At 37.5% G+C, this 61,128-nt stretch overlaps 9 protein-coding genes, 1 long non-coding RNA gene and 1 pseudogene across 14 annotated transcripts; 3 read left to right on the top strand and 8 right to left on the bottom strand.

Annotated features, from left to right (window-relative positions):
- Window positions 1-3,040: 3,040 nt before the first annotated feature.
- Window positions 3,041-4,475, bottom strand: LOC137718828 (UDP-galactose/UDP-glucose transporter 7-like; annotated as a pseudogene).
- A 127-nt stretch (window positions 4,476-4,602) lies between these two features.
- Window positions 4,603-6,692, bottom strand: LOC137718829 (uncharacterized). The gene is made up of 4 exons (XR_011065935.1): window positions 6,216-6,692; window positions 5,909-6,014; window positions 5,492-5,597; window positions 4,603-4,697 (listed from the first exon to the last, which is right to left on the bottom strand). It is a non-coding gene; the product is annotated as an uncharacterized lncRNA (long non-coding RNA).
- A 4,314-nt stretch (window positions 6,693-11,006) lies between these two features.
- On the bottom strand, window positions 11,007-14,312 carry LOC137717891 (uncharacterized). Its single transcript, XM_068457394.1, has 3 exons — window positions 13,217-14,312; window positions 12,045-12,319; window positions 11,007-11,928 (listed from the first exon to the last, which is right to left on the bottom strand). The coding sequence occupies exons 1-3, from the start codon at window positions 14,200-14,202 to the stop codon at window positions 11,162-11,164; spliced, it is 2,028 nt and encodes a 675-aa protein (XP_068313495.1). The 5' UTR covers window positions 14,203-14,312; the 3' UTR covers window positions 11,007-11,161.
- Window positions 14,313-16,023: 1,711 nt separating this feature from the next.
- LOC137718390 (uncharacterized) lies at window positions 16,024-26,686 on the top strand. The gene is made up of 22 exons (XM_068457930.1): window positions 16,024-16,226; window positions 16,617-17,396; window positions 17,486-17,904; window positions 18,042-18,696; window positions 19,423-19,509; window positions 20,070-20,116; window positions 20,458-20,567; window positions 20,700-20,800; window positions 21,565-21,657; window positions 22,185-22,268; window positions 22,470-22,553; window positions 22,808-22,876; window positions 23,187-23,246; window positions 23,556-23,627; window positions 23,809-23,916; window positions 24,401-24,477; window positions 24,607-24,690; window positions 25,110-25,224; window positions 25,336-25,425; window positions 25,700-25,765; window positions 25,862-25,957; window positions 26,070-26,686. Exons 1-22 carry the CDS (start codon window positions 16,110-16,112, stop codon window positions 26,187-26,189), a joined length of 3,534 nt encoding a protein of 1,177 aa, XP_068314031.1. The 5' UTR covers window positions 16,024-16,109; the 3' UTR covers window positions 26,190-26,686.
- Window positions 26,687-29,073: 2,387 nt separating this feature from the next.
- LOC137717783 (RNA-binding protein 208-like) lies at window positions 29,074-33,966 on the top strand. 2 transcript variants are annotated; one of them, XM_068457271.1, is made up of 13 exons: window positions 29,074-29,178; window positions 29,553-29,702; window positions 30,117-30,178; window positions 30,377-30,479; window positions 30,845-30,921; window positions 31,049-31,110; window positions 31,229-31,316; window positions 31,604-31,679; window positions 32,003-32,033; window positions 32,130-32,249; window positions 32,783-32,868; window positions 33,008-33,181; window positions 33,458-33,966. In XM_068457271.1, the coding sequence occupies exons 2-13, from the start codon at window positions 29,568-29,570 to the stop codon at window positions 33,713-33,715; spliced, it is 1,272 nt and encodes a 423-aa protein (XP_068313372.1). In that variant the 5' UTR covers window positions 29,074-29,178; window positions 29,553-29,567; the 3' UTR covers window positions 33,716-33,966. The 2 variants fall into 2 exon arrangements, with proteins under 2 accessions (XP_068313372.1, XP_068313373.1); XM_068457272.1 differs by lacking the exons at window positions 31,049-31,110; window positions 31,229-31,316.
- Window positions 33,967-36,013: 2,047 nt separating this feature from the next.
- LOC137717015 (BURP domain protein RD22-like) lies at window positions 36,014-37,243 on the bottom strand. Its single transcript, XM_068456335.1, has 3 exons — window positions 37,205-37,243; window positions 36,946-37,078; window positions 36,014-36,789 (listed from the first exon to the last, which is right to left on the bottom strand). The coding sequence occupies exons 1-3, from the start codon at window positions 37,241-37,243 to the stop codon at window positions 36,014-36,016; spliced, it is 948 nt and encodes a 315-aa protein (XP_068312436.1).
- A 3,932-nt stretch (window positions 37,244-41,175) lies between these two features.
- LOC137718785 (casein kinase 1-like protein 1) lies at window positions 41,176-42,066 on the top strand. Its single transcript, XM_068458319.1, has one exon. The coding sequence runs from the start codon at window positions 41,176-41,178 to the stop codon at window positions 42,064-42,066; it is 891 nt and encodes a 296-aa protein (XP_068314420.1).
- Window positions 42,067-42,177: 111 nt separating this feature from the next.
- Window positions 42,178-45,880, bottom strand: LOC137718597 (U-box domain-containing protein 35-like). The gene is made up of 10 exons (XM_068458147.1): window positions 45,660-45,880; window positions 45,386-45,486; window positions 45,128-45,249; window positions 44,741-44,946; window positions 44,597-44,654; window positions 44,174-44,480; window positions 43,981-44,082; window positions 43,478-43,906; window positions 42,527-43,285; window positions 42,178-42,418 (listed from the first exon to the last, which is right to left on the bottom strand). Exons 1-10 carry the CDS (start codon window positions 45,865-45,867, stop codon window positions 42,380-42,382), a joined length of 2,331 nt encoding a protein of 776 aa, XP_068314248.1. The 5' UTR covers window positions 45,868-45,880; the 3' UTR covers window positions 42,178-42,379.
- Window positions 45,881-48,253: 2,373 nt separating this feature from the next.
- On the bottom strand, window positions 48,254-50,953 carry LOC137718221 (probable nucleoredoxin 3). Of its 3 annotated transcripts, none has more exons than XM_068457727.1 (4): window positions 50,818-50,953; window positions 49,723-49,833; window positions 49,018-49,497; window positions 48,254-48,935 (listed from the first exon to the last, which is right to left on the bottom strand). In XM_068457727.1, exons 2-4 carry the CDS (start codon window positions 49,798-49,800, stop codon window positions 48,354-48,356), a joined length of 1,140 nt encoding a protein of 379 aa, XP_068313828.1. In that variant the 5' UTR covers window positions 49,801-49,833; window positions 50,818-50,953; the 3' UTR covers window positions 48,254-48,353. The 3 variants fall into 3 exon arrangements, with proteins under 3 accessions (XP_068313828.1, XP_068313829.1, XP_068313830.1); XM_068457728.1 differs by having other exon boundaries at window positions 49,723-49,830; window positions 50,818-50,934; XM_068457729.1 differs by having other exon boundaries at window positions 50,823-50,930.
- Window positions 50,954-51,499: 546 nt separating this feature from the next.
- On the bottom strand, window positions 51,500-54,603 carry LOC137718223 (uncharacterized). 2 transcript variants are annotated; one of them, XM_068457731.1, is made up of 10 exons: window positions 54,396-54,603; window positions 54,255-54,314; window positions 54,070-54,171; window positions 53,871-53,947; window positions 53,620-53,744; window positions 53,250-53,314; window positions 52,643-52,722; window positions 52,361-52,436; window positions 52,132-52,226; window positions 51,500-51,865 (listed from the first exon to the last, which is right to left on the bottom strand). In XM_068457731.1, exons 1-6 carry the CDS (start codon window positions 54,442-54,444, stop codon window positions 53,290-53,292), a joined length of 438 nt encoding a protein of 145 aa, XP_068313832.1. In that variant the 5' UTR covers window positions 54,445-54,603; the 3' UTR covers window positions 51,500-51,865; window positions 52,132-52,226; window positions 52,361-52,436; window positions 52,643-52,722; window positions 53,250-53,289. The 2 variants fall into 2 exon arrangements, with proteins under 2 accessions (XP_068313832.1, XP_068313831.1); XM_068457730.1 differs by lacking the exons at window positions 51,500-51,865; window positions 52,132-52,226; window positions 52,361-52,436; window positions 52,643-52,722; window positions 53,250-53,314 and having other exon boundaries at window positions 53,324-53,744.
- An 892-nt stretch (window positions 54,604-55,495) lies between these two features.
- LOC137718220 (probable LRR receptor-like serine/threonine-protein kinase At4g31250) lies at window positions 55,496-58,512 on the bottom strand. The gene is made up of 3 exons (XM_068457726.1): window positions 57,828-58,512; window positions 56,521-57,102; window positions 55,496-56,186 (listed from the first exon to the last, which is right to left on the bottom strand). Exons 1-3 carry the CDS (start codon window positions 58,510-58,512, stop codon window positions 55,516-55,518), a joined length of 1,938 nt encoding a protein of 645 aa, XP_068313827.1. The 3' UTR covers window positions 55,496-55,515.
- Between the last annotated feature and the right edge of the window lie 2,616 nt (window positions 58,513-61,128).

The following is a 61,128-nucleotide window of genomic DNA, read 5'->3' as shown; positions in this document are numbered from 1 at the left end:
CACTATAAAAGCAAAGAAATAAATTGGTTGCATACTCGTCATTCTTGAAATTCAAACTTAAGACATATCACTTACAAGTGAAGAAAAATATTATTAGACCGTAGTACTAAGTGACAATTATATATATATATTTAGGCAGGGCCGACCTTGAGAGTAGCCGAGGTAGGCGGTCGCCTAAGGCCCCCAAACAAATTTTTATTTACATCCTGTATATAAAATATAAATAAAGAAAATGTAAGAAACATTGCAATTATTTCGTCGGTGCAGTGGAAACGGTTCCACTCTGTTTTCATTGGGGTGGTGTGTTCAAAACACCTTGTAGGCATTAGTTTTTGCTTTTTTTCAAATCTATGAAATTAAAGATAAATTGCTCTTTAAAATTTTCAACTTTAGAAAAAAAAAAAAACAAAACATCATGTTAGCGGGTGGTTTATATTTAAATTCTTATTTATTTTCAAAAATATTTTAAATAAAAATTGTATAAATAGAAAAAACTTGAGTTTCTTAAATAAAAAAAACAAACAAGGGCCAATTCTTACACACCTACGCATGTGACAAGAGGCTAGTGAAATTAATGGCCTCAATTGTCCAAATGCATTTTTTTTCTTTTGCTTTTGAAAATAGCCTAAAAAAATAACAAAAACCAGAATAATCATAACTTTGTACTCCTTTTTTTTTCAACTTCTCAATCTTTCTATTTCTATTGAATGTTTAAGCAATTAACACTTGGTCCTGAAGATTGTAATTTGAGGTAACTATAACTTTGAATTTAAAATTTCTTTTTCAAAAATTTATTGTTAAACTAGGTTATTCTAAAATTTGATTCGCTAGTGTGTGTTTATTTTAGAAAGAACACAAGAGAGCTACTTGGCGTTGTTGAATTATTATATTCATCAATCAAGTTTTATTGTTTTTTACACTTAGTGCATTTACGTCTAAAGGCATGTGACATGTAATATTAAGTAATGTTAGTATATCTTTTTCCTTTTGATATTAATTTTTAATGATATTTGATGAAGAAATAGATTTTTTATGTAATTAGCGAATTCTCTTTACTACATACCAATATACAAAGAGTTGGAGGTCCGAGAACTTTAGGATCCCACTTTGAAGACTCGCCTAGGGCCCCCAAATTCTCAGGGCCGGCCCTGTATTTAGGGAAATGATTTTGGCACATTCATTTTATCTTGGTGGACAACCTTTCTAACTACTTGATTGAACAAATTAAAAGAAAATCAAGTGACAAATATAAAAAGAAGTGCAAAAATCATTGGGAGCAGATTTTCACCTACTATTTTTGTCTTTCACACACCTCTTTTTATTTTTGGTCATAGATTAATTAAATAAAATAAAAATAACGAATGATTTTAACTGAGCATGTGTGAACATAAATGTGTCTTTATTATTTCCTTTGTCACATGTAAACAAAAATAAAGAATTTAAATTATTTTAAACAAAAATAACCAATTCACACATAAAAGTAATGTTCCGGCATATGGTTGTAGTATGCAAATTGTTCTCAGACATGAGACATCAGATTATATGTACCTTATATTTATAGATATGAACTTTGATTTCACTTCAAGGCCCTCACTGCATTGCAGAGTCGAATAGCGTGATACACCAGTTCATATGTATGTGTGAAGATACATGAATGCACAATAAGGAATGTATCACCTGCTGGTAACTATTCAATAGAAAGAGATATCTCTAAAAAGCTACTTGAAGATCCATGTTAGAAATCTTCGGCCAAAGTACTTGTTGATCAAGCACTATTTGTAAGAATTGTTTCAACGTGAGATGCATCATAGCAATCATAGATGACTACATGTAATTTGACATAAATCTGTATCACATAAATCTTGATCAGGATATAGATGATTAAAGAATCAAATTGCATTGTAACTTCAATCAAGGTTCAAAAAAGTATTATAATTAGTTCACGTATACTTCTACTAATTCAGGTAGTCATGACATGTTAGATGTCACTCATAGTTTATGTAACTACATATATCCCTCTTTACATGTCCCCTGACTAGCACCTATTGCCTAATGCCTTTAAAACTTTGCATAAAAGAGCTGTTTTGGGTTGGAATCAAAGAAGACAAGTAGGCAAGGAAAAGCACAATTTGCATTAAATTTGAAAGCGCACCCAAAAGGCCACCAAAAAAGCTCGATTAAATTGCTTTGTCGCCTGCACAGCAAAGCTTGAGTTGGAAATATTAATGAAATTGAATAATTTATGTAAGGGGACGAGAAGGAGACGGTCTGTCAGTCTCCTTCACATATATTATGACATGTGATTTATCTGCTCATATTTTGAGTATATAAAAAAATCTCTTCTCATCGTGAAGCCAACCAAATTCTAAAGTTCTGCAGCCCTCGGTCAAGCCACCCCAAATTCACTTGGGTGCGGTGGGAAGATGATAAGCCTTAAATCCCAATCCTTTTAAATGGAAATGGTAAAAGAAACCCCAGTGGTTTTGGTCAAGTATCAAGACCATAAGGGGTTTAGTGATTTAGAAGAAGAATTTAACGGGATTTTACACTCAGTTGGTTAATTACATTCTCCTACGTTGCTATGCATGCGATACGAGGTCTCGAATTTGAAAACCGCCTCCCTCAATATCGATTGTATTAGAACGAAAAAAAACAAATAGTAATTTCAATCAACACCTCACACAGCCACAAGCAATTATTGAAGCATGGGAGAAAAACAAAGGAAATTATTGATCTGAGTCGGAAAATTGCATTGGAAAGAACAGGAAAACAAGTGCATGTGCATGGAGGAGCCGGAAGATTTTTCGTCTCGACGGATAATAATCGTTCCCAGAACATGAACCGGGGTATTCACTTTCTGTAATAACTGAATTTCAAGATTCAGTAGAGTCGAGGAATGCATCCAAATTCATACGATACGAGCATACGAGGACCTAAATCAGTAACCCAAAATGAAAAAGCAATCAGCTTTCATTTACATTCAACATCCCAAAACGAATGGAATCAGTTTTTCTTGGTTAAACACTGAACAGAAGACAAAAGTAAACAAACCGGAAGCTTATGTAAACCGACGGATGATGAATTGTTTTATCAAGAAACATCTCTACCATGTGAGTGGAGTAACGAATTCGGACATGCTGTGAACCGAACATGTTTAAACATTTCTACCGTGTATCATTGTCATTCAAGGAACTAATTGCCATGTTTTGATGAAGATAAGAAGCAAAATGTACAAACAGAAAGGAGCTGTGAGTAACCATATGCAATCTTTTGGTATCAACTTTATTTACGATGAGCCTCCACATCTGCAATCCGCTTTGCGGGCTTGTTCTTCCTCTATTGATATTTGGCAAACGAATACCAAACTACGCCACCTGTGTTGATAACTAGTCCAGTTACATTCTAAACATGTACTTGCACGCCACCCAGTAGTACAAAACCAAGGGTCTGAGAAGCAACGAAACACGTATAAACAAACTTTCTCACAAATATTTGTCTCAAAATAAGATGAAATAAAACTTAATTCCCAAAATCGTCATTTAGCCTACAGAAAATGAGGTAGTTCAGTCATACCGTGGACCCAACGCCTTTTAGGACTCCAACGATGGTTGTTGTTAGAGCGGAGTTGACTACCGTACATAAGAACATGGTGAAGTCGAGAACAATGCCCATAATAAATGAAAGAATGAGGATCACCAGAAAATACAAGGAATTACTCTGCAAAAACAGAAAATTTCATATCAGTTATATAATGCACGATCTTTCTAAGAAGAACTCAGTGCCACAGCAATAATCCCAAGGCCCCTGAAGAAATCTTCACATGGTTACTACTTATATGAACAGCCAGCAATGCAACTGTATATCCACTAATCCAGAATCCCAAGGTAAATTCAAACCACACAAAATCAGAAAAATTAGTGGAGCCAGATGTATCGCCAGCTCCCACCAAATTGCTGAAATTGATATCACTACGAGTTGATATTGCTGGATGCAGGCCAAAAGAAAACTAGGACTTCTCGATGGGCTAAACTAATATGTACAAAGAACCATGTTTATAGTCAATGATGTTGTCAGCTGGAATTTACAAGTTGAAATCCCTTGTTTTTATGCTATCTAACATGTATTAAGTCTTTCTTATCGTAACATTGGATAAAAATGCCTTGTACTAGATGTCAAAGACAGTAATCCATTTCCGGATACAAATCCAACAATTTAAGCAGTCAATCATCTACTGTTTCCATAGTTACTAGAATGAATACAAAATAGAGTCCCACGTAAAAAGAGAATGATTCAAATACTTATATAAAGAAAAGGTCTGACCTTTGCAATTAGTAATGATAAAGAATTTGGAAATTCTCCGGTAGCTACAATGAGAAGCTTCAAAAACGGAAGAGACAGAAAGCTGTTATAGTACATGATCTCAACTGATGATAGCCCATCTTCAGCCCAGATTTCTCCACCAACACAAGGTACATGGTCTAAATAAGAAGTGCTTGTATGAGCTTAATTACCATAACATACAATTCGAAGCAAGTAAAGCACAAGGTACATGGCCCTTACTTCTGTTTTTTTTCCAGGTTGGTTATGATGTTTTTGTTCACCGTAAGGGCCATGCTATATCCAAAAAGGTCAAATGAAAAATCTCCGAGTGCAGCTATCAGAACCCCTACTGCAGTCAATATTACTGAAAGACACACCTGAAACATGAAAGAGAACTGAGTATTGTCAAATCTAAAACATGAAAGAGAAGAAAATTAAATTAAATGCAACTCAGTATTGTCAAATTTAGTTGTAACGAATATGCTTCTTTCCAGGACTTTAGCATTAGATTTCTCATCTTCAATGAATAAGTTTTGACGGATGACTCTTTAAAATCAAGCATCCTTTATCTACATTTATAAGGCCAACTTATTTATGAAGGAAAGTATCATTATGTCACAAGACATTTCGTTCCAAATATTATGCCAAATACAGATGATTTATCTTTGTTATCACCAAGCAGCAAGTGAAAGCTATCACAGAGACCCTTCCCAACATAAATAATTATATTTTGAAAAGCTGAGTGCATTAGCAAACGGTTCTGGTAAGCAATGAGAAAATGACTTGCCAGTAATAATGTGAATCCGACACAAGATGTTACTTATTCTCATCCAACGTAACTTAGCTTATGAATTGCAGACCACTTAGTCAGAACCAAAAGAAAGCACATCAAAGACTAATGTAATCTAGCTTCCATTTTAAACTACTTTATAGTGTTGGTCAATCATGTAGGTTTTCTTATGGAACTTTTACATCATACGTTTCAAAGACTAAATAGTATCCTTCTCATATTCCAGTTGGGGAAAGAACAAATTTAGGTTTAACTTACACTAACACTAAACAAAAAAGGAAGCATAACGAATCCTATCAAATGTATAAACAAACATTAAGTTTAATAAGACAGACGTCATCAAACAATGTACAAGCTGATCAAATAAAGACAAGACATTACCTGTATTGGGGGTCTCCCCTTCCCTGAGAAGAATCCAGCGACAAGCACAGCAAGCGGTGTGAGCCTTTTGATTGCAATATACATGGGAATGTTAACTCCCTTCAAACTGGCCAAAGCAAACGCTACATTAGCATTATAGAAAAGCGACACAGGGAGAAGTTTTTTCGCGGTGGACATTTCTAGTCCTCTTGATCTCGTGTATCCCAATCTTCGACCAACATGTATAAGCAAAGCAGTTGCCAAATTGCTAAAACAATAAAGAAACGAAAGAAGGCTCATTATGCACAACCAAGCAGAAAACACTTGCAAATTACCAAGACAATAAACAAATAAAAGACGGGTCATTGCGAACAATCAAGCAAGGGTATCCTAATCTCATGAATTAAAAGACCGATATTCGAATTGTTAAAGTAATACCTGCATTGTGAGAAGGGTCATTGAATGTGAGTACTCCATAATAACTGCTTTATTGATAAAAACCATTGCCATGGAAGCAGCCCCATACGACAAGGCCGCGGACAAACTGCATTCAACGTTCAAACACAAGAAGACTAAGAAAATCAATCAACAATTTTTTGATTCAAAACATCGAAAAGTCGAAACATTTATACATTTTAACATAGCTACCATGTTCTTTGCTTACAGTTGTAATCATCAAGCTAAAATCTTTGTCGGAACAACATAAACCCAAAAGAAAACAACTTGGGACAGACAGAAGGACAACCTCAAAAACGAGCTAGCTTCTGTCTCAATACGTTTCTCCATGGCCATATCTAAGCTTCCAAACACAAATCCTTTGTTTTGGATCAGTGTCAAATGAGTTCAGTGGGAGCTATTGTTTGATCAAAGCTACATGACAATTTTTTCTTGTTTGACCAAAAATGTTCAAATCGATGAAAACCCAAATTTCGAAACCAGGGAATTGGATTCGATTGGACCCAGGACTGATGAACGACGAAAACGATCCAATTCGAGAGTAAATTGCATCGAATGAAACCTGGTTCTGAGATGGGTTTTTGAAGCGAAGACAGAGACAGGAAGTCCAGAAAGTGGAGTGAGGAGAGTGTGGAGGGGGAGAGAGGGAGTAAAAAAATGGAGGAGAGAGAGTAACGCTGTAACGGAAAGCCGGAAAGGGAGGAAAGGGAATGTGAAAAATGGGAAAGCGAGAAATGGGAAATGTGAAAGATTGGAGCATGGTAGGGAAGCACTGCGTCTTCAAATTTTACGTTTTTATATTTTCGGTTGCGACTTCCGAAGAGAAAGATTAAACCTTTTTCTTCGTCGGAAAATTTAAAACCTTATATCGGAATAGTAAATTTTTTTGGTCGGAAAATTAATACGTTTTTGTAACAAGTTATAATTTTTCTTATTCCCTTATTAGGAAAACACATCTTCACATGGGAAAAATTAAAGATTACAAAACTAAGCAATATCACAATTAAAAGCTTAACTAAAATGTTTTTCTAAAGTTGTTTGGGACAATGTTTTAATTTTTAGAATTGATGCAACGTCTTTGAGCTTGCGAGTAAGTAATACTTCGTAAACATGAACACCTTTTTGTTGAAGCCAAAATGTGGAAGGTCCTGAGTTCGATGCTCCAAGGTAGTGAGTATGCTTGACTGTTGCCACATGGCAGAGTGAAATTCCCCATAACCTTTCTGGGCGCGGAAGGGGTGGATAACTGTAGCTTGCCATTAGTTGTCCTCCTTTTAAAAAGAGAAAATAGTTCTCTCTTCTCAAGCATGTTTATAACTTCTTAACTTGAAACCTTTGGTGTTTTCACAATGTCCTTCTTAGGAATCCTATTTAGGAAATAAACGTTCATTAAGTATAAATGAGTCAAGGAATAATATTGTTCAATTAACTACACCCCAACTTTATAACTTTATAAAGGTTTTACTGTATTAATAACATTTAGTAGAGAGGGAGGGGCGAGGGGTTTATGGGTGCGATAGTATTTTCCTCTCCAAAGAAGAGTTGGTGTCATACACGTCCTTACCGACGAAAAACTAGTCTCGTCTAATTTTACTCTACTTTTTATCCCTATATGAGGTTGAGAATTTATAATGTAACCAATTATGTGTCATTTTACATTGTAAAATGATAGATTGTCATGGTGAATATAGTATGATTTGGGAAATTCCTAAAAATGGGACAATTTCTTAATCTTGGAACAAAAATATGACATTTCAAATATGCACACAACATGCACACGACATTTTGAAATGACCAAATTGTCCTCCCATATAAATGGGTTATCCATAAATTCTAGCCTTCATTTCTCATTTTATAGAGAGAGAAATAGAGAGGAGAAAGAGATAAAATCTCTCTTGACCAATTTCAATTCGAAGAACCCTAACCCACCCATGTTCTTCATCCAAGAGCTCTCTCTCTCTCTAACCCACCCATCTTCTTCATCCAAACTCTCTCTCTTTCTCTCTCTCTCTCTCCTCTCTCTATATTTCGAATATGCACAAGAGCTCTCTCTAACCCACCCATCTTCTTCGATTTTTACCTTTTCATTTGTAGGTTTTGTGAACTGGGTTTACTTAATTTTGCTTTTTGATTGATGGATTTTTGGAGTTGAAGTGATTGGTTTGGTGTTTCTTGGAGGAGACCCAACTCCTTCAATTTTTAACTTTTTATTTTTTATTTTTTATAATCATTTCTGATTTATATTGGGTTTTCATTTCTTCTATCTTCTCCCTCCTTCTGCTCCCTCTCTCGATCCAAATTTACAAGCACTAAAATAGAGTTTGGCTTTTGCTGCAATTAAATAAAAAAATGTATTAAAGGTCAGTTGCCTTTTGGAGAAGAGATAAATTTGAGGGAAAAGAAAGAAATCAGAGTGGAAAGAAGGAAGATAGAAGGATATGGACGAAATTGTTTCGCGTAATCGTTCGCTCTCTTCATATTAAGCTCGCTTATACACTGTATGTACACAACATGAACATGTTATGCTCACAGATCTAAGCTCAACCCAAAAACTCATAGCTCACATATCTCTCTTCGAAATCAGAAAAATGACGCGATCAGATAAATAACACTAAACTTTATATGAAGAATTGAAGATTCATTAATTTGAATTTGGTATCAAATTTGATTGGGTTCAAATATTTCAAGGATTTGAAAATTGAATTTTGAATGGGCACGAAGGAACCCAACTGAATCAAAGAAAATTGTTTCACGAACTCGTTCGCTTTTTTTTGTATTTGTAGGGCTTGCCTCTGAATAAAAAGAAAAAAGTAGTAAACTACGTTAACGCGAAGAGTATCAAAGATGTAAATATGCACCGTATACACTATACGCACACCACATGCACATAATATGCACAGAGCGGGAGAAACTTTAACAGCAACATATTGGTATAGTGAATACAATTAAAACATAATTGTTATGTATATAAGGTTACAGTGATAGTTTGAAAAGTCTTGTTACGTATATCAACCACCACTTAACTGAGCACGTGGAAAACATGATACTCGTTATTGTTATTTCATAGACACGCATGACCCTTAACTTCCTCTAAGCTTTTTTCTAATTTTGTTTTTCGCCGAGGCTAACTAGGTTATGGTCATACTTGCTAAATTCCGGGGCACAACATACGTGCATCATAACTAGTGAACATTCCCCGCTTCTTATATTAAGATGTAGCCATGCACACCACATGCACACCGCGGAAAAATTTTCACAAATTTCTGCAATTGAATTCTGGAACCAAAAATTGTTCCATCCCAGTTTTCTAATACGTCAAAACTTGAAATTTATTCCACAACCCAAACACCCGAACATGAAACACAAACCCAAATTTAACTTCTAAGTATTAATTATCTTACAAACAACTCATTTATTCCATAAATCATTGATGAAGGAACTTGAAACTAAACACCCTACCTTACTATGCCTGCCGAAGCTTTAGTTGCTGGAAAAAATGGAACTTTTCGGCCAAAACAGAAAATATGGTACAAAACCCAGCTCACTCTTCTCACCTCTCTCTTGCATCCCTTTGTTCGAAATTAGATCTATGAGGTCAACCTAAAACCCAACTCACTTTTCTCACCACTCTTTGGACTTCTCCCTCTTTGAAATTAGAGCTCAACCCAGAAACTCAGAGCTTAGAGAGCTCTCTCGACATCTCTCTCTTCCAAATGAGAATAGTGATGCAATGGGGTGATGATTTTTAGTATCTATATGTAGGTATTTTAGTAATTTTGATTTTGTGCATGGTGCGCATGGCTTGTGTATGGCATGTTTGTTCTATTTCTGTCCCAATATTAAGACATTGTTCCATTTTGGGGTATTTTCCTATAATTTTTCAACTCCCACCATGTCACAAGTTCAAACTCCTCCGCCGCCACCCCCTGCCTAAAAGGATACCCGAATACAAATATTCTCCTTGAAGCTTAAGGGGAGCGTATTGTATATGAAATTTGATGGACTTTACTTGTTTCGGAAATCAAGATATATTCAATACAACTTTTAAGGAGTCAACAAATAAAGTTTTTTTTTTTTCTCTCTCTCTCTAAAAAATCTACTAAAATCTTGTCGTATTCAATTACAACTTTTTGCGAGCCTATAAAAGTCTAGGTATATTCAAAATTTCATTGATTTAAGGGATTTAAAAAATCATGGACTTGGGTGCTTTTATAGTAGGGTTATTGTCATATCAAATTCTATTCCTATCCCTAAGATTTTGACGGAATTCATTATTTTTTATTTTTTGATAATATACTTCACTATCCACTATAATGTCATCACCACCATCTTACCCTGATCATACCTCAAGCCCCACCACTAACATTGTCATCATCGTGGTCACCACTGTCATTGGCATGAACATCATGCCATCATCACCACCATACCACATCGTCCTACGACCATCTTTTTACTGTCGTCATCACCAACCATGACCACCAGCCACACCACCTTCAACATGACCGCAACCTCTACTACCATCATCACCACCCCATCACTACAGCCCCACCCCAACTTAGTGAATGTGCTGACAAGGCATACATGTGAGTCCTATACTCCTATTGAGTCCAATGATATATTGCCACGTGGACTGTAAAAGAAAATATATAATAAGAATAAAAAGGAAAAAAAGCAAAAGTAATAAACCCCCACCCCCCCAACCAGCCCCGCAACCCACTCCCTTTCTCCTTTCCCCGCAAATATTCTTCAACACATCCGTAGTTGTAACAATGGATCATGGATGTACGCAGGACACGGCAAACGAAAAATCACAACGAAGAGCAACTTAATTGCCGTGGAATCACACAAATTCACAAACAAGTGAAAAATTCCTATCCAAAACCTTCCCGTTATGTCAATAGACCTAAAAAAAAACAAATAAATAAATCAAAAAACATAGAAGTAATACTCATTCTGGTCTCTCCCCTCCCACCACCCGAACCGTGTCCAATCACTGCAGAAGTGAAAAAATGTTCCGTACTTTCTTCGTTGTCACGTAGGATCAAAGTTAAAAATGTTTGATAGACGAATGAAAGGAAACTTTGCATGAACTAAAGATTCTGAATTTATCTGTTAGTCAGGTAAAATGTTTGCAGTACTATTTCTTCCATGCATTAACATTAATACAATATCGAAAAGAAATCAAAAACCCGAAACAAAAGGAAGAAGTTGGCATTTCCTAATCAGGTCTGTTTTTCACCTCGCTGAAGCTCGTGCACTCATGGATGAGTGGTAGTTGGTGCTTCTTTGTTTCCTGTAAGAAGAATAAACATCGTCGTACTGGCTGGCCTCATTTGGATTAGCTGTGGCCCCTAGTCCCAACCTTCCCGACCCACTCTTTCTATCTACACTTCCATCAGCATAAGCCCCCGTCTCAGGGTCTATCTGCAGGTTTGGGGGTGGAGGGATGCAAGCTCCACCCTTGCGCGCCACAGGCTCTCCTTCGTAATCATCCTCGTCCCTGCCATCTGAATTATGAAGGGGCCCTTCAGAAGGGTTAACTTCTCCAATCTCCTTGAAGAATTTCGACACTCTATCGAGAATTTCTGACTGAGGTACAGTGGATGGAGGTATAACAGTTGGAATGTCCAAAGGGCTCATCTGCGAGTATGGCACACCACTGCCAATCTGCATCTTTCTGACCATCTCAGGAATAAGACCAGGTGGGAACAACGGATATGGCGTCAACTTCTCCCCACCACTAGCAGGTTGACCTGGCAGTAAATGGGGTGGGGGTTGTTGGTTTGCTGGTAGAACGGAAGATGTTATGGGCATGGACCCGGGAAAAGCAACAGGAGGGACTGAATTCGGAAGAAATTGCTGGGAAGGCATAGACAGAGGCATGCCTTGGCCAGGAACTGCATGTTTATCAAGGTGATCTTGATCAAGTGAACTGGATACAGAACTTTGCCTATCCGTCTGCCATTGAAATGCATTGTGGTTTGTTGTCTGTGGTGGCAATCCTGCATCAAAATAAAGAAAAAGATAATTAAAGTGTAGGACAAACCAGTTTATAGAGCCCAGTCGCCCGAAATTTAGTAGCCTAGACATACATACAACACAGAAGCCTACTGCCTACCTGCTGCTGATTCTGCTGAAGCAGTGGATAAGTCTTTTGGAATCCCCGTAAAAGTATTACTTGATGGTCCACCAAGCATCTCATTCCTAAATGTATCAATAGTATCCTGATCATAAATGTTCTTAGAAGCCCATAACTGTAAAATTTGCTGCAACTTCAATTGATTGTCTTCTGTGATTTGAGGGTTATGATAAATCCTTGCAAGCATGGAACCTAAGATAGGTTTGAAAGCAAGTGATTCATTATCAAGGCCTTCAACAGTCCGCCGATGCGAGCTGTAAATTCAAAGGCAAAGAAGGGATCAAAGAATTATTCAGACTATCATCAACCAACCGTGTCAAAGAAATCAAAAGGCAAACAAGAAAAGAAACCTCTAAATTCTTTAATGACACTATCACCGTACACTCAGAAAACTAAAGACTTGAGGCTAGATATTTGAAGGATTGTAGTGCACATAAACAAAAACAGAGACTTGTATGAAAGACGGAGCTTTTTCAATACCAGCTCTTTCATACTGTAAAGAAACAAGAGTTATGGCAAACTTATAGATGATCTGTTGATCTGCCAGACCCTGTGGCAACAGAAAAGGGCACACACACATATATATCCCTGTAAAACGTTCACCCATCATCCCTACGAAAAAAGAATACATTGCTTTTTTGTTTCCCGCAGCTAGCACACGTCAAAACAGTGCAACCCCCACTCCCCCCCCCCCCCCCCCCTTCTCTTCAAAAAACAAAAAAAAGAAGATAAGAAAAGCCTGTGTCTCCGTATGTTCAAAGGCCACACCCATCATCCTTCTTATTTTTGTACACAATGGAAAACAAACATCACCCAAGCACTAACCCATCGATTAACTGTGTTATTCAGAAGTAAGAACTATAACAACTAATGTTGTTAAAACTTCCAACGATTTCATGGAAATATGATTCTTCTGTGAGATGTAGTGTAGGCTGTTATCCAGATTTTAAATAGACTATCACACAAGTAAATGTTTCCACTAAAATCGCCGGCACAGCTCAAAAAACAAAAAATGTATCTTTTTTGACTTGCATTCCATTGGACTCGACCCAAAACATATCCGAGCAAAAGCAACAAATCACAGTTAAGCAGGCAAAAGCAAACAAGAATTCTGCAATTGCAACAAATGAACAATGCACCACTAGAATTACCTGTCAAACAAAATATCATTTGCAAGGTATATCACATGAAGCTGCCTCTCAGAATCATCCAAGCCAAACACCCTCTCCCGAAGAGCCTCAGCCAATGCCGGCGCAAATCTTGACCGCTGCATAAACCAAAATTTCGCTCCCTTAATCGACTCTTTGGTCCCATTCAGCGTCATAAGCACATTGTTAAGCTCCACTGCAACCTCAGAGGGAAGCGGTCCCGAGAGCCCTTTGAAGGGCTTGGATGGAGACTGGTCGTACTCTGTCCGCCCGTACACTCCGAACGACTGCCCGTGTCGCTGCTGCTCGTAGAAATAAGGCGGCGGAGGCCCGCCCATCATTGCCGCAGATGGAGGCGCGTTCATCATGGGGTTTGGGGGCGGGCGCAGCATGTGCATCGACCCGGGTGGGAATCCAGCTGGGTTGAAAGATCCGCCTGGAGCCCGGGTCGATATCCAGAGCTTGTAGCGGTAATAGCCATGGCCTTCGCCGCCGAACAAGAAAGCGTACTCGGGATTATCCTGCTGCTTCTCCCGGATCATGGCTTCGAACTCCGGGCCGTTCTTGGCGGAGTACTCGACGAGCTTATCAATCCGTTTGTGGAGCTCCGGGTCGGACGGAGGAGCAGACGGCGGAGGCTGGGGAGAGTCGTAGGTGGGCCCGGCGTGGAAGGGGGAGGGAACCAATGGAGGGGGAAGGTGGGGAGCGAAGGACGGAGGAGGGAGGTGGTGGGGGTGAGGCGGGGCGTGGGGAAGGACTTGCGGCGGCCCGTGGGGATGATAAGGGAATTGTTGCTGCAGAGAAGGGTGGGGACCCACGAACTGTGGTGGGCCTCCGTGGAACTGTTGGGTTTGGGGCGGGTACCCGAATTGCTGCTGTTGGGGCGGTTGTTGTGGCTGCTGCTGCTGCTGAAGGCTGGTGGCTGCTTGGCGCTGTTGTTGGGCGTAGGCCATGGCGGAGGCGGCGTAGTCGTGAGGCTGCCGATCCATTGCAGCGCTGAGTGTGAAAACAGTAGGAAGTCGTGTTGTCTCTGAGTGATAGACTGCCTCCGCTAGGAATCCCTAATTTCACTTTTATTTCGTCTTCCGCCAATTTGATTTTGGGGGAAAGCTCAAATCCACCTGGGTTTACTTTAGGGCTACAAACGATCGTGTACAATTTGACAAAAGCGTGGGCCATGCTAATGCTAATTTTTTAAGAAGTTTTAGACCTGGTTTGGTACTGAGGTGATTATGAAAAAAGCTGCTATAAAAAAAAGCTGGGAGCTGTTTTTGTGTTTGGTAAACACTCAGCTTTAGCTTTTTTTCACAGTTTTGGATGAAAAAAAGCCAAAAACAAGAAGCTGCAAAACCTAGCTTTGAAAAACTGGCTTTTTTCACATCTGTTTTACATAAAAGTTTACCAAACACTCTAATACTGTTTTTTTTTTTTCAAAAGCACTTTTACAAAAAAGTTTACCAAACACTCTGCTGCTTTATTTCACAGCTGCTTATTCTCACAGCACAGCAGAAGCAGCTTTTTTTCAAAGCACAGCAATACCAAACCAGCCCTTAATGTGATACCTCAGGACTGTTTATTTTTAATGAAAAATTACATTTTTATCTTTATTTTGTATTATTTAGTATATTTTTTGTCATTTTTCATTAAAATTAAATTTTTTTAAACTTTTCGTTAATTTTTTTAATTTTTTATGAATTCCAATTTCATCAAATGTCCGAGACAATCAATTTTTAATGGACATAAAAAAGATTAGCATAGTTAATAAATTTGCATATAATACGTATATTAAATAAGTATGTACATATTTTTTAAAAATATTTTCATTTTCTATATATGCTTTGATGATCGTTAAATTACACGTTGTTAAAGCCTCAACGTATCATACACATATTATATACGTACATACTTACCTTTCACGTTATTTTCACACATTTCTCAATAATATTCCATATAAAATTCATGTTTTTTTATATATTATTGAAAAATATAAAAATATAAAAATAAAATTAAAATAGCTGAATTTTCCAAAATATTGTTTTAACATATTTGTCGAATAATACACGGACATGGAGCAGTGTAGACGCAGGGCGGAGAGGAAGCCTTCCTCCTTTGTTTCTCATTTTTCCTGCGTTGCTTTACTTTTGCTTTATTTTTTTGTTTCAACTTCCCTGAGCTTGTCTCAAATCGGAACCCTTATGCACCTCTCTTGCTCTGATGCTTCTTTCCGCTGCATGTCCTCAACTACCGACCACTGCTACTCGACCCAGGTACTTCTCCTCGATGACACACGGGTTTTGAGTGGCTGTTAAAGGGCAACTTGCACTATGGGAGCGATCACTCTGCGTGTGGCTCGCTCACCCCTATTTTCCGTTGATCCAGTTGTTCCATTTGGTTCGTTCTCTTGGTATTAGTGGCCTTGCGATGGAGATGCGTTTGACTTGGCGGTGGCTGCTAGTTTCCTCTCTGTTTTTAGGGTTTATGTTGTTTTTTCAACTGGATTATTTTGGGCATTTATTTTGTATTTATTTATTTTTATTTTATTGGGCGTGTATTTAAGTTTTGAGCTGTTTTTTGAATTTTCTTTTCCTTGTATTAGTCTTTTTGTTTAACGAAAGTAACTTAGACTGAAAATGAAAAAGACGAATAACATGATTAATTGACACAAGAAACCCAAAAAGAAGAAATTCTGCCCCGGAATGGGCCAAAATATGGGAACAAAATTAAAGTCCAGTACCCGGATCATCACCCGAATCCGAAAACCTACCCTAAAACCCTTTGGTCAAAACCCTCGTTTCGTAGCCTCTCCTTCTCCATCTCTCACTCTCTCTCATACAGTATAACAGAACATCCGAAACTCCACTCTTATCTTTGCTTGCGTTAAGCAAATGAAACTGTCATGGCGATGATACATTTTCAACGGACCTTTTCACTGTCCACCGCCCCCGCTTCCTCCTTGATTTTCTCAAACACCTTAGCTTCCTCCGCCCTCCGTCTCCGCCGCTCCATGGCCAAGGTTCCCACTTTTCCCTTTCATTTTTCATGCTCTCTATTGTTTTCCATCTTTTTGCTTCAAGTTCATGCATTTCCCAGCACCAATTTGTACCATTTCTAGCTGGCTATATTTCTGGGTTGTTTATTTGGTGTAAAATGATGGTCTGTTTTGGTTGATTGGACACTCAAGTATGGAACTTTTTCACTTAATGGAACATTTTACCGATGAATACGAACATATGTATACATTCTTGCTGGGTTTGATTAAATTATGTTGGTTGTGCTAACTAATGCAACACTGGGATATTCGGAATTTGATTTTGTTTTTGTGTGTGTATGTGTGTTCAATATTTGTCCAAGTATGCTTGTTCCCTAAAAATCTTATCGTGACGTGCAACTTTTGGTCTTCCAGATGCAGTGGAGGGCGTTTGAGGCTTATCCATGTGCTTGCTTACCATCTTCGCTGAATTTGACAGCAAATGTATACAGAAATTGTTCTCAGCTTAGGTTAAAGAAATCCGGAGTTTCTTCCATGATCACGGCCAACCATTCAAAGTTTGGGCCAAATTTTCATTCTTTCAGAAGAACCAGTGATGGGTCTGAACGTGCTTTTACCATTCATTCTCATTTAGAACATGGTTCGCTTAATTCTTTAGGGCCTGCTGGTATTATCAGTTGTGTCTCTTTTAAGAATAGTTGCAGATTAGGTTTAACTAATCATAGCGCGGGAGCTTTTCCCAAGAGGTTTTTCTCTCAAGTTCCATCTGTTATATACAAAGGAGAGAGTGTGGGTGTCCAAGATGGCAGGAATAGTGGAAATACATTTTTTTTCAGAAAGCTTAACAAACGCAAGAAACGGGAAAAGGCATTAGCAGCTCAAAGCAAAACCAAAGCTACTGATTCTAGCATCTCCAAAGATGTTGATGTAGAAGCTTTAACTGAACAGCAAGATGGAAGTGAGAAGGGGGCTGGAAAATTGGGATCTTTGGTTTCCAATTCTCCTATAAGTAATGATACCAAGGTCTCTAAAGTCAAAGGGAAAAAGAGGTCAAAAAGCAAGAAAACTAAAGAACAAATTTCTGCCGCAAATCCTCCAGCAGAAGCTGCTACAACACACAGTTCTAAGGTTACTTCTCAACCGAAGAAATCTGGTAGTACCAAAAGAGGCGAAAAGTCGGCGGAGGTTTCAGAGGTTAGCAAATAGTAACTATAATTTTTTTAGTAGAATTAGGATTAAAATCTTTACATTACAATATTTTAACTAACACTGCAGTCTTTCAGTTGAACCTCATTGCGAAAACTCCTGTAGAAGTTGCTGATGGTTCTTCAACAAAACCCCAGCCAAAGAAGAAAGGCGGGAACTCTATGGGAAAGGGAAAATTGGTAAATTCAGATACTAAGTCGCCACAGAAACTTTTACCACAAAAAATAGGCAAAGTGAAACCTCATGGAAAAATGACACTGAAGCCGCTTTACCCCGCAACTGGGAAAACTGTCGTGGTGGTGGAGTCTGCTACAAAAGCGAAGGTTATTCAGGGTTATCTTGGTGACATGTTTGAAGTTCTTCCTAGCTATGGTCATGTAAGGGACTTGGCTGCTAGGTCAGGATCTGTACGGCCTGATGATGAGTTCAGTATGGTGTGGGAAGTTCCATCTGCTGCCTGGACTCATCTGCAAACTATAAAGGTTGCACTAACAGGGTATGATTTCTTATCATTTTCATTCTGATTCAATTAGCTACAAGCTACTAACAATACTAGCTAGGATATTCTGGTGTATGGTAATCATTTTGGAGCTATGTTTCTGAATTTCTTATTTCTCACACCTTGTTCATCAGAGCAGAAACTCTTATTCTTGCATCAGATCCTGATCGTGAAGGAGAGGCTATTGCTTGGCATATTATTGAGATGCTGCAACAACAGGATGCTTTACGTGAAGATATTACTGTAGCCAGGGTTGTTTTTCATGAAATCACTGAGGCCTCTATCAAAAGCGCGCTGCAAACTCCACGAGAAATTGATGAGAACTTGGTCCATGCTTACCTTGCACGGCGTGCTCTTGATTATTTGATTGGATTTAACATTTCACCACTGTTATGGAGGAAACTACCAGGTTGCCAGTCTGCGGGGCGAGTCCAATCTGCTGCATTGGCTCTTCTGTGCGATAGGGAAATGGAAATTGATGAATTTAAACCGCAGGAATATTGGACTACTGCAGTTGAATTGAAGAAAAAAGATAAGGGTTCATCAGTGAATGCCCCATCCTTCCCAGCACACTTGACCCATTATGATTCCAAAAAGCTAAATCAATTTTCTATCAGTTCTCATACCGAGGCTAAAGTAATTGAGCAGCAGATTAATTCAGAAAATTTTCAAGTTGTCAATTCTAAGAAAAGCAAAATGCGGAAGAATCCTCCCACGCCGTATATAACATCCACACTTCAGCAGGATGCTGCAAACAAATTGCATTTCAATGCAGCATATACAATGAAGGTGCGGGCTTGAGAGCATTTATCTTCTGATTTCCATCTAAACTCTAAAGCTAAAATGACAATTATCCATATATTTTATTCATTATCCTTGCTTTAAAGTATAATGTTTTTAATAGCTTTGAAGTTGTTTCTTCTGCTCATAAGTATAAGTTTCTCCACTTTACATCAATTTCAATGCCCAGATTTGTAACAGCTGTTATCCAGTTCATATGGAATGTTGTATCACTATAAGGATACACAGCCATAGTGGTATCACCTTGGACATTACATGTCAAACATTCCATATCAGTTCTGCTCATATGGAATGTTGTATCACTTCAAACATTGTTGTTTATGTTCTGTACTGTTATCGTATAGTTATATTATCTTCATATAAAAGCAGAAAGATGTCTGCACAAAACAAAACCGGCCTAATGGTGAACTAACTGCTCTGATTCTATTTTTCTAATCGGAAGTGTAAGAGCAGATGTTGTCCTGAAATGAAGTAACATTTTTCATTACCAGAAAGAGTTGTAAAAGTTTTATTTCAACGTTCGTCTTCTGTTCTAGCCACAAGTCTTTTCTTTGATGCAGTTAATCTTATGATTCATGCTTTGAATTGATAATATATATATATATATATATATATATATTTGCTTTAAGAATATACATATATATTTGCTTTAAGGATATGCATCATATAGATACACAGACTTTCTGGCTAATGGAAGATACATTATATATGCAGCTTGCACAAAAACTTTATGAGGGGGTTCAGTTATCTGATGGTAAAGCAGCGGGTCTGATCACTTACACCCGAACAGATGGACTACATGTAGGTATCTTTTTGGCTGCATGAATATTTTCCCTACAGTATGTGTTCTTGATGGAGTTTCATGTTGTCTGTCAATGTTTTTGGTGGCTGGTTCCTTTTTAACATTTCTATTGCCTTCTCTTTAGGTGATCAATTTTTAATTGATTTGGGATAACCTGAACCAATGTAATCTTAAAAGGAAAATTTTGAAATAGGATTTTTACTTGATTATAACTTTCTTCTTTCTAGTTAATTATTTTCATAACTCGGTGAACTGCTCTTGCGGAATGGTTTGTTGTGTTTAAAATTCCTCAGTTGCAAACTGGTTTCTTTTATGCTGCACAATGTAAAACGATGGACTTTTTGGCGTAGTGTCAGTGTCCAAGGCTGCTAAGTTTCAATTGTTGAGTTTGCTTTGAATTGTAATTGTACTTCGTTTCTTTGTGATGATAATTACTACAATGTATGCTGATTGTTTGCATGTGTGCGCTTGATTTACACAGTCTCAATGTATAGTTCATCTCTAGTTGAGGTCGACATCTATCATTCTTTCTAATACCGAAGTCTTTTAATTTCTGCAGATTTCTGATGAAGCCTGTAAAGATGTGCGCTCCTTGGTCATTGAAAGGTGCTGTTGACAAATGTTATTTCGACTTCTATTTTATTTGGAATTTAAATTTAGATGTAATGCAGAATAATGATATGCATGTTCATGTCTTTGTGCTGTCATTTTATTTGGAATTTAATTTATGCTTATTCTATCCTACAATTCAAAACTTACAGGTTTTTTTGCTTTGTAAGGTTTGAAATTTGGTTTGCAACTATTTTTGAAATCACCATTGGTCTAGAGCATTGAAAGCTAGAGATTAAAATGACCTATAGTTTCAAAACTTAGTTCATATATATACTGGTTCCCGTGATATGAGATCTATATGTTTGTTCATTACACACAATATTCCTTTGATGCAGGTATGGACAGAATTTTGCATCAGAAACTGCACGCAAATTTTTTAAGAAAGTGAAGAATGCTCAAGAGGCCCATGAAGCAATTAGACCCACTGATGTTCAAAGAGTGCCATGTAACTAACAATTTTGCATGCTACATTAAAGTTTCTTCATGTTTTTTTATGCAAGTTTTTTCAGATGTACAGTTCATCTGTTCATAGGCTCTTTCTAGTGAATTGACTAAAATTTTTCTTCTTGGAATCTAGCTTTGCTTCATGGGATACTCGATGAAGATTCCCTGAAGTTGTACACTCTAATTTGGTGTCGGACAGTGGCATGTCAGATGGAGCCTGCTACAATTGAGCAGGTTAGAAACTTATAATATAACATTATGAAAATTCTTCTCATTTAAGTGATGGGAACAAATAGCCTTATAACTATTACTATCCAGTGGTCAATTATCGCAATTAATACAGGCTGCAAAAATCTGTTTTATAATTATTTCCAAGTTGTTTCTTCCTTTTGGACAAGTAGCTACATTTCTAGAATATCTTCAATATATGTTGCTGTACTTTGTTATAGGCAGTACTTCCACTGTCCTCAAACTATGTATTTTTCTTTTATAATTTATTGTTATTCTTTTATTTGTTTTTATCTTATAAAGTTCAGTATGTGCGTGGTGTGCATCTGAACTGTCATCAGAGTGGGAACACAATAATTTACACCTTATGAGTAACACTGCATCTTGCAACCTTGATTGCTCTATTTCTGAGAAAAATGGATCACAGTTGTTCTGCTTTCTTAAACTTGAATATAGGATGAAATTCAGAGAGGAAAACACAGTTTGCTTCCTATTCTTTGATTATTCACTATGGATTTCAGGGAGACCTAATTGATGCTATTTCAATCAATTCCTGGGTGTTAGCATGTACTTTGCTGAGAAGAGTACACGTGATTGAAAGATAACTTATTCAAAGTTCAATGATAAAAGCAACACATTCTTTGTCAAATAGAACATGCATTAACTTGTTGACGTTTCCTCATATCCTTGTTCTTATGTTCCATTCATATATACATGTAATGCAAATTCACCATCTCTTTCCTAATTCATTTCCCCATAAATCTAACCAGATACAACTCGATATTGGAAATGCTGGCGAGTCCATTGTTTTCCGCTCTTCGTGCTCAAGGGTTGAGTTCCCTGGATATCAAGCCGTCTTTGAGGTATAGTTCTGTTTTCCATCTTAGTGTTGTTGCAAATGTATGCAATTGGCTCGTGTGCCACATTCATAACACATTTGCATTTCTAAAATTGTCTCACTGGTGGGAGTCCTTGAGTATCAGTAACTGAATCTGCTATTTTGTTTTGGTAAACACTGGAATCTTCTTAATGTTCCTCAGTTATGGTATGACTTTTGCTTTGTTTTTCTTTATATGGATATACACTTTAATTCCCAAGATATGTTAAAATACTGCTACTTGTACGATCTTATATGCTGATTTAACTTTTAGTGTCATGAACTCATCATATCTATTAGTCATAGGATCCAAACTGGGAACTGCACAAATCCGTATAATTGCAAGTTATTATTTGTTTTTAAAAGGCAGTTCTGATGTCAGGATTTGGAAAGTAAATTCCCTTTTATTCATGTAGCTTCACTTTGATGCGATTGATTTGATGCCACATCTTAAATTGGCAGTGTGTTGCATGCATATGTGGAGTTTTGAGCATGTTTATTTCTAATGTTTAGGATGCGGAAGCTCAAGCAGTCAAATATAAAGAACAGGAGGGGAAGAGTCATGATGAACCTTTTGTACTTCTTAATTCTTTGAAGGTAAATTTGGACCTAAATTTACGTTGTGTCACTTTCCCATTGCCCCTACCCACATATGCTCGGATGCATATGCCCCGTCTAAATTTCAGGATAAGAGCCTTTGGTATTGAACGACAACGTATAACTCTGATTGTGTTCAGTTTCATACGAAATTTATCATTGCTTTTTTCATTTCTTAAGGCTTTTATTTTGTTTATGTAGCGCGGGGATCCATTATGCATTGGTAAAGTGGAACTCAAGGAGCACCATACTCAACCTCCTCCCCGCTACTCTGAGGCAGCACTGGTAAAATTTTATAATTTTACATTATACAAGAAATGCTGTTAGAATTCTTTAGTTATTTTCTTTGGGAAGGGGGACTATGAAACTATTGGCAATAGGAATTACTTCAAAATTGCTGCCCCCAGAGGTATTTTACCATTTGAATGTACTCCATAGATGGGAAGTTTAATCGTAACAAGCTCTTTAAGCTAGTTTATAACTGGTGTACTTATTTTTAAGCTTTAGTTGTCTCATCTTTGTGGTGGTGTGTTCCATAGGTTAAGAAATTGGAGGAGCTTGGGATTGGAAGACCTTCAACATATGCTAGCACTTTGAAGGTTTTACAGGTAATTGAAGGTGTTCAAATTGTTGGGTTTTCTTTGATCATAATTTTTAATGTTTTGTTTTGACGGAAATTGTGCACAACTTTGAGTTATGTTATGTCTCATATTCTTAGAAACCCTTTTAATAGTTGTACATGTATTTTGGAAAGTTAGATATCTCATAGCATTACAATAAGCATGTTCTTGAGAATTCTTTCTGAATTTTTCTAAAACGTTCTCTTGTCAACAATCTCCAGGAAGTATTTTGGCTGGTCTTTTTATTGTGATTTTTAACCTGACAATATTTTGACGACTTATTGATTTGTGGTGCCAGGATAGAAACTACGTGACAGTTAAAAGCCGTGTATTACATCCAGAATTTCGTGGTCGTATGGTATGTTGGCATTCTTTTTGAGTTACTGGAAATCAGAGAAACGGCAAAGATCTTTACATGCTTTCTTATAGATCCGTGCAAGTCCATTGTTATGTGGCTTTATCCTCCTATTTCTAATATTGGTCACTTCTAACTTGTGCCATTTTATCTTATTTTTTGCTGGTTTCTTGGTTATCTTTTCATTCGTTTCTTGTTAGTTCATAGTTGAAGAGCGTAGTTAACACCAATTTCTCAAATTGCTGAGTCCATGAGATATGTTGATATTCCTGGTTGCCTCCCAATTTATTTTATTTTTTTGGTTAATTTTAGGTGTCAGCATTTCTCTGCCACCATTTTTCTGAGGTCACAGATTACAGTTTTACTGCTGACATGGAGAATGAGGTAAATCTATATTGATTATAATCTCTTTCAGTATAAGCTTACTCATTTTGAAATATAAAAGATATAGCATATAACATTTCTTTCGTCAAGCAATTTTGTGCATCTGTCATTGTTAATTATTCGATGTACTTGATATTACGGGTGACTGACTTCTTTACTTCGTCTCTCGCTTCTGCATCAGCTTGATAATGTGTCTGCTGGCTTAACTGAATGGAAAGGCCTCCTTAAAGATTATTGGACCCGATTCAGCACTTATTGTGAGCGTACCAGCACTGTTCATATTCATCAGGTAAGGTTTGGTGTATAGAACAATTAACAGGAATTTAGAATTTAGAGAGGCATTTAGAAAGAGAGAGAGAGAATTAGAGTTCAAGAGAAGGGAAATAGATAGACAGTACAAGGAGATTTCAAGAAGACGACCAATGATTAGAACATAAATCATACCGACAGAAGGGAAGGCAGAGAGACAAAGATACTCAGGGAGAAAATATGTTTAATTAATCATTCATGTCTTGTCTAGTCCACCTCAACTGAATTACAAAGCATGTACTTATAATGCCGCAATCTCACTAGAAACAGGAAAACAATCCTAAACCTACTTGAAGCAGGAAAGTAATAAGAACAGGAAGATAACAAGAAAAATAGGAAATTAAATTAAAATATTCTTAATTCATTATGCTGCATCATTTGGTCTCCGTTAAAATCAAGCCTCCGTTTGTAAAATACCTATACTTAGAACTTTCATATTTATAATAAGCCATTCAATATCACAGGTAGAGAAGATGATGGAAAAAAAATTTGGAGACTTCTTGTTTGCTTCTCTTCCCGACCAAAGCAGGACATGCCCATGGTATGCATATACTGTCATTAACACGAATTGATATACCGTATGTCTTATATAATTTATGTTCACGCAGAAAGTATTTTCTTGAGCACTTTTTCTAATACTTACTACAATCTTAACTTGTACATGTTTCAGTTGTATGGAAGGCAGTTTGATTTTCAAAGTGAGTCGGTTCGGTGCAGGCTATTTTATAGGTTGTGATCAACACCCGAAGTGCAAGTGAGTATGAAAACCTATGGTATAACTTAATCTCATGCATGTGCGGCAATATTGTGGTTGATTATTCTGTTACTGGTAGCAGTATAATTAGGGTTCAATACGAAGAACATAACAAGTGACAGGAAAGGAAAAGGAAAATTCAGAGTAACAAACAATTACCAGTTTCATTGCCCGTGGCCATGTGCCTACATATACGAGCAAAGCTGGCAAGTAAATTGACTGTATTTCCAGGTCATTTAAACTGAAAAGAAAGATTTGAGTTATCAGACCCGGCTCCTTTCTATAACATAACAAACTGAAAACGCTGACTTTCTTCTAATTTCAAGTTGTATTTTGTTGGCCTAAATTTGTCTTAGTTGCAGCTAAAGATAATCCACTATCCATAATTGATCAATGTTTCCTTTTGTTGCTGCAAATAGATACATTGCTAAGACATTATACGGTGAAGAAGAAGAAGAAGAAGATGGTCCAAAAAAGAACAGCAGCGTGGAGGAACCAAAACTGCTAGGTCTAAGTCCAGGCTCCAATGAAAAGGTTTGCTTTGAATTCTGATAGTTTGTTGATTTATGGTGGAGTAGTATCTTTTCTTGAATTTATCATTTACAAGTTATGTTTACACTAAAAAAAACCTATGTACTCTTTCAGGTTCTTCTGAAGAAAGGTCCTTACGGATGCTATGTACAACTTGGTGAAGACAGGAAGACTAACGCACCTAAAAGAGCCAACGTATCCCATGTATGTTGAAGTTGTATAGTAACTCCACATTGGAACATTGTATTCTTGTTCTGTTCATTTACACATCTTCTTGCCAACTATTGTCGAAAATCATATCCATAATACTTAAATATGTACTGTCCTTCATAGTAGATGTTTTTACCGATGCCTTTTACTTGCCTTTTGCTCCTATTTTTTTTCTCTTCCTTCTGTCTTTGTATGCATGCACATGTATCGAAGATTTACGATGCTTTTATTTGAAATCTGAATCCATATTTTCACATGAAATTTTCAGATAAAGGATGTGAATTCGATTACCCTTGAATATGCGCTGGAGTTGCTGCGATATCCTGTGACCTTGGTTTGTTCTTCATTCTGATTGCTGAATTCCGTTTCCTGCTCTTCATCATCCTTGAACTTACTCTCTCTCCCTTTCCCTGATTTATTTTAATTTCAGGGAGACCATCCAGCGGATGGACAACCAGTCATTTTAAAGGTGGCAAAGGTTGGGTTTGCAGTTAGACATCGGCGCACAATTGCTTCTGTTCCTAAGGTATTTTTTTTTTTTTTTTATACATTCAGAATTTTACGTCTGGACTTTTGATCAACCTTGCACAAAATTTTACCAAGTTTAATGATCTGGGTTATCTTAATTACACATGCAGAATATGAAACCCACTGAAATCACCCTCGAGGATGCATTGAAGCTTTTGTCTGGTAAGGATGTAAGAAAATGCGGTCGACCTACGAGAAAACAAATTGAAGAAGCCCAAGCAGCCCTATGATGATCACTACCTTTTGCATATCAATTCATATGAACATTTCACCAATTGTCCCTCTCAAAGTGGTTCAACCGAACATGGGATGCAGAACTTCGTTCGGCAGGAAGGGGGGGTGTGGATGCACATAATGCACGAGCTCCGAATTTAGAAATGCTGAACAAACTGAAGAAACAACTTAGTTTGTGCACGTACCTGCATTGATTTACTTATGATTGAGGACTGAATGAAACCATTTTGTACTATCGAATTCGTGCATTTGCTTATTGTATACCGTAGATATCAGCGTATTTCATTACCGTATAGGATTACGGTATTGAGTTTAGCCAGTAATTGGCCATTGATTTGATCTGAGTCGCCGGCGGGAATTTTACATGTTTGTAGGGTATATAGAAGTTGGAATGTTTTTATACTTTGTTACGAATTATGGCATTTGAATTTTGATCAATCAAATAATTTACTGAACTGTTTCATAAATGTAATTCCATTTTTGGGTTTTTGAAGCTCCTGGCAATTCTAATCGTTAAATCCGATAACTGTGGATAACCGTCCGAATGGAATGGATTTGGCTATGGAAGTATGGGTATATTCTGGATATGGGGAAAAACATTTTATATTATTCAGTTATGGTTTTGGATATGGTTATAGAGGTCCCAAACTGTAACCATAACCGATCCGACCTGATTAGTAAATAATATAAGTATAATATATATATATATATATATATATATATATATATATGGGTGTGATATTCACACATCTCATTTTACTTCTCCTACATCTTTTTGGTTTTTGGCCGTCAGATTGGATGAATTGTAGAAGATCAACGGACATAAATTAACAAATATATATATTTGTATATCCATTATTCACTGAACCATTATCTTGAGAATACACAAGTTGCATTTTGTAGGAAAGTAAAGTTTTGAATCAAAATCAATGTGAACTCAATGGTGCTTAAAGCAATTCCACCGGAGGTGGAATAGCCCAGCACCCAGTAAAAAAACCAGGCTGGCACCCTGTTAATTCACTCTAGCCCGTATGTTTTCCTGGCACCCAGCCCAAGCTGGTCTCCAGACTAGCCCATTTTTGATAGACCTTGAGACCAGGGCATTTGTGTTGTTGCGCTTGGCGCGTGGGTGCGAGTTAGCAGACAACAAAATCAGAGGCAGGGCCCAGCGGCGCAGGTGCACTAACATCTCCCCCAGGGGGCAACGTGGCCCAATTTCTGGCGTTGGATTTCCAACGGCTAGTTATTCTAGACCGTTGGGATTTCCAACGGTAAAAAAAAATTTGAAATTCACTTTTAAACTAGACCGTCCGATCACAGATCAACGGTCCACGTTCCCGCCCCCCCCCAGCGGTCCACGTTCACCCCCCCAAAAAAAAAAAATTTAAGTCAGAAATTAAAAATAAAATAATTACTTTTTATTATTTTATAATAAAAAAATAATATTTTAATAAAATTGACCAGCCTATTTTTTGTTTTAGGGGTGGAGATGCTTTGGCCTATTACTATTCATTGAGGTATATTACTGCTCACTTGAGTGGATAAATGCACTGGGTGCTGGTACAAAGTCTTTAGGAGTGAAATTGCTCTTATATGAGATATCAAAGACAAGCCAACATCATCAGTGTTTTAATTTTTATACTCAACAAGATCCATTCATTGGATTATTTTATACATCAAATGTTTAATGACGAAATTAATATCTACTAACTTATAATGTCTTAATTGAACTAATATATTTTTTGTATTGACGAAGATGGATATACTCGTTAACTAATGGGGAATCCATTACCTGGCGGGTATGGTTATGGATAATACCCAATGGTTAATTTGCAGTTATCGATATGATTAATTTTCATGATTATGAGGTTGGATATAGTATTTCTGTCCCCAAACCGAAATGTTGCCATCCTTATCTGAAGGGTGTAAAAATCAGATTGGTTTGGCGTGCTTTATTTGGTGTATCTTACGCACCACTATTTTTGACTGTCAAATTCTTAGTCTAGCATTCAACGACTAAGATTTATTTTCTTACACTTTTATAAATCTCCAATTCTCATCAAGTTTTCATTAGTTCTTCCATCCACCTTTGTAAAGTGGACGTGAGCTACGCAATCTGAGCCTCACACAAGTTTTTCTTAAGGTGCATTTAAACGTGCTCGAGGGAGAATTGAGTTCGCAAACTACAATGCTACATCCTTCGCAATTTCTTTCAAATTGGGGAGCGCAAACCAAACCATAACTGAACCCCAACCTGATTTTGAGAACAAAATAATAGAGGAAGTTAATTTTGTACTTATTTTTAGCCTATCAAATACGATTAATGGCTCATTTAAATATGCTTTTACAATGACTAAAAACGATTTTAGTGGAATTGACCTCTAAAAACAGTTGAAGTGTTTCTTGAAGAAAACACTTGATACTTTTTGTAGAAAACATTTTAAATGTTTTTTTAAAATTCATTTATTTTTATTAAGAATTAATTTCAGAAGTATTTTATTAAATTTTTTTTTAATCATTTTAAAAACGGCGATATGAAATGGCGTATATACCATTTCTCAACGCAAAAAGCCAAAAGGGGCAGAATAAATAAAATAAATATTGATGTGACAGAAAAAGTTAATATAATTAAAATAAAAAAAAACAATGATTAATGGGACAGTCATCTTATTCTACGATTACAGATGAGAATTCTTCTCAGATTTTCTTTATGAGAATCTTGAAGATTTTTTAATTATATTTGTTTATTATATGTGGTGTGATTATAAATTATTATAAATTTTTTTATATAAAATTAAATATAAATAATATCAAATGAAAATTGATTACACGATATACGATATAGGTAACAAGGAGAAGGAATTCTCATTCTTATTCTACCCGAACCTTAGTCGTGTGCTTTTCAGCCTTTCACTGTGAGAAAGTTGCTCCGACACAACACACAGAAGAAGCCACACCGAGTTTCGCTCCATTTTCTACCCTCAGGTTCCTATCTTCCCTCTCTCTCTCTCTCTCTCTCTCTACCCCCTCCTTTTTCCATATTTTTAATTTATATTTGTTTCTGGGTTTCGATTTATATGAATTATCTTATCTGCCACTCCAATTTCTCACATTCAAGTGAAAAAATAGTTCAATTATTCAGAACCCCCGGATGAATTTCGATTGAAAGTTTGGGACCTTTTAGAATTTTGACGTTTGAATTCAATTTATTTTTCATTCTTTCGGTTTTTCTGTATGTTCTTGCACTTGCTCTGATTATGTTGTTTGAAATTGAAAATTGGGATTTACTGGGTGATCTGCCTCTGTTTTTCTGATTATTTTTTGGGGTTTTTTTTATTATCAAATAATAATTAAATTAGGGAGTATAGTGTAATATGCAACAAAGATTGAAGCTTCAGCAGCAACAACAACAACAACAACAACAAGAAGCTATAATGCAGCAAGCCCTTCTTCATCATCAGCAACAACAAATGTACCATCCTGGTGTGCTCGCTGCTGCCATGTCTCAGGTCTCTCTCTCTCTCTCTCTCTCTTCCCCTCTCTCTCTCTCCCCCTCCCTCCCTCCCTCCCTCCCTCCCTCTCTCACCCTTGTCTGTGCAGAAATTATTGTTTGCCTGCTTTGATCACAAACTTAGATGATTTAGCTTGTTGGGTTTCACTTGATTCATTCAGAGTTTCAAACCTTATGTAATTCAACAGAGTAGCAAGTAATATATTGCTACTACATTTTTTTTTTAATGGGGCCTTAAGTTTATATACACCCTTTGGTTGCCAGAATTTTGTTTTGAACCCTTTGGTTTCATACTTTTCTCGGGATTTTGGTGCCCTTTCATAGATTATTTGGGGCTAGCATCATCTGTGGTACGGTCTTAGATTTTCTGGGATTATTTGTTTATCTTCCTTCTACATTTTACAATGTGCAGATGGAGCCTATCCCTAGTGGAAATCTGCCTCCCGGATTTGACCCGTCTCAGTGCAACAGTGTGTAAGTGTTAGATAGCGGTCTTCTTTTTACTCTATTTCTGGAATTTTATGTTTTCCTTCCCATTCATCTTTATGTTTGTCTACTTCAAGTTTCTTTAGCTGAAGTGGACAGCGGAACTTCAAGTAGTTCATACCATTTCATATTCAAAAGGATAATTTTCTTTTGAATTAAGGCTTATTATTTGATGGTGGGTTTCAGCTATGTTGGAAACATTCATGTAAATGTCACCGATAAGCTTCTTGCTGAAGTCTTCCAGAGTGTTGGTCCTCTTGCAGGATGCAAGCTCATCAGAAAGGATAAGGTACATCACATGATTCAGGTTCTTTTGAATCATTGTATATGATTTTGTCATTGTTCTTTTGAAGGTTCTGTTTTTCCTTCAGTTAGATGGAAATATATGCGATAAACTGACACATCCATAAGACATCTAGTGTATGCCAATTGGTTACCCATTAGGAGTCATGAAATGATTCTATAAGTGCTTACACTTTGATCTTGTGACATCATGTATTTCTTAAACAAAAAATGTAACTAGCTGATGAAATTGTCAATTGTGGCAAACAAAATAGGAATCCTGTGTTTTAACTTCAAAATTGATTTTCCTTAACGAATTCATGATGTGGCTGTATGTATATATATATATATATATTTTTTTTTTTTTTGCAGTCGTCGTATGGATTTATTGACTACCATGACCGACATTCTGCAGCCCTTGCAATAATGAATCTGCATGGACGCCAACTGTAAGCATTCACTTACTTTAGAACAAGTGTGGCTATTCTCTTGCCTTTCTTTACTTCGATCATGTATGTCTGTCAATAGCTTCGAGGATTGATTATATTCATTAGTCTTTCTAAATCTGATTTGCAGTTATGGTCAGGCCCTTAAGGTGAATTGGGCATATGCCAATAGCCAGAGGGGAGATACTTCAGGTTGCTTTGAGCTTCAATTGTTCTACTGCTGTGCTTACAATTTTATTTTATTTTATTTTTACGGGTTCTTACAATTTAATTAGGGTTCATTCCTTTAATGCAATTTTACAATGATCAGGGCACTTCAATATATTTGTCGGTGATCTTAGTCCAGAGGTTACAGATGCAACTTTATTTGCTTGCTTCAGGGTCTATCCTAGTTGTTCGTGAGTTCCTGTTTCTTTTTATTATCGTTTTCTGTTTTCAAATTTATAAAATTTCTATCTCAGGCGCTAGGGTAGCATGTTTTAGTTTTTCCTCATTGCTTTCATCCACTGTTCATGTTACTGACGGACTAAAGGCTCAGGGCTGAAACTTGGTGTAGAAATATAATAGTTCCACTTATTTGTGTTTCCACCTGGGTGTGTAACAGTGTGAATCACCTATTAAATTCCAAATGTCCTGCTGTTAGGTTTACAAGACTTTTTCTTATTGTCCTTTTTATCTTTTGCAGTGATGCAAGGGTCATGTGGGATCACAAAACTGGCCGCTCAAAGGGATATGGCTTTGTTTCTTTCCGTGAACAGCAGGTATTAAGTTGTTGTGAGTAGAAACTAGAGTTTTGGTGAGATTCGTCCCACCGAAAATCTCCTCCCACATTTGTTTGAAAACCTAGAATCACATCAAGGTAGCTTGTTTTTTGCACTCTTTCGTGTGATTAGTGGTGCACATGAAATGCATAAAGCAATGCTTAGTGCAATTGGTTTTTCCGTATCATTTTTGCTACTTTGTGTACCAGAAAGTGTTGGTATTAACATGACACCATATTTTGGTTTATCAAGTGTTGATTTTACATTCTTAGAACTCTGGTACATCATAAACTGATTAAGTGCCTCTTGGAATTTTTTTTCAGGATGCTCAGAGTGCTATAAATGATTTAACAGGTAACACATCTAAAATGTTGCGTCATGTTGCATAGTTTTCATCGATGTTGAAACATAGTAATACCAGTAGTGCTATGGTTGATGCGTTTTGGACAGGTAAATGGCTTGGAAATAGGCAAATAAGATGCAACTGGGCAACCAAAAATGCTGGTTCTAGTGAAGAGAAGCAGAGTAGTGACAATCAAAATGCTGTTATGCTTACAAATGGATCTTCAGGTAGCTTGAAAAGTTTCTGACTTGGTTGGCCCACAGTACTTATGATGTTGTGTTAAGCCCAGGATTTCTTATTTTGGCCTTCTGGGACTTCAATGATTGTGGCATTTGAGATAAGATTGTGCCAAAGGAGCAAATATGAAATTTAAAGATTGTGCTCAAGAGAAAATATGAAATTTTAAAACGGGATCAAGATGTAGGCCCTTCATTACTTGAATCCGTTTCCTCTGCCGCTGTATGATGAAATATAAACATATCAGATTAGCCTGGTGTTGGTTGTCTCATGTAACAAAGACTGACAGTAGTGAGTTCGACATTGTCAGTGAAATTTTCCTTCACGTTGGTCTAATATAGCCATAGGTGTTTAACCTTTGCATTTTCTAGTGCAATTTAAATAATTGGCTAAAGCAGATAGTTCTTCGATTTATGGTTGACCCTGTTATATGTTGCCGAACTTTATGATACTGGGATTGAGTGGGAAGTTCAGACAAGACTTGATGTGGATGACTTGTTTTTGTGGTTACTTTATTTTGCAGATGGAGGTCAAGAGAACTCCAATGAAGAGGCCCCTGAAAACAATCAAGCATACACAACTGTCTATGTTGGCAACCTCTCCCATGAGGTGATTAAACATTGATTCTGGCTACGTTACATTTGGATTTAATTTTTAAGCCTTAAAGTTGGTCTTATGACTTATATATTTGGGTGCAAATATGTTTTTAGCTATAAACTCTCGCTGAAAATCTGGTCTTCCTTTTCAGGTTACTCAAGCTGAACTTCATAGTCAGTTTCATGCTCTTGGGGCTGGGGTTATTGAGGAAGTACGTGTGCAGAGGGATAAAGGTTTTGGATTTGTGAGATACAACACTCATGATGAAGCAGCGTTGGCTATTCAAATTGGAAATGGCAGGATAGTTCATGGAAAGTCCATGAAGGTAATAGAAACTCTACTGTAGATTTGAAAACTTTAATGGTCATGCAGTTCCTTTGCCTCGTTCATACTTTTCTTCATTGCACATGTGCACATGACACTTGACGCCTTTCAGTGGGTTGCGATGCATTCAATTGACCACAATTGAAATCCCGTGTTGACAGTGACACCATTTGAAACAATGTGTAGTGTACGTCTTTTGCTGGTGGTAAATCAAATTACAAACAGTGTATATCTGTCTTGATGAAACATCTATTCTTTTGTGTGACCGTGTATGCAGTGCTCGTGGGGTAGCAAACCAACTCCTGCCGGGATAGCTTCTAATCCACTACCTCCTCCTGTCCAGCCCTATCAGATTCTTCCTACTGCTGGTATTAACCAAGGATATTCTCCAGCTGATTTGATGCCTTATCGGCGTCAACTTGCCTTGAATCAGGCTGCTGCCACGTCCTTGGCATTGAACTCTGGCGGATCCCAACCTATGTACGATGCCTATCCTAACAGTTCATCCGGTCACCAGCTGATGTATTATCGTTAACACTAGGGGCCGGCGGTGGGTTTTCGGCAGAGTTGCTATTGCGTTTGGTTGCATTGTGCCAATTCTTTCTCTTGGACGTCGTCAGTCAGTCCGCGTGTGCTATGCGTTACTACAAACGAGATTGTGCGTCCCGTCCTTTTTTTTTTTTCCGGTTAAAGATTGTGAATTCATCTTCAGTTACATGGGTTTTTGATCTCCTATGTATGTTGTAGCATGTAATATGTGATTAGAGGTGTGATTTTCTTTTTAAATTTGTGGGATTTGTTATGAAATGGGGTTTATTTTTTTTATTATTTATTATTTTATAGTTTGGTTAACTTGTCTTGATCAGTTAGGAAACTTGAAGTCAAACTCAACGGATTTATTTGTTTATTGATTGTCACCTTTTTTTTTTTTTTTCCCTCGATGTGAGCAGTCACTCAAAATTAGTTCCTTTTATTTTCTTGATCATTTCTTAAAAATCTCCGGAAAAAATTAATCAAACTGCAAATCTATCGGTTCGAAAAAGAGGTGGTATTTCACAGCAACATGCAAATGTATGAAATTGTCAGTTTCTCGAAGGTGGCAAAGCGCTAACATTGTCAGCTAAGCTTCCTCAATTAAGCAAGTATAAACACAGGTGTCACCAACCCACAAAGTTGTCACCAATCCACGCACATTCTGACGTTAAATTTATCTCAAAAGCAACCGTGAATCCATGATTAAGTACAATGGAGAAAATGGTACATTTATTTGGGCCTCGACAAAAGAAAATTTCAACCCAGGTTTGCCAGAGAGTACTCCGCACTAAGAGATTACAATGATGAACTATCCTTGTTCTGAGCTGTTTTTTTGAAAAACACTATGTTAAGAAGCACTTATTGTAAAAGCATTTGTATTAGAAGCATATTGAAATTAATAAAAAATGCAAGTGCTCTGTGAAAGAGCATTTGAAGTGTTTCTTAAAAAAAAAAAAAAAGGCAGAGCACGCGCTTTTAAAGCACTTGAAGTGTTTTTTTTTTTTTTTTTTTAATTCATAAAGACTTTTATCTTTACATAGTTAGAAGCACTTTTGGTAATCTTGAATGTGGTGAATGTTGAAAGGAACACTCTTCGCCTTGGGTTCTATGACCTGAAGACAAAGTTATGTCAATTGCTATGAGGTTCAATATTGGTTTGGCTGTCTATGTGTCAAACTTTGAATAACTTGAAAGTAATACTTTGCCGAGAAAGCTAATGAAGTGACTTCTTTCGGCGAAAGAAACCAAACACTCTTCACTGGCTGAGAGACTCCCTGTCTAACGAGAGACTCCCTGTCTAACGAGACAACCAAAACTTCTAAGGCAAGTAACTCTACAACTTAGGTTTTGTCTAACTAGATAGCTGCCTTTGCTAGTTGCTTCAAGAAAACCCGCATAACCAGACAGTCGTTGTCATTTGGTTGCCAACTTAAACCCGTCTAACAAGATGGAATTCGTGCTAATCATTAGTAAAGTATTTAGTGTTTCACATAAAGTTGTGAGAGGTTTCATGTAAAGCGTCGATTTGTGTGCTGGGTTGAAGGTCTTTTCTTCTTATAAGCCCATGTAAAGTCCATTCTCCCATCAATGTGGGATTCAATCTCAACATGCCCCATCATGTAAGGAATTTTTAAGTCAAACACGTTGATAACACAAACTAGGTGACGTGGAGCACGTGTGGTGTTGAGCTTCACACAAGAGACAACTTGCTATGATATCATAAAGAAAGTTGAGGTTCCACATAAAATCAATTGGCAATATAGAAAGCAACCTAATTTCTTATAAGCACATATAAAGTTTCTTCTCTCATCAATTTGGGATTCAAATCTCAACAACCTGACGTAGAGTGTAGGATACCAGGCGGTTCTTGAGTTTTTGGTGGCCATGCTAGAAAAATAAAATAGGGCCATTTCCCGGGCATTGTTTTCACAAGAATAAGTATTAATTCTATTTCTTCACTTGTGCCTCATTGAACATAATAGTTTCACCAAAATAAAATTATATAAAAGGAAATTAAGTGCAAAGAGAAGGACATGTTTAGTTTGGGAAAAGTATTTGTCAGCGAATCATCACACCGTCGCTAAAGATAGCTGAAATCGAAGGAGTAGAGGGTGAGAAAGATATTCTATTCTTCAGTCAATTTCGTCTTTTTCTTCTTTGGAAACTAATATTTTCTTGAAACAGTGCTAGCCTATTCTCAAGGCATTCCTTTATTTATTTTCATGGAGCAGAAGTAGATACAACTCCCTTATTCTTATGGACTCTTTTGCAGCTGACTGATCGTCGTTTAGTACGACGATTAGGCAACTGAAACGATGTAGTGATCATCTAGGTTTTTTCCTCTAAGCCAGGTAAGATGTCCGTCGGAAAGAAGATGGCAGAGGGGACCTTCTCCTGGTTTAAGATGGAGCTGTGACAAGCCCCAATTGTTTGGTGCAAATTTAGATGTGTCTCGATGGCAAATGATTACTGCATTAGCCTTGGTCCCATCAGCACCTTCCATAGGCACCATATAGGCCCTTGTCTTTTCTATGGCATGGCACAAGAACACAGCAAATGGATAGCTCATCTTATGGCACGTAACGACTTTGTCCTCCGCCAGAACCTTCACTCCATCGGTTATTGTGTAAGTCTGCTCCACGTCATTGTTGGCTCCTCTTTCCACCTCCGTCGACATTGTTCGGATGTTACTTCCGAGCTCGGAGGTGGCGAAGTCAACCAGTGACTCCAAAGAGGTAGCACAATATCTTTCTTCTCCCTTCATGGCTGGCATTTCGCAATAATCAATGGTTTCCTTGATTGTATTGGCTTCTGCGGATTCCGGCCTCAACGAAAATCGTCTGAGAATCTCTTCCATTTTGTTTGATGAGAAGGGGATCGACTCTGCGGTTGGGCGGGACACGAAACGTGATGATTTGCTAGTTGTATCTCTGGGGAAGCCATATTTCACTGTTTTTCCAGGGCGCAAGTCCTTCTCCATGAGGACTAAACCGGCACAAGGGCCAAGAGCATCGGTGGCTTTGTCAAGTTGATTCTCGGCGCCAGCAGGACGGAGAAAGTTCTTGGATACTAAGTCTGCAGATTTAGCAGCGTAAACCAAATTAACGCACAAAGTACATGCGAGGGACTACACATACGCAAACATGTTGTTATATAATTAGTACGTGAAACTATAGACTCGTTTTATAACCATTTTGTTATTAATTTTCAATAATTTACACACACACAAACCTCCAGGATGGACAAGTTCACTGAAAGCTTTAGGCATTGGTGTGTTTGGCAGGACGGAGTTCCAGTAGGAAAGTTGAGGCAACGGCTGCCGGACAGCCGCAGCATGACTTGCCATTGCCACCAGTGTGGTCAGCTGCAACAGTTGAAGTGAACCATCATTAATTAAGTCGCAGATAATTAAGAAAACAACGAAATTAGTAAACATTAAAAGGATAATATCCAAATTAATTAACTAGAGATGGAGCTAGCTTATTCTTACAGTGAGAAAAGCAAACATTTTTGAGAAACGGAACTCCATCACTACACTAAGATACTTTATCTTTTGCAACTCAGAATTTGCTAGTTGATGATAACAAAAGCGAATTGGTTGAAGATTTATAGGGAAGGGAAGAACAGAGAGAACTGATGTAGATGCATGCATCACATGTAAGTTTGGTTGTCTGGATTAGGTGTACAACATGCAGACCCTCCCATTGCTTCGTGTAAACCTCCTCCATTAAAATGGAACGTTACAAACGCAGAGCATGCAGTGGCTGGAAATTAATCTCGTTCTTCAAGGTTGTAATTTCGTGGCAGAATTCTTTTGTAACGGAAGTAGGTAGGTTCTATCTCAGGGGAGTTTTCATTCTTTATGGACAATTTTTTTTAAGTATATATAAATTATATTTACGCTAAAGGGTGGATAATAATTTTTCAAGTATAAATGGTATATGTCACCTTACTCTATGAAAACTTTCACATATATCAAAAACTTTATTTCAACTGACCCAAACACCCCAAAACTAAAAATCAAATCAAATTTTAAATTTTTGTTTGAAATTATCATTTGTTTCTTTTATACCCAACTTTTTTTTTTTTATTTTATATTCCTTTACACCCAACTTAAAAATTAAATATGAAATTTTCTAGTAAAGTCATAGTGTTAGTGGATTGAGTAGTTAATTGTTAGGGAGAAAGAGAATAAGCGAGGATTAAACCCACACCAGAGTGGATAAGCATGTTTTCTTTCCACCATTACAGTAAAACGTCATTTTAAATTATTTGATTTACCTATTATGCAATTATCATTAAAGATAGTAGTATTTAACATAGATATGAAAGAATGACTGTGGGTTAACCATGATAAAATTTTCCAAACCTAAATCTTTGTATCAGCCTATATCCTAGCCATTCAAACAATCAAAAAGAGTATCTTCAATGTAAAACTAAAATTTGGACATATATCTATATGAGTCTAAAAACTTATAGGTTTAATACTTTTGCATTGAGGAGAAAAATTTCACTCACGACTCAAATTTTATTTTCTTGGTTAAGTATCATTTTTCTTTATTAGCATGAGCTCCACATTGGACTTAAATCTCATATCGAAACTCAAATATGAATCTCACTTTAGCTAGAGGCCCAAAAATTGAATTTGGAGCACATTATTGATAACTCATTGTGAGACTTAACCACTCATTCACTCCCTTAATGTAGATAATATCGTTTATTCAAAACAAATAGTTCAACTCGTATTCCGTCCAAAATTTACCGATTGCATCAAAATATGTTTTCTCAAATGACAAATTTACCTTCAAAGAGTAAATTTACACGTACACTCTCAATTAGTATATTTATATATAATATATGATTGAAATGAATTAGAATAATACTTGCATCCCCATGTTTGTTTGATACATTTGGTGACTAAACAATCTCCAATTTGAATGTTTTGTTGTGGGATGCTCTTTAAATGAAGATTAAAAAATTGAATGGTTTCGATTATAAATTTTTTAGAGCGAAACTACGTTATTTGTATTTGGTGGAATATGTGCATTCCCCCATGAGAGGAATGCAAGTGTTATTCCTACCAAAAATGTTACCTTGCACTCGTGAATATATAAAGGAAAATACATTTAAGGAGTGCAAAAAGGCTTTTAAGAGTACTAATAACACCACCCATAAATTATGGATGGTGAGAAAAGCAAAGAATACTTGTGACATATGGATTAATTAAGACTCAACGTTTGCAACAGGAGACAATGATGAAACAAGAAATTAAACTCAGAGATACTATGGACTGAAATCAGTTGTTGGGTATGTCCAAGGCCCAACAAGTCGAATTTGGTGTGGAAAACTTATTGGGTATTTACTTTGGCAGCAAGTGAACAGTGTACAACCTAAGATTTAAAAGAACCTTATGCTATGGCATCGTGGGCGGCAAAACCCCTCTTTCACAGAAGGGAGGCTGCTCAATCAATTTTTACATAAGAAAAGTGCTTTCCATCCATTGTCAAATTCGTAATTTCAAGGGGATAAAAGCTCGAATTACCAAGTGGAAACTAATTCTTTGACATCAATCATATCAACAACTTGGATAAGAGGGAATGAATTGAGAAGAAATGGCTTACTTTAGAAGAAAGAGATGATTCTATAAACGACAGTAGAAAAGAAGAAGAAAATGACACTCAACTCAAATTTAGAATTGCAGAGCTGTTGTATAAACAGAGGGTCAGACATTCTTTTGTGTTTTTATAAATTTCGTTAAAGAAGATGAAGGACGATGAAGTTTGAAAGGAGTTGCAAGGAAGATAACGGAAGGAGGGGTTAAAGTGGACATGCACACATATCTAAAAATAATTTTTTTTTTATCTTTTGTTTTAATCATGTGGTATCATCTAATTGAATAGACAGAATTTAGGAAAAATGAAGTAAAAATCGAGTTATAAGGGTTTAAGTAACAAAATTTGACTTTCAAGAGACAAAAATAATAAAATCAAAGTGGAGTTTTAGGAGTGTAGTTAAAAATAATCCTATTTAAGGTGCTAACAAAAAAACCCTCAAATATTGATTAAGGTGCTAGTTGCTGAATGCTGATCAAATTTCTTATTTTGTAGGGTATTTGATACGATTTTTGGGTGGGATCTTCGTATTTATTAATTTTTATATTATTAAACATGGAAAAGTCAAGGACTGAATTGCTCCCATATATATATATATATATATTGTTATAAATAGGTAAAAGTTAGAGAGATAACCTTTACTAGTGACAGAAGCGAAGCAAGTATAAAATATTACACTGTAACTATAACACAAGGGGATGACATATAAAAGAGGGATGGATGGATACTGATGTTATTTATCTTTCATTTTCTCTGTATTTTGATAGTACACGGAGCACGCTATTTATAAAGCAACTCTAGCACACATACTTTGAAAATACGATCTCCTTTATTTCCAAAGTCCACATTACTGTGTGGGTATTGAAAATCTGTGTGGGCATTCATTAATCTGCCAAATATTTTCAACATATATATATATATATGTATGTATATGTGTGTGTATATATATATCCATTATGGGTAAGTAAAGTATGTGGTCAATGATTTCTTGTTAATCAAGAAATATCAATGATTATTAAACTTTCTAATTAATTAGGGTTTTGATGGTTAAGTCATCCAATGTGTAATTAAGATGTTTTCTTCTGAAATCTGATCAATTAATGTTCTTTTCGTTTTAGGGTTTTGATTTAGGGCTAGGTTTCTCTCCGTTGCGTTTTGGGGGTATGGAGTCTCAGGTGGGGAAAAGGTTTCGACTTGGCCAGAAGATTGGTAGCGGATCATTTGGAAAGATATACCGAGGTACTAACATCATTTGGAAAGATTTACTCACATAGACATTTTGGACCGCGTATTGGATAAAATTGTAAGAAGACAATGTTACACTGATTTGAAAGACTTTGTATTTCATAGTTTGTGCTGATATTTGTAATTTTTTTTTTGTTTTATGCCCCATGATGTTAATCACGATGTACGTCTTTTAATTAAGACACAACTTTAGTTTCTGATATTCACGTTTGAGTTTGATATTTGTTACATCCTATGTACCATGTCATTATGTTTAATAAAACATCTCATTTAAAAACATACATTAGGTAGGAAAAAGAAAGTGCATTGGCCTATTTTCATCAGTAGGAAGCACAGATTGCTTTGGAAAGAAAACTTCAGGCCCCAAATTGGCACTTGGGTGTCAGTTTAGTGGCATGAAATTCAACAACCCTTTAATAATCCTAGAATCGTTAGGTTCCCTTGGGAATTATATTTACGTCAGGAATTCTCTCTTTTTGACGATCCTTTATTCCGTCTTTTTGGTTGCGTTATTTCCCTTCAAAACCATTACTTGATTGTTTTCGGTCTTAAGCATTTGATTTAGGGCTAGGGTTTTTGTGCCGTCGTAGGGTTTTAGGGGGATATGGAGCCTCTGGTGGGTGGAAGGTTTCAACTTGTTAGAAAGATCGGTAGGGGATCGTGTGGAGAGGTCTACCGAGGTACTAATATTCAGACAAACGAGGAGGTTGCTATTAAGCTCGAAAGTGGCAAGACGAAGCATCCACAACTGCTGTATGAATCGAAGTTGTATGAAGTAGTGCATGGAGGACCTGGAATTCCAAACGTGAGAGCGTTTGGCTCTGAAGGAGACTACAATTTTCTTGCCATGGAATTACTCGGACCTAGTCTTGAGGATTTATTCCAAGTTTGCAACGGGAAATTGTCTCTTAAGACGGTTCTCATGCTCGCAGATACAATGCTAGATCGAGTAGAGTTTGTTCATTCGAAATCAGTCCTGCACCGCGACATCAAGCCAGACAATTTCGTAATGGGAGTGGGTCGACGAGCGAATCAGGTTTACATCATTGACTTAGGTCTCGCTAAGAAGTATAGAGACCCTTCAACTCATAGGCATATTCCTTACAGAGAAAATAAAAGTCTGATAGGTAATGCAAGGTATGCAAGCGTAAATACTCATCTTGGCATTGAACAAAGCTGCCGCGACGATTTGGAATCACTTGGATATGTGCTTATGTACTTTCTAAGAGGAAGTCTTCCTTGGCAGGGATTGAAAGTGGGAACAAAAAAGCAGAAAGATGAGAACATCGTAGAAAAGAAAATGTCAACTTCTATTGAGTCCTTATGCTCTGGTTACCCTTCAGAGTTTTCGGTATACTTCCTTTACTGTAGGTCATTGCGGTTTGATGCTAAACCCGATTATGCTTCTCTGAAGAGACTCTTTCGTGACCTTTTTGTTCGTGAAGGTTTTCAGTTCGACTATGATTTTGATTGGACTCGCTTAAACGTCCGGTAACTTCAACCTGGTGTTAATATGTAGTCCTTATGGATCTTTGGTTGTTTGTTTCAATCTTCATACTCGTATCAATTATCGACAAAGAGAATATATAAGAAATTGATAGTTGATCATAAGTAATTGACTACTCTAGAATACCAAAAACCAAACTGTCACATACATGCTGAGTTTCATCGACTCGTCAATTTATCTACAAAACTTGTACAATTTTTTTTTTTTTTTTTTTTGTTGTGCTTAATTACTTGCAATCCTTAGACATGTTTTCTTAAATAGTCTACGGTTTGTGATGATAGTGAGTGTTTGCTGGCTATTCCTAGCTCTCAGCAGATCTTGTTTCTGGTTCACTCCCCTCCTGCAAAACCCAATCAACACCTTTTAGATCGCATTCGACAATTTTCAGGGTTCAAAGTAGGATTTAGTGAGAGAAAGAGGACTATGTTTATTGTCCATATACACTTACTAGCTGCACAGAAACTTGGCTGTGTTCGGACGAGGGGCTATGACCACCAGCCATCAGTGTTGGGTGCATTGTCTCTTCAGCAATCCCTCTCAATCTGTTAAGTTCTGGCAGGATAACCTTTCGAAGGTCCGGCCTGTCTTTTCGCCGCAACTCTGCACACTGGAGAGCCAGCTTGGCAAACTTCAATGTGTCTTGAACCGGCCAATCTGGCACTGATGGATCCAGCATATCTTCGAAAGTCCCCTTCTCAATAGCCCTTTCAACATGGTGAGTCAATCCCATTGCCGGCTTGGCTGTGATCATTTGCAGAAACATAATCCCAAGAGAGTACACATCAGACTTAACACCAAGCATGCCGGTTTGCTGATACTCAGGGTCTATGTAGCAGAACGTGCCAGCTGTTGATGTCATGCGATACTGCGTCACGGTGTCAGCAACAGATGGGGGCACAAGCCTGGCCAAGCCAACATCGCTGATCTTGCTCACATAGTTGCGGTCAAGCAAGATGTTAGCGGGTTTTAAGTCGCGGTGGACTAGTGGCTCTGGTTTGGCCTGGTGGAGGAATAGCAAGCCTGTCCCAATTTCAGCTGCAATCTTGAATCTAAGTTGCCAAGAGAGAATTGGACTGTTTCCTCTACGAAGAAGACGGTCTTCCAAGCTCCCATTAGCCATGTACTCATAAACCAAGCATCCGTACTCCGGGCAGGCTCCCAGCAGAAGAACCATGTTAGGATGCCGTATAGAGCTCAATACTTCAACCTGTTCATAGTAATTAGCAAATCAACCAAAAAAAAAAAAAAACTTATGTTTCCAAATTTATAATCCCTTGTCAGACAGCCCGGCAATACACGAATCAACCAAACTGGGGGTCCAAATACATAGTCTTGCAGCATACGTATCTTATATTGTCAAACTGATTGGAAAGAGAACACGCGCCTTTTTGTTTCATACCTCTTGGTTGAACTGTGATCTTCCTTGTGCAGCATCTGGACGTAAAACCTTAATTGCAACAGGAGTATGGTCAAGATTACACCTATATACAGGACCGTAACCTCCTTCTCCAATCTTGCGGGATTCTGTAAAGAACTCCGTGGCAGCCTCAATCTCTTCAATTGAGTACTTCCTATACCTGACATCCGACTGTTGCAGAGCGCTAAGTGCCTTCTTCTTCTCTTCGTGTTCTTTGAGTGCTTTCATTTCTGCATTGATTCTTTTTTGTGCTTCCAGTTCTGCAATCCTCTTAGCTGCTTCAGCAGCCTCGATGGCTGCTCTGGACTTTGCTCTCTCCTTTTCTACAATAGCCATTGCGGTTTCCTCAGCTAGCCGCGCCTCTTCCAATCTCCTTTCTTCTTCTAATTTCCAGCGCTGGAGTTCTACAGCCTGTAAAATAACATCAATTATCAGACCTATGTGAAATCACGAAAGGTGTAAAATGTTGATAGAATTTCGCGTACCTTTTGCTTCGCCGAGAGTGCCTCTTTACAGGCAGTGCTATACATTTCCATAGTTTGCTTGAGCTCCAGCTTTAGCCTTCTCATTTCAGCCTCCATGTCTTCCTGAAATTCGAGTGACAAAAAACATTTCTGTTGTAACAAAATTTAACTAGAAGTACAAATTCGTAAATTAATAGAGACTAGATGCACTTACCATTGATGCAGAGGATAACCTATCACTATCCTGAGAAACCGAAGAGAATGTGGGTGGAGAGGAGCTGACATCCACGGACCTCCGTCCAAAGTACTGCATAGACTCAAAGCTGTGGTTCAAGTCTATTTCCGTGCTGTTGGACATTCGTGGTGGGGTGGCTCTTCCTGAATCTAGGTTTTCGTTATAAAATGCAGGGAAGATACGGTCAATGCTCGGCCTTCCAGAGCTAACAAAAGATATATCAGTATCCGGCATAGGGAGATCTGCATATGACTTCCCGTTCGGGCCTTTCCTAGTAAACGGAGACCTGCTTCCCATGATATTACTGTTAGTTCTCACAACAAAACAGATAAATTGCTTTATGTTTTAAAAACCATTTTGTCCATCTTCATTGAAAGGGAGAGATTGAGAGCTGCTACTGACCTGAAGTAGTCCATTTCATCGTGGGATTGACGTGGCGGTTCTGGTGGCTTTTCATTTCCTGGAAGAGGATCCAACATTTTAAGGTTCCTTGACTTTCAAAAAATTAGTGGGAGATGATTATGCTTAAGGGTGAAAGAAACCAACCTTTGTTACCAGAAGGAGGGAAGACGTATGGCTCTGACTTTGGGCTTGGGGTGTGGTTACGAGCTGGGTTGCGTAGGGGTGAGACAGCCGGGGCAGGACGTGAGGCGGCCCTCCTTGATTGGAGTTTTTGCTTGGATACAACATATACATTACAAAAGTCTGGTGCCGCCTTTGATATGTTTCCTGGAATATCTGATGCTTTGAATCTACATAAAATTTTAAAAAAAATGAGACAATGTTCTGTGGAATTTCAAGGCATACAAAGCAACGTAACGCCCTACGGAATTGGTTTCATAGTTTCAGAAATTTAACTTGCAATCAAATAGCACAACTAGGAGGGTAAATAATTTGTTCAAGGGCAGCTGACTTAGAAACGAAGGTACTTACCTGAGAAAGCCGGTTTTTGCTGAGGCACCAACAACCAAATGCTCGATTGCAGTTTGAGTAACGTATTCAACTAATGCTTTCGTTACATCGGAGTCTTCTAGTACAAGGTCTCTGCATTGTATCTGAATTCGAAAAAGAAAAGATAACACACATGTAGAAAAGCAATAAAAATATTCAAATCCTAAACAGATGTGCAATTGTTCATGAACCCTAAATGAATATAATTCAAGAATTCAAGTATAAGTTCATCAAACTCACATTTTTACGTGTGCAAAAAACACGAAAGGGAAGGAACAATTCCCGGGTTTGGGGATCAGGGTCTTTGCATACCAACTGTTGGTCCCAATTTGGATTACTTCCTGCAACCAAAAATCAAACACCACAATGCAAAATCTTGAGGTGTGATTTAACTTAACTTGCATATCAAGCAACAGAAGAAGAAAATGGGAGCGAGAGGAGGAGTGCAGAAGAAGAAAACGGGAGCGTGAAAATCACTGGCCTGAAAATGAAAACATAGGCAATATGTACGTACTTGGGGTGGAATTGGAAAGAGAATGCGACTGAGAAATTATGGAATGCTTGACCTTGACATGGATGAGAAGAACAGATTGGCCTGGTTTGATGAGACTGTCCATTGCCCATTTGAGAGCACATTGGCTGTTCTTGTCCCTGTCTATTGCCACTGCCACAATCCCATTCCCTGCTTCCTTCTTGTCCACTTGATTATTGGGTAGCCACATTTCTTTCTTTCTCTCTCTCTCTCTCTCTCTCTCTCTCTAACTCTCTCTTCTCTCTCTTCTTTTCCTGTACTTTCTTAATCTTAAGAAATAAGAAGAAAAAACCAAACAAAAACAGCAAGAAGAAACAAAAAATCCAATACAAACTAGCAAACAAAGCCTTAGAATGTTTTTAAATTTTTTTTTTTGGTGGGATTTTATATTTTATATCTTTGTTTAAACTTCTTTATCTCTCTTTTGCAGCAGGATCTCTAAAGAGAGACAAGAAGGATTTGCGTTTCAAGTATGTGTTGTGTTTGTGTTGACTTTAATGTTACTTTTTGTTGTTGTTTGAGAGCAACCAAACAAGAAGAAGAAAAAGCACTTTTGGGAATAACAAACTTCTTTTGATTTTTCACTGGTGAATCCATAAATCTCTCTCTCTTCAATTGGGTTGTTTTTATGAGAGACCCTCCACCATTTGCGGATTGTTTTGGTGTTTTAACCTCTCCCTAACTAATGACTATATTTTTGTCACTCAGTCAACCATCCCTCTCCTTCAAAATCTCACCCACTCTGCACAAGGACAAGATTTGATCCATTCTTAATAACAATTCATGAAAAATGTCATTGTTATTCATTTTTAAAACAAATTATAAGAATTCGGACAACAAATTGACTCACAGATTAAGAAAGATCAGTCACAACGTGCACGTCAATTCCACAAAATGAATGGTCAGGATGAGCACATGCGTGCATGGGCAACTCATTTGAGCAATTCTCTATAGGTTATAGTCAATGTGAAACCATTATCTGAGAAGTCAAGAGTCAAGATTTCATCAAACAAGATAACTTAATCTAAACTGCATATTAATGAAATATTCTTTGTCAACCAAAAGAGGATGAAAATACATTTTTTCTTCTATCACAACAAAAAAGTTAAGGATAGTAATGTAATTTCACAAAACAAAATTTTGTTGTTTTCTATTTAAACCTCACTTACAGGCGACTTTATCATCTCTAATTTTAAAAAAGTTAAAAAAAAAAATAAAAAAAAAACAAATTTTCACACACACTTTGTGTATGGCCATATATAAGTTGTATTTATGATTATGTTCTAAATCTTTCTTATTGGATTTTGTTTTTCTTGTAGGCTAAAGAAGCCTGCTATGTTTATTATAAATAAAGGAATAAATTGGTGAGAAACTACATCACAAAAATTCTCCAACTCTCTATGCTCTCTTTTTCCCCATGCTGCTCCTTTTTCCTATTCCCTCACTAAAATACCCCTACAACAAATATCATTTTATTTGGGAATATGACAATATAATAAAAGAGTAGCTCTCTTGTCACTGATGTTCAAATAAATGATTTGTCCCTATTGCAACACTAGTTAGGGAGAGTGGCAATATGTAAAATTAAATATGATATAACAACTCATGCTCCGTGAGTAGTTATCAATAATAGCTAAAATTTGATACTTTATTTCATAAATGTCACATTTTACAAAAACTTTCAAATATAACAAAAAACTCATGTAAATAGACCTAAATACCCTCAAAATCCCAAAACTTATTTACATAGAAAAGCCAAAGCTCTTGAATAGATCTCCTCTACATCGTTGTTCAAAGTGCGAGGCCATGAGGACAGTTGGTAAACGTCATGGAGCAGTTGCGGGTGTTGTCCAACTGTCAACTCATTGAGTACCGACTTGAAAATTTGTTGGTCATGTGTAAAACTCAAACTCAATTGTTACTGTTGATACAATATCATCACGACAAAATATTATTTGCACAATCAATTTAGCAGACGTGATATTAGTTGAGGATTCTAACTCATTGAAACCAAATTCCAATCCGACTGTGCTTACAAATTTTCCTTAAATTTGTTGGATGACAGGGATTTAAAACCATAACAGTTTTCACAAGAGGATCATTCCAATTAAATTCGTGTTTCTCTTCCCCGCAAATCTAATTAATCTATAACCCCTATTAGCAAGTTCAAAATTGTAACGGATTAACCAAACAAAACTAAATAATGGAGTGAGGGTGTGCGAAAATGCTGCTCTAAAAAATGGGGCTAAAAATATTAATCCATGTGCAGAAAGTGATAAAGTTTTAAACATGAAAATGATTGGGAAGTTCAGCAATGTTGCTGCTCGTATATATAGTTGTGGGCTGAGAGTTTTGCCACTAATTTCTATTTGGTTTTAATTTTGAGGGTATTTAGGTTTATTTAAGTAAGTTTTCTATTATATTTGAAAGATTTTATAAAATGTAACATTTATGAAATTGAGTGTTAAATTTTGGCTATTATTGATAAAAACTCATGCTCCGCAAGAGGCTCGTAACTGTAATAGTTAAGAGCATTTACTTATGCACCAAGATGACGATTTCATACGAACTTGAGATGAGAGCTAGAAGTACACACCTTTCAAATTTTTTATTATCATACAAATATTTTACAATACTTTTGAGAATATCCAAATTTCATAGTTCATAAACCCATTTTTACAATGATTTTTCTACGCAGTTTGGATGAAGATCGTAGTCACAAACACCGCAAGAAAATGCCCAAAACCTCCCCTGTTTTTGGCAATAATCACACACAAATGCTTTGGCCATCTCCAACTTAAGCAAATGTTTATGCTTCAAGTCCTTCAATTGAGGAGGCAATGCCTCTCCTTCTTTTCTCAATTCTGCTTCGAGCTCTGTGATCCTCGCTTCTGTGAATGGGAAGGCCTTGGCACCGTATAAGGAGACCATGGCCTTCCCATTTGTGCTAATCGCCTTCCCATTTGGTCCTATCAGAACCAGAGCCGGAATCACTTTGATGTCGAAGATTCTACAAAGGTCTTGTCTTGTTTTGTCCTGGTAGGGTATGGCAAGCCATGGCATGCTACTAGTGTTGAGTTCAAACTCCTTGAGGTCTCGGTCTGTGGAGACTAGGATGATTTCGAAGTCTTGATCACCGGAGGTCATGAGCTCTTCGTATGCTTCTATGAGTTTGGAAGTAAAAGCACGGCAAGGAGGGCTCCAATGTGCACCAAAGTAAAGGCCTACTGTCTTACCAACAAGTTCAGACGCCTGTATCTGCAGGCGGCAATCAAATGTCAATTTTCGCGTATGCAAGCTATAACAAATTAACAACCGAAAGAAGTATGCTAAATTCTACCTCTCTGCCATCACTAGACAAGACATGGTTTCGTCCTTGATGCGTCAACAACTCTTCGATTTTTCCCCCCTCACGCTTTGCTTCATCGGCAGCCTTTAGCTCTTCTCTTCTCTTGTTAGTGAATGGAAATGCATCAGCTCCATAGTCTTCAATTAATCCAACCAAGTCTTCCTCAATCGATATTCCATCTGAACTTAATGAAATGAGTGATGGGATGCGATCTATGCGGTACATGTCACTCAATCTTTTATGAAGATTAGCATCGAATGGCACTGCCAGCCACGGCATGCACTTGAAGTGTTCATTGAACTTTTCCTCATCGCGGTCGAAGGATATGAAGATTATCTCAAACTCTTTTCCTTCCAATCTAAGCACTTCATAAAGTCGCACCAGCTGAGGGGTAAGAGCCTTGCAAGGCCGACACCAATTTGCAGAGAAGTAGAGGCACACTGTCTTCCCATTACATGACGACAACGGTACCTAATAATCTCGTAATCAAAACAAGATTAAGTTTTAATTATCATAACCAAAATAAGAACTTAAACCTCTAAGCAAAAAAGGGTTTCTATAAAACTATTTGAACCTCACGTTCCTATATTTTCGTGAAATTAACATATTTTGACATCCAACAACCAAGAAATTAACATGAAAGAATACTGATCGAAACAAGAGAAAGAAGAACAGAAGCTTTTCGAGACCACATACCCTTGTGTCGCCGGATAGAAGGAACTCAACTCCTTCAGATTCGAGGACGGTTGCTATATTGCTGCTATGCACTGCCATCAGAACTACAAGCAACGTATGGCCTCCACCCTTCTTTTATATTTACCAAAACACAGATACAGTCACAAATTGAACGAAAAGAAAGCGTGACATTCACAAAAGTAGCTAGACTCTGCTGCACAAGAATCTCTGCTTCACATTACGCATATGTGTGTACGTCATCATGTTTTCAAGCTACAAACTTTTGGAGGCGGAGATGCTTCATATATATTCAACAAGGGGATCGAATTTAAAACATTTTCGATACGAATCAATCCGTAAGTTGTTATTCTCCCAAAATGTAATTCATCTACGGATAAGGGGAAGACATAGACATGAGGATGATTCGCCTAGTTAGTTATTCTCTCTTTTATAATTCTCCAATAAATCAAAGAACATGTGATACACATATCTTATTAACTTCCGTGTTTGATTTAGTTGGCAACTCTTCATGCCATCTAGACAAAGGAATATTTCAACAAATGGTTCCTTGCTACGGAGGGCGTCCAAAAACTTATGCTTTCGTGAGAGATGCCTTACATATGACATTTTCGGTAGGAGGATCTAGAACTTAGCAGCCCACGACGCGGCAAGCCCTCAAGTGTGTTGCATAAATGGAATAAAGAACTTGCAACTGTGCAGAATCAGACCATGTTCTTATTCTAGCTCAACTATCCTTACAACTCACAAAGGAGGCTAAAAGGAGGGAGAATTCGAACTCGGGAACGAGGAGTGAAGGCAAATGCTCCTTAGTAGTCCCTACAACAACTTCATAAGTATTTCGCTAAGAGCTATGCTTGGAACCATCATCCATGTCGATAATTGTCAATCGTTAATGCATGTATATAAAACTCAACAAACGCACATGCATGCACATGAAAAACTATAAATCTTTCATCGTCGTAATTGAAAATCTGTAGATTACGTTGATAATCCGGTGGGAGTGTTGATGAACAGAAACAAAGATTATGGAATTCATAATTATAAATCAGATAAAATAATCCTCGAGTGAATCAAAGTTAGAGCAAATGAGTGTACCTTACAGTTTTGGTAAGTTATTCCTGAAATCCTGGCTTGAATATATTATGCAAATTCCAAGGAATTAAAGCCGCAGAGAGTACTCAGAGAGAGAAATCTGGAGAAAAAGATGAAAAATGCCAAGGAATAATAATAATAAATAGAATAAAAAAAAGGTTGGATAAATAAGAATAAATAATATTAGGAAGGTATATCCATTTCACAGATTTAGATTCTCACTCTAACGGTAAGTCCTCGGCGTCACGAAAGACGTGTTCTTACACAGACGGTAAATCCTAAAAAAATATTTAAAAAAAAAAAATTAATTTAATTTATTAGAAAAAATATTTAGAATCTTGGATAATTAAATATGTCACATTCAAACGATCGGATAAGGTCGACGGATTTCAAAGCCTGACCGAGTCTACCAACGCATGACAAATTGGAACCTCTCGTGGGCCAGACGGGTGGGGCGGAGTTGATACCGCAAGTTGTATAGCAGGACATTGCCGCAAGGCAGCATATAGGTAACTGTCAGCCGTTAATGAACAAAATTTTCACGGAAAAACTTATGTCCATCAATCAACCTTAATGAATATGAATTCCTCGGTGGGAACTACGTTCATCCATCGACGACGGCTGATAGTCACCCATCCGCACAGGGGCCACTGTGCAGAGCTATTGCAGTAAACATTCGGCAGACTCAAAAAAGTTCTGCACGATACAATACATCAGGTGCCAAATACAGATGTTGCTATTGAGTAAGCTTAGTTCTTACAAAACAAATAGAAAATTGATCAAACTTGAGAAACAAGTTACTAATCACTGTGACACGAATCAACGATACAGTCAAAGCATTACAAGGAGACAGCATGTTGGTCAATTGGCAACTTGAATCATGATACAGGAATTTCATGATCTACGCAATCGTTTTGAAATGGTTCACTTTTTCCTTCTTGAAGAAGCCCTAGTAAACATAGCTCTGATGTTATGTGATTCTGTCTCCATTTTCGCCTTCTTCGCTTGCCTTCCAGCTTGAGTGGGCTTAATCTCACTCTCACCCTTTTTCCTGACAAAAATTTTAGCATGCATACGAAGATTAAAAACGAATCAGAATTAACCCAAATTTTTACCAGTCATGAGATATGGAAAGCATTTATCAACTCTAATAACTGTTTAGTTTGAAAACGCTTGGTTAAACATTTGAGTGCACGTCGTGTGTGTGTGTTTGGCTCCCAGGAAAGAGTCCAGGCTCTACCCTGTAACCAAGTGATTTTTAGTCTTACTCCGATTTGTAGAGAAAACTGGTCCTATGTCTGGGACTGGGGCTCATACCTGTGAACCATTACAAGGCCCCAGGTTACTTCCTGTGGCAGTCGGGAGAAAATTCGATATCTGACATTTTTCTCGTTGCTTCTGTAAAATCTATCCTGGAAACACAATCAGAAATCCAGATTTAATACATAAAGAAGAATCATCACAATTAGCAACAATAAGATGTTCATTATGCATAGTTCCCAGATGTCAACAGCATAAGATTTATGAACCATTCTATATGCAATACCTCAAACGGTCACTCAAAAGCTTCAACCAGGGCTCATCCTTCACGTATTCCCCCAATACTGAAAATGCATCAGTCACTGCACCAGTAAAAGAGGTGAATTACCTATTTGTTTATGATATGGTTCACTTTTACCATCCCATTATAGTCTTTGGCTACATCTCATTCTTTGACTGTCAAGTGAGTTCACTTAGCCCATTCAACATTGAAGAGATGAAAATTCAACGCACACTAGAAAGAAAGAGGGGAGAAAAACAGAAAGGTCATAAAGAAATTGTCTCTCACTGAAATTGTACAATTTCTTTCTCTTCCCGTGCAGCATAATTATGGTCCAAAGTGGATAGTGTCTGCTTTAGTTGACATACCTGCCACCACAGAACATAGATTATAAAAAACTTTGGACGACATTCTATGGATGACATAGACATGGTTCTACATGGATATATTCAATAACCTCAACACACTACAAACACTTGCACTTGCTTGAAACCCAGAACTTACCCTTCACCATATTAATTGGGGGAAGAGGTGTTACTGTCCCAGAAGACTAACTTAACAACACCAGCAGGAATAAGTAAACCAACGTGTTGATGGCCACTTGTGCCATGTGCGTACAAGTAATAAGAAGTGCCTTATCTTTAAAAAGCTAAATGTATAAAAGTAAACATCCATGCTTATCCTTCATGTATGGCTTTGATGCACGAATGATGTACAAATGCAGTTCTTAAACTGAAAGGTGTGGTCCGTCAAATACATATTTTATAGATCACGCTGTTTTTCAACAAGGTTTCATACCCAAAAACTAACTAAAACAGGGGGGATGGGGGCGTAATTCATCAACAATCATTAATCATCAAACATCAAAATTGAGCGAAATCAGATGTAGACAGACCTTGTGGTACAACCAAGCCAGAACCTTGGAATCATCCAGCCTAAACAATTTGGAGGATCCGACTTCTGCACACCAAGAGGGAAACAAAAACCTTATCCACTTGAATACTATAACACAGTCCATTCTAATGTTTGACACTAAAATTTTTAAGAATTCAAATCACTTAAATTGGAAACTCCAACGAAACAAGTACATTGAAACTCAGGCTAATATATTGCCTCTTAAATTAGAGGTCATTAGTTCTGTTAGACATTGAAACCGTATTTCACAAGCAAAGTAAGATGCCATCATGTGACAGTACATGTTCATCGATCAATTTTACAAGCTTCCACATAAAATCTGAATTACAAGTGCATGGGTGGTATCCCACCTTTTTTTTTCGCAAACTAATTGCAAACAGTTCTCCGCAATGGACAGTAATTTATGGTATCCCGGATAGCCTTTGATGAAGATTATGTCATCTAAAAGCCTGAACTTCCCAGGATCGTCCCCTTTCTGCATTTTTTTAAATCAATGAAACAACTGCTGGGATCAAACGGGATAAAAATAATGTAAAAAAAAATACTAAAACAAGATTCCTATGTAGGGGGTGGGATTAAAGCACCAAGGAGTTTCGGGTACCTTCATCCTAGCTTCTTCGAAAATGGGCAAGAAAATGAAGACAGGGTCAACTGGAGTGGCAGTATATAACCCAGCATCTATATGTTATTGCAACAGAAATTAGCCAATGATCAGAATAATTCAATAAAATTTCAAAAAAATTAAACTTTAAAAAATGAAGAAAACAATATAGTGAAAGGAAAATCAATAAATGTACAACCTGCAGTAACATATTCACCCAGACACCAAAAAGTGCAGGATTGCTTAAACCAATTGAGTTCCTGAAGTACCCCATTAACAAAAAGGCAGCACATTTTGTTTCCTGTTAAAAAATTGAATAAAAAACATGAAAGATGCCCTAATTTCCAAAATTTCAAGAAATTAAATGCATGCATTGTGCTATACCGGACTTGGCATGGCGGAGCGAAATCAATTGTCCGACGTCGTTTCCGGATTCAGTAGTATCTGTAGAATTTAGGGTTTAAGGGCGGTGCGAAGAAAAACTATATTGAAAATTGGGAAAGAGAGATTGGGGAAGAAATTTACCTGCTGCGATGAGAAGACGGGTTTCTTCGAACCCTTCCCACCACGCCATTGAATAGAAAGCTTCCGTTCCTTAAACCCTAGCTGTTACTAAAGGCTAGTGAAACGAAACGAAAACGAAGGAGAAAGAAACTGCGCGAGCTCAGACATCTCCAATCAAGTGGGAAATCCCAGATTTACTATTCTTCCATACGAGGTTAGTCAGTTTCCCTCCGAGAGTAATATAGCTCGTTTGATTAGTGCTTTTACACGACTTAAATCGCTTTTAAATAAAATGTTTTTAGAATTAAATTTTAGTAAAAATGTAAATTACTTGAAGTGCCTACTCTTGTTCGACCAGTGCTTTTAAACGATTGAAAGTACTTTTAAAGAAAATGCATTTAGAATTAAACCTTAGTAAAAATGTAAATTACTTAAAATACTACTTTCACATTTACTTTGGTGTATGTGTTCGGTAAAGAGAAAATTTTTACTAGTGTGTCTTAAACTTAAAACTAAAGTTTGAGCCTTCTAAATCTTTAAACAAGGAAAATACTAAAGATATCACATTTTTGTACTATATTTGTGTATCATCTGATCTGATGTAATAAGTGATATGTACATGCTACATCAATTAATGAATATATGTCAGTGAATGTTGATTTGATAAAACTGTGGTCTCTTTGATTTTTTGCTGTAAAACCTATCATTTTATTTAGTTAATTTGATAATTAAGGGTTTTCCCCTCTATTTATGTAGGGAAACTGACAAATAAATATGATTAATTTGACATCAAAGTACATGTTTTGAAAGATTAAAGGATCTCATAATCAAATTGATAGTCGATAAAATAAATCAAAAGGAGATCATACATTCATGTGTAAATTCAAAAGAATGAAGTTCATAGAAACATGTCACATACTTACACATTACTAATACGAATTGATTGCAAATTTAAAATAAGCCTTCAAATAAAAATAGGATAAAAGAGAAAAAAATTCAAGGCGCTTTTTCTTTTCTTCTTCCGCCGTTGTAATTCATTGTTCCTCAAATTAGCACCTTTATATAGATGAATCCCTCCTAATTAACTTCCAGTACAAGTTAATACATTTTTGTTTCCCCACCAAAACCCCACGAAACTCTCTCAAGCATTAACAGAGAAAGAGAAATCATCCTCAGAAATAGCCCTAGAAGAGTACACATCCCCATCACTAGCATAAGATGAGTAGTCTTCGTCTCTGTCCCTCTCCTTTAACTCTTCAATCTTGTCCACAACTTCTCTCCAATCCCACCTCCCCTCTACACTGCTCTCACAGCAACACATCCCAATCTTCAGCAACTTCAGCATTTCACCTTCTCCGTTCGTCGTCCCCTTCATGTCCTTGTCAAACACTTCACCCGTCCACTCTTCTCTCACAACTGAGTTCACCCAAGCCGCTAAGTCCGCGTTCGCTCTCTTCCCCGGTTGGAGATAGTTTGCTGGGAATTTTCCGGTGAGCATTTCGAAGATGAGTATGCCTAGGCTCCATACATCGGTCTTTTTTGACATGCGTTCGTTGTGATAGAACTCCGGGGACTTGAAAGCCACCATGAACTTTTGGGCATGGTCTCTGTTGACTAGGGGTATTAGGGCATACTCTGCCAAGAGAGGGTTGAAGTTGCGGTCTAGGAGCACGTTGGAAGACTTGAGGTGACCGTGGGGTACCGTTAGTCCGGGGAACTCTTTGTAGAGGTAGGCCAAACCCCTTGCCACTCCTTTGATGATCATCAACCGAGTTGGCCAATCCAATCCCGGCTGCCCGGGTTCTCGCTTAGCTGAAGTTGCATGCAAAACATCACAGCGTCAGATGTGATCCGTAATGTGGTCAGACGAGTTGAAGCTAGCCAATGTTGTTTTGCATTGGACGAGTGTGGCCAATCGACTAACAGCTAGCCAATTGGATTCATCTTGAGGTAGATACTAAATCATTAATTGTATAATAATCTAGAAATAGATTATTTGTATCGCATTTACTGATTACATTGTTAATATTTGTTGTGCATAAATAATACCAACTTATGCATTTAGATTTTACTTGAATTCCAACTTTGTAAAATGCGTGATTAATTAGTAATATAATGATACACAATAATAAGGTTATGAACATACCATGGAGATGACTAGCCAAGCTTCCATTGGCAACAAAATCATGAACCAAGAGCTTCTCTTCTTTCCTATAATAGAAAGCAACAAGTGGGAGCAAATTAGGGTGTGACAACCTCCCAAGCCTTCTCATGTGGTCACAAAAGTCATCTTTCCTCACTTGGTTCATTTGCTTAAACCTCTTCACAACCTTGGACCCACTCAAAAGCCCTGCCTTGTAAGATGACCCAAAGGACCCATTTCCCAAAACCTCAGCTGGGGCCCTCAGCAACTCTTCCAACTCAAAATTTATGTCCTTCCTCACAAAATACAACTCCCCTCCTCCTCTCTCATCATTGTCCTTGAAGTTGTTATTTTCTTCTTCGGCTGCCAATTCGACCTCCATTGCGCCTGTGTCATGGTTGGCCCCCACCTTGTTTTGTACTCTTGTCACTTGTTTTGATTCTGCTGAACGGGGTCGTTTGAGGCATACTACAGTGAAGAACAAGATTGCAGCAACTGAGATGACTACGATGGCAATGATTAGAAGGACTTTCTTTTTTGAGGACTTGCATGCAGCCAGTGGCTTCCCACATAAGTCTGGGTTTCCTGTTTGTCAACACAAGAGACCCATAATTAGGCCCAAGAAACCAAAAATCGAAAGAACCCATTTTGTCGGATAAAAATAATTTGCTTAATAAACAAAGATAATGACATTATATCGACGTGCTTCCGTTATATAAAAGATCGTGTTTGAGGAGATCAAGTTTCAATGATGAAGGAGCATGTCTCAATCTTTTTCTCAACGAATCGACTTTTTTTCTTCTTAAAATTGATTAGGTCTTGATTTTCTTTCTTCTATTAATGTTTCAAACTTTTAGTTCTAAAATGAAAGTACAAAGTCAGGCGATCACATATTTTTCTATTATATTTTATTTGTTAACATGACATTTAGTCCGAATTTCCCCTTCTCAAACTCAAATGCACAATTAAATACATTTTAAGTTAGTGTTAACAATAGTTGTTTACACGCACATAAACGATTGTCAACTATTGATGTATGTGAATTTATAATGGAATTCACATACATATCAATCACTGACAATCATATCGCATAATAGACGAATATTGAAAGAAAGTTCTGATTGCGACAAAGAAATAGAGTAATCGTGCACATCAATTTTCTAGTTCACCCATAATGGTAAAATCACAAAACCGTCAAATTTCAAAGTAAAATCATGTATTGTGTACTGGCTGAAAACTAAACAAATAGAGCATTCTAAACTAAGGGTGGAAAATAGTGAAAAAATAAAATTCTTGAATTGATTTCTTACCGATGAAAGTGCTTGCGTTGGAAACTCTCAGGCCGGCCGGAATACGACCCTCGAGTCTGTTGTATGACACATTCAAAGTCTTCCATGCAATTGGATTTTGCGGAAAATTTGGTAGTTTCCCACTGAATTGGTTTCCCCGAATATCCATTTCCACAATCTTAGTCAAATCAGCCAGCGATTTTGGTATTTTACCCGTGAATTCATTCCCATCCAGATAAATTTTCTTCAAGGAATTCATGCCAACAAAAAAATTATCTGGGATTTCACCATTGAATTGATTGTACGACAAGTAAACTGATGTAAGTGAACTAAGTTTGTTCACACTAGGGATAGGACCTTCAAAGCTATTGTTCATGAAGCTTACTGTTTTCAGGGCAGACAAACCCATAAGTGTGTCTATATCGATTATCCCCATGAGACCCATGTTTGTTAAAGCCAACCCGAACACATTGCCGTTGCCATCACAAAGTAAACCTGCCCAGAGGTTGTGCGGACCGTTGCAGGGAGGTGTGGCGTTAGTCCAGTTGTCCAAAGCACTGTCGTTGGATAGAAATGACTTGAACTTGAGGAGGATGGCTGGCTCGGTCGGATCTGAAGACGAAGCAACGTATGATAGTACTAAGAAAACTAGCATGAAAAGCCAGTGATGGTGATCATATGTTGCTTTGTGAATATGTGCCATCATAAAAATTAGGGTTTTCCGTTTGGAAACTAGGGTTTGATAGAAGAAGAAGAATGGTGGAGGGATGGAAAATATGGGATTCGGTTAAGTGGATGTGATGACAGAAATGAGTAGGGGAAGACGGAAAGGTAGAAATACAAGATTTGGGGGTGCGAGAATGACAAGGTTCATTGTTCCCTACGAGGGATTATGAGCTAGGGTGAAAGCCGGCATTAATATTCTAATTAAAAGATTTGGATTTGATTTTCCCTTGGCAATGCTAAACGTGTTTGTATATTGTTTGTCTTTTGCTTGGTGTGTGCTGTTCGGATGATGTTTTGTTCTTGTTAATGGTGTCGGGGAACTATTTCATTGTTGGCTCAGCCGATCGGATTCATATTTGCAAGGAGATTGTGGATACAAATTTTCGCCATTTTTTTTTTTATTTTTTATTTTATAAAAATGCACCTGCAAAATAATAACACTTAAGATTAAGGCCAAAAGCCTCACGCACCCAGACGAGTGAGGGATTTTGTCCGAAGAATTTCCAATGCCAAAGTTAGAATTCTGAAAAAAATGTGTTTAGAAGTTTGTGAGCAACAAAAGCCTCGTGAATTTTGGATGGATATTTATAGGAGAAAAGGAGGAAGTGGGCCGACCCTCTAGTGTAGATATCCTAAATAAATGGAATTAAGATTATTTACTTGAAATAGGTCTTCTTTGATTAGGAATGTATTTATGATAAGAATAAGAAATTATTCTATCATAAATGCCTATGACTTTTCTACGAGCAGGGGTGCCTTAAGCAGTCATTGATCTCTGCTTACTCTACCTCAACTGCATATGGTGAATGAGAATGCTCCCTGCTCATTTAATAAGGGCAGTCTTGTGTTTCTTGGGAAATAATCTATGTGTCAGCTTAATGATTTTTGGGATTTTTTTTTTGCTTCACAGAGCAAATGCCCGCACACCTGCTGGGCTGCTTGCAGAAAGGACAAGAGGTGTAGGAATCTAAAGCTGCATAGGTAGAAATAGAGTTTCTGTCCCAATTTGATGTAGATTTCCTTTTTGACTTGGAATTTAAATTCTTCTAGGAAAAATAATGTAATTGCCACCAAAACTTATTTAAGTTTGTGTAGTTTACCCTCTCCTAGGGGGAGAGCATGGTTGGTCTCGAAAGGGGGGAGGGGTGGGCGCAATTCATGTAGTAAGTCCTTGATTGGGTGTGATCTTCAATGAGAGCAGAAGTAGACATCTGTTTCAGATACGTAATTGAGCTAAGTGATGAATAACTTCGAAAATCTTCATTGAAAAATGAGACGAAGGATATCGAATTTAGTTGAAAGGTAGAAACTTGATAACAACTGGATAGTCCTCGGTTTACGAGGTAGTGCTCGTCGAGCTACTTGAGTCTTCGAGCTTTATTCCGTCCGAGCAGGGCTCAAGGTGAAGTGGAAGGTTATGCATAGTACTAACCTTGACGCTTATTTTGCCGATCTTGTACTGACCTTATCAGATAGGATCCATCTTTTTGGAGCCTTCTTTGCGGATAGTGATGAAGGCTTTTCTCAGGACTAGGTCTCCAGGGTGAAACTACTAGATCTTTGCCTTTTTGTTGTAGTTGGAGAGGAGCTGCTACTGGTAGGCTGCAATGATGGTTATAACCTTTTTGCACTCTTCCTCTGCCAGATCTAAGTTTGTGGCAATCTCCTTTTTGTTCTGCTCAATGCTTGGCAATAGGGTGTTGATGCTCAGCACGATAACATTGAAAGGGACGATTGCTTCTGAATTGAATGCCAAAGAGAAAAGACTTTCGCCGGTTGCTTTTCGTTTAGTTGTGCGATACGCCCATAAAACACCGGGAAGTTTGTCTGACCACTTTCCCTTATTATCTGATAGGGATTTCTTGAGGCAGTCGAGGGTTGTCTTATTAGATGCCTCTGCCTGCCTATTGCCTTAAGGATATCTAGCAGTATACATGTGTTTCTTGTAGCCATATTTCTGAAAGAACCTCGCCAAAGTTTTTGCCTACTAACTGCAGGCTGTTATCGGTGATGATAGATTGTGGGATGCCAATCGGCAAATGATGTTCTTCCACATGAAGTGCTTTATGTCTAATTGAGTAATGGTGGTCATGGGCTTAACCTTAACCTATTTGCTGAAGTAGTCGATAGCCACGATCATCATGCCCTTGCCCTCAGTAGTGGGCAACATGGGCCCTACCAGGTCGATTGCCCACTACATGAATGGCTATGAGTTTGTTTGTGGGTGAAGCTCACTGGCAATACTAATTTCATACAAGTGCATAGTAGGGTCAAACATAATATAAGTATTTGATACAACTTGTTACCTTTGCATTTGAGCTCGATCCTTTTGCTTTTGAGTTGCGTCTTCTTGTTGTATCCTTTTGTTGCTTTAGGTCCTTTTGTATTTGAGCTAGACCCTCTAGATGTGTTTCTACCAACATTTTTTTAGGAAAATAGTAAACTAAATTTTAAACAAAAGATAGAGTAACTACTACCCAATGTATCAAAAGGAGAGTCCATCAAACATGATCAGACACGAACAAGGTAAAATCAAAATTCCCTAGGAAGCTTGATTCTTCTCCTTGTCATTCTCCCCAGCTGCAAGCTCGAGGAC

This window comes from Pyrus communis, chromosome 15, assembly GCF_963583255.1.
Source record: "Pyrus communis chromosome 15, drPyrComm1.1, whole genome shotgun sequence".
NCBI lineage: Eukaryota > Viridiplantae > Streptophyta > Magnoliopsida > Rosales > Rosaceae > Pyrus > Pyrus communis.
Note: the sequence above shows the minus strand (reverse complement) of the source record. Positions and strands in the feature narration are given on the sequence as shown.

What these genes read in the sequence shown, in the direction of transcription:
- LOC137717891 (XM_068457394.1), bottom strand. Translation starts at nt 14,202, where the DNA reads ATGGATCGGCAGCCTCACGACTACGCCGCCTCCGCCATGGCCTACGCC. An exon ending in AATGATATTTTGTTTGACAG is followed by an intron (nt 12,320 to 13,216) that starts GTAATTCTAGTG and finishes TTGAATTTACAG; the next exon opens with CTCGCATCGGCGGACTGTTG. An exon ending in TTCAGCAGAATCAGCAGCAG is followed by an intron (nt 11,929 to 12,044) that starts GTAGGCAGTAGG and finishes ATTTTGATGCAG; the next exon opens with GATTGCCACCACAGACAACA.
- LOC137718390 (XM_068457930.1), top strand. Translation starts at nt 16,110, where the DNA reads ATGGCGATGATACATTTTCAACGGACCTTTTCACTGTCCACCGCCCCC. An exon ending in TACTTCTTAATTCTTTGAAG is followed by an intron (nt 22,269 to 22,469) that starts GTAAATTTGGAC and finishes TTGTTTATGTAG; the next exon opens with CGCGGGGATCCATTATGCAT. An exon ending in GCTACTCTGAGGCAGCACTG is followed by an intron (nt 22,554 to 22,807) that starts GTAAAATTTTAT and finishes TGTGTTCCATAG; the next exon opens with GTTAAGAAATTGGAGGAGCT.
- LOC137717783 (XM_068457271.1), top strand. Translation starts at nt 29,568, where the DNA reads ATGCAACAAAGATTGAAGCTTCAGCAGCAACAACAACAACAACAACAA. An exon ending in AATCTGCATGGACGCCAACT is followed by an intron (nt 30,922 to 31,048) that starts GTAAGCATTCAC and finishes TCTGATTTGCAG; the next exon opens with TTATGGTCAGGCCCTTAAGG. An exon ending in GCTTACAAATGGATCTTCAG is followed by an intron (nt 32,250 to 32,782) that starts GTAGCTTGAAAA and finishes TTTATTTTGCAG; the next exon opens with ATGGAGGTCAAGAGAACTCC.
- LOC137717015 (XM_068456335.1), bottom strand. Translation starts at nt 37,243, where the DNA reads ATGGAGTTCCGTTTCTCAAAAATGTTTGCTTTTCTCACT. An exon ending in AAATGTTTGCTTTTCTCACT is followed by an intron (nt 37,079 to 37,204) that starts GTAAGAATAAGC and finishes CAACTGTTGCAG; the next exon opens with CTGACCACACTGGTGGCAAT. An exon ending in TGAACTTGTCCATCCTGGAG is followed by an intron (nt 36,790 to 36,945) that starts GTTTGTGTGTGT and finishes CTAAATCTGCAG; the next exon opens with ACTTAGTATCCAAGAACTTT.
- LOC137718785 (XM_068458319.1), top strand. Translation starts at nt 41,176, where the DNA reads ATGGAGCCTCTGGTGGGTGGAAGGTTTCAACTTGTTAGAAAGATCGGT.
- LOC137718597 (XM_068458147.1), bottom strand. Translation starts at nt 45,867, where the DNA reads ATGTGGCTACCCAATAATCAAGTGGACAAGAAGGAAGCAGGGAATGGG. An exon ending in GCAAAAACCGGCTTTCTCAG is followed by an intron (nt 44,947 to 45,127) that starts GTAAGTACCTTC and finishes AATTTTATGTAG; the next exon opens with ATTCAAAGCATCAGATATTC. An exon ending in GATGAAATGGACTACTTCAG is followed by an intron (nt 44,481 to 44,596) that starts GTCAGTAGCAGC and finishes CATGGGAAGCAG; the next exon opens with GTCTCCGTTTACTAGGAAAG.
- LOC137718221 (XM_068457727.1), bottom strand. Translation starts at nt 49,800, where the DNA reads ATGGCAGTGCATAGCAGCAATATAGCAACCGTCCTCGAATCTGAAGGA. An exon ending in TTCTATCCGGCGACACAAGG is followed by an intron (nt 49,498 to 49,722) that starts GTATGTGGTCTC and finishes CGAGATTATTAG; the next exon opens with GTACCGTTGTCGTCATGTAA. An exon ending in TGTCTAGTGATGGCAGAGAG is followed by an intron (nt 48,936 to 49,017) that starts GTAGAATTTAGC and finishes TGCCGCCTGCAG; the next exon opens with ATACAGGCGTCTGAACTTGT.
- LOC137718223 (XM_068457730.1), bottom strand. Translation starts at nt 54,444, where the DNA reads ATGGCGTGGTGGGAAGGGTTCGAAGAAACCCGTCTTCTCATCGCAGCA. An exon ending in GCTCCGCCATGCCAAGTCCG is followed by an intron (nt 54,172 to 54,254) that starts GTATAGCACAAT and finishes ATTTTTTAACAG; the next exon opens with GAAACAAAATGTGCTGCCTT. An exon ending in GGGTGAATATGTTACTGCAG is followed by an intron (nt 53,948 to 54,069) that starts GTTGTACATTTA and finishes AATAACATATAG; the next exon opens with ATGCTGGGTTATATACTGCC.
- LOC137718220 (XM_068457726.1), bottom strand. Translation starts at nt 58,512, where the DNA reads ATGATGGCACATATTCACAAAGCAACATATGATCACCATCACTGGCTT. An exon ending in CAACGCAAGCACTTTCATCG is followed by an intron (nt 57,103 to 57,827) that starts GTAAGAAATCAA and finishes GTTGACAAACAG; the next exon opens with GAAACCCAGACTTATGTGGG. An exon ending in CTTGGCTAGTCATCTCCATG is followed by an intron (nt 56,187 to 56,520) that starts GTATGTTCATAA and finishes ATGCAACTTCAG; the next exon opens with CTAAGCGAGAACCCGGGCAG.